The sequence below is a fragment of the Delphinus delphis genome, chromosome 6 (assembly GCF_949987515.2).
Source record: "Delphinus delphis chromosome 6, mDelDel1.2, whole genome shotgun sequence".
In the NCBI taxonomy this organism is placed as follows: Eukaryota; Metazoa; Chordata; class Mammalia; order Artiodactyla; family Delphinidae; genus Delphinus; species Delphinus delphis.
In genome coordinates, this window is record NC_082688.1 from 7,742,765 (window position 1) to 7,795,895 (window position 53,131).

Here is a 53,131-nt window from a genome sequence, read left to right on the forward strand (position 1 = left end):
CTCTGCCTCTGTCCTCACGTGGCCGCCTCCCTGCGTGGCGCTCTCTTGCCTGTCCAGATTTCCCTCTTTTATAAAGACACCAGTCATTGGACTTAGGGCCCACCCTCACCCAGGATGACCCCATCTTGACTTGATTACATCTGCAAAAACCCTACTTCCAAATCAAGCAACGTCTGAGCTTCCCAGTGGACAAGAATTTTGGGGAGACACTTGAACCCAGCACAAGTGGTATATGCGTTTCACGCAAGGGCACACTTCTGTGTCTCCCTACAGCCTCTGAATGCCAGAGCCCCCTGGCACGTTCCCCAGGCTGCTTCATACAGTGCCCCACCAGCCAGTGGCACCAAGGGCTGTCAGTGGGGGGATGGGGACGGGGGTGTCGAGTTATTTAATGAACATTTCATTGAGCGCTCTGTGCACTGGGCACTGCTAGAGGTACAACTGCAGACACATTCCCTGTTCCCAGAAAGCGGATAAAGAATGTCCAGGGGGGCCCTCCAGCATCTCTACGTCAGAAGGATGGGCAGGAACCAAATCTGAGGCTGGGGAGGGGCACCCAGTGAAGTGAAGAGAGGCACAGTGGTGTCTGGAGGTGCTTCAAGCAGGAGACAAGGGATCAGCTCGGCTCGACATGGGCTGAATCAGCTGAGGGCTGAGGAAGGACCAGACTCACTATCTCCTGGGGCACTGGAGACCTGTCAGAGCACCCCAAATACAATGACCATCCATTCTAAAGAGGGGGTGCGTCCAGAAGCCCAGAGCGGGTAGCTACTCTGAGGGGTAGCTTTCTCATGTTCTCTCATGAGAAAAAGGGATTTGTATTCTAACATGTAAACAGCCCCATGCCGCCCAAGCCCAGGTCAGGAAAACCACGGCTCCATCATCAGCTCTGAAACAACTTTATTAGAAGGCTGTTTTAAATGACAACTTCCAATTCTTTCTTAATTTGCTTTGTCACCAATTCCAGTTATAACTCTATTTATATATAACAATAAATCTTGCATTGATCTTTGCATCCTATTTAAATTGTCCTCATCAGGCCGTTCTGGTGAATGGAAGTGTGGCTGTGCAGTTGCGCGCTGACCAGCATTACTGAGCAGGGGTAGCGGGGGCCCAGGACAGAGGGGGCCCGCTTCACAGGTACGGGGGGGGAGCCGGCCGCCCTCTCCTCTGGCCCCCACCCCAAACTCACAGTGATAGGCACCTCACTGCCTTGTCTTTCAAAAAGGGTGAATAAAGAAATCCCTCCCAGTCTAAGAAATGATTTGGACTTCCATCCTGAACAGGGTTGAGATTCCCCCCCTCTTCCTGGCCCCTGATCAAACCCTCAGATCCTAAGGCTTCCTAGGTGCTGGCCCTGCCCTGACCCGCCGAAGGACCGTCTCTCCGTGATCAGGGCCCTTCTGCCTTCTTGCCTTTCTTCTGTCGCCAGTTCCGAAAGAAATTTCTTTGGACAGACATGGTGCAGCAGCGAGAAGGGTCACTGCCACGGCCCCCTCCTTCCTCTTCCCACCCCACCTCACAGGTGTTGGGAAGGTGCAGTCAACCAGGAACATAAATATGAATAAAAAATGAACTTGAAAATGACAGGCTATTAATTAAACACATCTATAAAAATAGTTAGGACATAACTCTGTTCAAATAAATACAAAATAAATAGGCTCCCAGCAGTGTGATACGTTGCGTCAGTGGAATGTGAGGCTGGTCCCACTTTGCCCCAGTTGGGATTGGACACGAATCCCCGGGGCGTCAGAAACAGACTTTAACGCGGTCGGCCGAGCCACTGCTGGCTCTCTTTGTCTTCTCCCTGGAAGAGCAGAACTTGTACATTTGTCCGGCTTGTCTTTCTGAACAAAACCCTTTTTCCAACAATACATAATTAAGGCCTTGATCACCTTTTCCTTCTCTCACCAGGGCGTGCAGACTCAGGGCAGAAACTGCCCTTCCTGCTTCAACACAATGCCCACTGCCCTCATGCCGGCGGGAAGGGAGAGGGAGTTAGTTCTGAGCTGGTGCCAGTCCTGCCAGGGGCCGGGGCCCGCTCGGAGCCCCACGAGCCCCCCAGCAGCAGGGAGCAGAGGCCCTCTGGGTCCCAGGACCCATGAAGCCATGCGCCAGGACGCCAGGCAGCCTTGCCCTCGTCACGCACACGGGCATCCAGGTGCCCGTCTGCGGGGCAGCTCAGAAGCCAGACTCCTCCCTCTTCCCTGCCAGTGGCTGCGCTGCCGGTTGGGAAGTCGGCCTTAGGTCAGGTAGAACCACCCTTCCCCACGGACTGGGCGGAGAGGAGCAGCGTGGCGGGGGGGAGTGGGCTGCGGGCCCTCCTCCTACCATTTAAAACAGCAGCAAGGAAGGAAGCAAGGTGGGCCCGGGGAGGACGCTCAGCAGGCCCGAAGGCGCCCCGCGCCAATGGTCTGGCTGCGAGGACGCGATGCAAGAACGAAGCCAGCCTCCCAGCCCAGCTATTCGGCAGGCAGCACAGGAAATGTCCTGTCCCCACGCACGCGAGCCTGTGTCCTGCTGAGCCCTGGACCCTGAGGAACACCCACAGGTCTTCCCTGGAATGGACCCGAGGGTCAGCCAGGGTCAGCAGGACAGACCCAGCGGGCCTGCCGGCTCTGCCCCCACCCCTGCAGGTGCGTCCCAGGGTCTTCACAGCTTGGCTTAAGTCAGCTTAGTGTTGGCACATTCACAGAATGAGATGGCTACACATCCCGGGGCTGCAGGCCCAGGATCAGCGAGTCCGCGGGCAGGCTGGCCTCCCTCCCGTCACCGCGACTGCACGCCCAGGGTGATCTTCAGGTTCTCGTACACCACGTAGCTGATGCTCACGGCCGGAATCACCTTCATGAAGTTGGGGGCCAGCCCCCGGTACAGGCCGAAGGCCCCCTCGGTCCGCAGGATCTGTCTGAAGAGGCTGCTCATGGTCACCTCCGGGGCGCCCTCAATGGAGGCTGCAGGGAGCGAGGTCGCCCGTCAGGGGCCTTTCGCCGGCCCCTCCCTACGTCCCAACCTGCCCGGGGAGACGGGCCCCTGGGGACTGACTGGCCTAAGACCAGCCTTACCTTGGGCCTGCATCCGGGTCCTGACCAGGGCCAGGGGGTAGCTGGCCAGCTGGCCACAGGTGCTGGACATGGTGCCACAGGCCAGGAGCACAAACACGCCGGGGTCTGCACTGTTCACCGCATAGCGCTGCAGCCAGGCATTCTTAAGTGTCTGAAAGGGCAGAGGGGGGCGGGGATGAGCCAAAGGGCCTGCAGGCCCCAGGAAGAAAGGGCTTGTGAGGCAGTGAGAGACTGGGGCGCTGAGGGGACAGTTACCGGATCCACACAGGAGGCGTTGCCCCATCACATGGGATCCGCGAGGCCACTGTAACCTGATTCACTTGGCCTGGGCCAGCCTGGGGCTGGCTGGGCTCCCGGCCTGCCTGACCTTTGTTTCTGCTGTCACTGGGGATTTCTGGATAGGATGGGGATGCCGCAGGGGCAGCCCCTCCCTTCCCTCCCCCAAGAGCCAGACTCCTGTGCTCCGGAGTCTGCTGGGGGCCCAGGAAGCCCCCAGGGCATCGTGCTCTGTAGATCTGCCTGCCAAGCCCCTGGGGGTACAGAACCTGGGGGCTGCCAGGGGCAGGCAGTGTGACAGGACACCCCTGCAATGGACAGGTGAGTCTGGAAGGAGACAAAGGGGGGTGGAGGGGTGACACATGGCCAGGAGGGGGTTTCTGAATCTCTCCTGCTGCTCAAGGGGCCTGAGTCCTCTAGGGCCTCACCTCGTAGACGGCCAGGTCTATCCCAGCGTAGGGGATGATCCCCAGCATGTTGGGGACATAGCCTTTGTAGAAGGCGGCCATGCCCTCTCTGGCCAGGATCTTCCTGGCGCAGTCCAGCATGCCCGAGTACTGGCCTGTTTTGCGCAGGGCCATCCGGGTCTTCAGGACCTGCAGAGCCCAACGGAAGTGACGGAAGTGTGAGCCCGGCCCACTCTGCACCCTCACCTCCACGTACACTGCCCGCCCCAGGACCGACGTGGCCCTCACCTCCATCGGGTAGATGCTGCTCTGGGCGATGGCCCCCGCCAAGGACCCTGCCACAAGCCTCTCGTGAATCCTCAGAGTCTCCTGGTCACTCCCAACGAGACGCTTGATCTGGAACAGGGAGCAAACAGACTGATACCCCCCAGAGACCAGCATACCTGCTCCTGCCCCGCCCTTCCTCCCGGGGCCTGTCAGCTTTAGCCAAGACCTGGTGTCCCTGGCACTTTTGATGCTGCCCAGAAATGGAAGGAACTGGCCCCCAGTGTAACTGGTTGCTGGCACAGCTGGGGTCAGGCTCAGGCCTTCCCACCCCCCACCTAGCCCTGCTGTCCCTCAGGTACAAGGACTGGTTCCAGGTTCCAGGGAACCAGGGCAGGTCCAGGGCAGGGACCTCATTCCAGGGGAAGCTCAGGAAGCAGCTGCTGATGGGCGACTCTCCCTGGGGAGCTGGGTCCTCACCTGTTCATAGGCCATGAACTTGATGGCCGACTCGGGGGCAATTTTGAGGACGTTGATGCCATTGCCGCGCCAGAGTGATTTGGCCCCTCCTTCTCGAATCATCTGGGTGAAGCCACCCACGATGCACATGTTGTTGCTGCGGGAGGCGTGGACCTGGGGGGGGAGGACAAGCGGTCAGAAGGAGCTCAGCGGCCGCAGGGCCACCGCTGCCTGACAAAGAGCCAAGATCGATGGCAGCCAGGCTCCGCCCTCGTGGCACTCTGAGGCCAGCTCCGTACCCTGAGAGCCTAACGTGGCTGCTCCAGGTCCCACTAGATTCTGCTGTGCACCTGCTGGCGCCAACCCCATGCTAAACACCTCCACAAGGACTGCTTTAAAAAAAGTTGAGCTTTTTGGACTTCCCTGGTGGCCAAGGCAGGGGCCATGGGTTCCAGCCCTGGTCCGGGAAGATCCCACATGCCACGGAGCAACTAAGCCCGTGAGCCACAACTACTGAGCCTGTGTGCTACAGCTACTGAAGCCCGCACGCCTAGAGCACGGGCTCCGCAACAAGAGAAGCCACCGCAGTGAGAAGCCCGCACACCGCAACGAAGGGTAGCCCCCGCTCACTGCAACTAGAGAAAGCCCGCGCCCAGCAACGAAGACCCAACGCAGCCAAAAAATAAATTAAAAAAAAAAAAAAGTGAGCTTTTTATTATGGAAAATTTTCAAACATATATAAAAGTATAGAGGATTACATAATGAGCTTCCATGAACCCATAATGAGCTTCAACCATCATCAAACCAGCCAACTGATGCCCCCCACCCCTCCCCCTGCTCCCCCTCCCCCACCCCCATTAATTTAAAGCACCTCCCTGGCATTTTGTCATTTCACCCAAGGACAGCTTTTAATCTCTACAGCATTCCTGGGGATTTGGCTAAGAAAAACACACTGATGAGGCAATTTGTTCGAACCCCTTAGTTTCCAGAGCAGTAGAAGTCCTGGGGCTGAAGTGACTCGCCTGAGGTCACCCAGCTGGGACAGTGGGACCCCGGGTCGGGTCCCAGGCCCAGGGCTCCTCTCCCTGAACCACTCGCCTCCCTGATTCAGCACCAGAAGGGAGTTCTCATTCTTCCATCCATAGACCTCAAACCGAGGCAGGCCCAGGAGGCGCTGAGGGGGTAAGGAAAGGATGACACCTTTTCTGAGCAGGGTTCCTGCCACGAAAAGTGCCAGAACGCAAGTCAGGGGACAAGGGGGTGACTGGCCACTGTCCAAAAGACACTGGAGTCCACTGGTGTGTCCTCAGGCAGCTCGATTTCACAACCTTGCTCCCGACCTGGGTTCAGCATGAGCTGAACCTGCCCTGTGGACGTGGAGCTGGGTGCCCAGCCAAGGGAACGGTGTCCAGGCCAGGTGAGGATCTGTTCGCACTACCCCCCACGTGGTGGCCTATGTAAGATGCGCCTAAGGAAACAGGTTCCTGCCACACCCCAGTTCTCACTGGGGTCATCTGCCTCTGGTATGGCCCTGTAATGTGACTCCTGGCTTAAGGGCCTCAGATAAAATTAGATCAGGCCACCTAGGCCAGGATCTAATGTGCAAAAGGCCACCTAGGCCAAGATCTAATGTCATCCTTGTCTGAGCAATAATTCCAATCTGATTTACTGGGTTAGGAAAGTATGGGCCCAAAGCAGGGCCCCAGATAAGGGAGGGGAAACCAACCCACCAAAGAAACCCAAGGTGGAAACCAGGTGGCTTGGGGCCTGTTTTCCTGCGTACCTGCATGAGCACCTTGAGTCTGTCCAGGGGGGCCGTGCAGGTTCTCGATACAGCCCCCGCCCCACCGCCAGCCACCAGGTGTCTCCACCACATCCCCGTCTGCCTCTCCTCCACCGTGAACTCATCGGGGACCGTCAGATTCTCACCCACATCAAAGATCTGTGAGGAAGACCAACAACGATAAATCTAGCAGGCTCCCGACGCTTGTGGCAGAACTGCCGGCAGACAGCTAGGTCCACAGCCTTCTGCCGCCTAGAATGGACCCCCTACCCCTTCGCTATGTGGAGGCAGCAAAGCTCTGAGCTGTCTGTGGCCTTGGAGAGGCCCAGGTTAGAACTGAGAGCACAGCTGGAAGAACGCAGGTAGAAAACCATGCGGACAGCCCTTCGGGACACTGCCAGGGGCTCCTGCAAGAACAGCTGACAAAGGCACTGCAGCTGAGGATCACCAGGTTGGCTGTACTGGAAGGATCAAGTCAGGGATAAAAATTCTTCTGAAACCTGATGTGTAACCGGATCACGTTGGCAGAACATTATGCAAGACTTCTGCAAACACGAGAGGTTGTGCTGCCTGTGCAATGCCCTCTCTCCCAGGCGGCCTCCCGGCTCGGCAGGCAGAGCCAGCTCTGCTCCAACCTTGGGGCTGCAGGCCAGACCCACGGGGCCGCGGCTCCTACCCGCAGAGCGTTCACCTAATTTCAGCCAACGAAGATGCCAGGCGTCCCCTGAGGGCACCTCGGGAGACAGAGGAGGACCTGTGGCCTCCTCTTCTGGAGTCGACGGTCCAGGATGGATAAGACTGCCACCAGGGGATACTCAGCAAGGACCAGCAGAAAGGGACGCTCATGCGTGAAGGGGGCTCGTGGGCAAGGGGTCAATGGGGCCACTACCAGTGAGGGTGCAGAGCTCTGTGTGTTTCTGACCGGGGGTGAAAGCAGTGGGGAGGTATTCTTTTGCCATAGAGAGAAATGACACAAAACATGGGGTGGCCGGGGGGAGAAACTGAACAGCTCTGCTACTGGATCTCTGCAGAGCAGCCCTCAGGAGGCTTTGGAAGAACAAGGAGGCTCAGGGAGAGGGTGCTTACAGTGGACCCTGAAGAACAGGCAGCACGTGGGGACAGGAGGGCATTGTTTCTAGCAGAGGGAGCCCCGTGTTTGGGGCATGGGCAGGCCGTTCAGGTTGGCCGGCATGAGGGAGATGGAGGGAGCATGTGGAAGGCTGGCAGAGAAGCAGACAGCCCCACCACTGAAGGGGAGGTGGGCTGGGAACCCCCACCAGGATGGGGGCTGATGCTGGGCGAAGGGGACCCTATGAACGGACGAGGGAGAAACCCCCTTCCGGCCCCGGGAGCGCGGGGCTCACCGTAGAGTGCTTCCAGTACAGGATGATCTCAGGGATGTTCTCCACGGGATGCAGGAGGTGATAGTCTCGCCACTCGTTCCAGTCGATGGTCATTGTGCCATTCTTGTCCATGCTGCAAGACAGATATGTGGGTCGCCCAACTGTCAACAGGCCCCATCTGTCAGCCGCGCTTCCCACCTCCAGGGGAGCCGAGGGCAGGCGCGTGGCCACCAGGAAACCACAGAAGGCGCCTCTGCCCCGGAGGAGAAAAGGCCAGGTGGCTCCACATCCCACCTGGTACAAAAACGGGATCTGACGGCCCACGAGAACCCCGTTCCGATCGGGCACAGAGGTCAAGGAGGGAGGCGGTCCCGAGAGTGACACGGATACTTACTAGGTGACAGGGCCCCAGAAGTGGCCCGTTCGTATTCTGACAGACAGACAAAGGAAGATGCAGAGGAGAGAGGAGAAACAACACAAATAAGTGCTCTGAGCGGAGGTTAGTGACGCAAGCACATGCCACGGCACAGCACGAGGACGCGCCCTCCACGCGGAGGGGAGCAAGGGCCAGAGGCTGCCGTCCCTGGCCAGCCGGCTTCGGGCCCCTGGGACTTGGGGAGGCTCCGGAGGACAGGAAGTGGCTCTGGGGCTGTTCTGTGCGAGTTCCCAGCACAGCAATGATGCCAGTCCCCAGGACCACCCCTGGCCTGCGGGATGCCTTTCGGGGCAGCACACCTGAGCGTTGTGTTAAGAGGAAGTTCCCCACAGTGGAGGGCGGCCACGTGAGCCCTGCCCCTGAACGACCGGGCAGAGAAGGGTGTTCCTCGCTGGCCTTTCACCTACTAAAATCCCCCACTAGTCTTCTCTCTCAGCGGGTGGCTGGCGCTCAGGCACTCTGCCAGGTGATCTGTGATTCCACCACCGGAGCTGACCAGGAACCCGGGGAGCAGCTGGTCTCTGGGAGGGGTTACTTATTCATCCCTTCCAACCACCAGAAGCCAAAGTTCACAGAAACAGGGTCAATACAGCGAACGGCACGAGGGAGTGAGTCCAAGAAACCTTCTTTCGTCACACTTTTGTTCAACCAAACGCAGGGGCGGCTACGCACTCACCTCTTGAGGATTTTTTCTGCCTGCTGTTCAGATATCTTGACTCCCAGGTCCCGCAGGGACTGCATGATCTCCTGCGCGTCGATCCGTCCTGGAACAACAAAGGCCGTGAGCCGGAAGCCAGCCCTGCGGAGAGGCCCAGGACCGCTGGGCCCGCCGCTGGCCCCCGGGGGCAATGCTCACCATCATTCTTCTTGTCCAAACTCTTGAATACCAGCCTCAGTTTCTTCTCATGATCTTGGAGATAATGGACAAACTCTTCAAAGTCTAGCTGCCCATCGAGGTCTTTGTCGCCAGCTTGTACAATTTTCTATAAAACAAAAGTAAGGTTTTGTCCTTCAGCTTTTCGGGTCCCTCGTGGTGTCCCGTTCCCAGGAAACAACTGCTCAACCGTGAACAGAGGTGGCCCCACGACCCGAGACACTTCCCCTCCTCCACTCCCAGGGCCACCACCTGGATCCCCTAGGGCCGGCCAGAACCCAGCCAAGGACCCACTGTGTTTCCCTCATGAGAAAGAGGAAAAAGAGGCCGCAAGAGGAGCCCTTCTGACAGAGGCCGGCAGCGGTGGGCTTGGTACTTCCACCAGGCCAGCTGCCCGGCTCCCCTGCAGCTCTGTCCCTGGTGCCAGGCCTCAGCCCCACATGCTCTCTGCCCAAATGTGGGGTGGCCCTGGAGCTCCAGAAACTCTGCAGCTTGCTCTTTTTATCCCTAAAAGTGGCACTGGCCCAAGAACAATTGGGGGCGACCAGGGTAGAGGTACAGGGCAGAGCCGGCCCCTGCCAATGGCTGCTTGGCAGAAATACTGCCAGAGAGAACTCTGGAGGATGGAGAAGTGGTAAGAGCAATGGGAACTGTTCTTGGGCCTGTGCGTGATGGCGCTACCTGTCTCTGATCTCAGGGGAGCCAGGTGCTATAACCAACCTCAGCTCCCTTAACCAGGCACTGAAAAGCAGGGCAGCTCCACTTAGGAATAGTTCAGTGACCCAAGGAAGCTTTAAAAGACCCTTTCCTGGGCAGTGAGGTTCCAAAAACCTGCGCCTGCCCTTAGACATGAGCTCTGTTCAGCAGCTGCAGTCCGTTTTCGATGCTCAGCAACTGGAACTTTTCCACAAAAGCACAAGCACTTGGTCTGTGCCCGGGGTCCTGCTAAATGCTTTACCTCTAGTAACCCGCTGAATCCTCGCAAACAGGCCTGGGAGGTGGGTACTACCATTTCCCCCATTTTCCAGAGAAGGAAACAGAAGGTCACAGAGGTTTAGTAATTTATCCAAAGTCGCACAGTTAGGGAAGTTGGTGGGCAGGATTCAAGCCAGGCCTGATGGGACTCCAGAGCCACCTCTGTATAGTGTCTGCTGGCATTCTAAAGGTTAATCTCAAGAAGGTGGGGAACATACATGAGTCACTCCAACCCAGCAACACCCCAAAACTAGGACCAAAAATCCCCTAAGGAAAATGGTTAGAGTCTCCCTGTGTTGCCCAATTCTCTCAGCAAGAAATACAGTCACCCTCCACAAACCAGTGTGGGTTTCAAAGTCTTCTGAGCCAGTGGGTTTGGAAATTGATGGGCCATTGGCTAGCTGGTCCTCTCCAGATACTGTGTCACCTAACATGATCCAAAGAACAGCTCAGGGAGGGTGTGGCTGGAAGGGGAGACACAGGCTGGCACGTGTTCTGTCAGCTGTCTGGAGTTCCGTTAACTTCCTGCAGACGTTTGTGCTCCCCACCAAAATGCAGATTACATATAGGTTAAGCACCCTAGATTTATGAGAGGAGCAGAAATAGAACCTGCACGTCACTTAGAGAGGAGGCGAACGCTAGGCACGAAGCTCGTTGGTATCTGGGTTGCTCTGGCACCAATGCGATCCATGTGCCTTGTTGGGTGGGTGCCCGTGACACAGACAACTCAAGGACATGCTCATGCGGCTGATTTCAAAATATTCTAAGTCGTTGCTTCCACCTCAGTCCGGTCTCCTTCCTAGGATATGCAAATCACCACCCCCTGCACACCATCTGACCGTCACTGCCATCGTGAGCACGGGGGGATAGCACAGGATCTGATGAACGGAGAAGTTGGGGTGTCCCTTTAGGAGGCAGGCGACCCCCTCAGACTCTGTAGCTGTTTCCCCATATTTAAATTAGTAATGATTTCTGCTGCCTCCTGCTCCAAAGAGACGCCTAGGAAGGTCCCCTCACCCCTGCCCGTTGGCTTGTTTCACCCAGGGCACAGCCCTGTCACCTCCAGCCTCCGCAGCCACGGTTCCAACTCCTGGGTCTCCAATGAGGGGCCTCTCCCCTCCCCTCCTGCCCCCCAGCTCAGATAAAGCAGCTAGACTGTGCCCCTGCACTTCCTGGCCCTGCACTGCTTAGAACCCCGCCCTCCGCAAGAAAATTCCTTTCCTTCTCCCACAAGTGCCTTCCCTATAATTCCAGCCTTCCTTGGAAGTCACATGAGAGCCGGTCACTCCCATGACGTAATAGCCCTTTAGCTGCCTATAGTTACGCGACAGCTGGGGAAAAAACTGGCACGCTTAGAAATGGTGGGGACCTTTGAGGTATGCGGACCCTCTACCAGCTCATCCATTCACTCAGCCAACACTGATAAAACGCCCGCTGCCTTCCACGGTACAGACCTGCTTCCACTGGCGGTAGGTGGAGAACTCCTGGGACGGGATAAAGACACTGAGTTTGAAGATGGACTTCAGCTCGGCGGGAAGCCCCTTGGACTCGAAGTACTGGAACTCGGTCTGGGCCTCCCCGATGAGGGGCACGTACAGGCACAGGCAGAGCATGCTGGTGGGAGCTGTTTCAGGCGGCGTGGAGGCAGGAGAATGCTGCCCGGCCCAGCACACTTGCACAAGGTATGCTGGGGCGCAGCTGTCATTGGCTGCCTCCACCCTGTCCTTTCACTTAATTGAAAAAAGTCTGCTCACTGTACCTCCCGCCCACAGCCAATGAGCACAGAGCCCGGCAAGGAGGCGTGCGTGGCCGAGTGCAGAGGGATAAAGATCAGGACTGACGTCACCTGCTCCCCAGTTAACCCTTCGGAGACGGGCAGAGCATTCTGCCCTGCCCTGGGATCTGCCCCAGAAACCTTCACCCTCTGGCTGCCAATCCCTCCAAACAAACAGCCTTTGGCCTGTTTTTCCACAAGGTCCCCAAACGCGTCACACAATACAGTGGTTTCTCTCCTTGGTAAATCATTCCCAGCAGAAAAATAAGTGGGTGGAGGTAGAGAATGAATCAATGCTCACCTGAAACGGCCCCGTTTCGCTGTGAGGGTAGAAGTCAGTGGCGGGGGGGAGGGGGGGGGAGAAGTCCTGGAAGTAGCCCCCGGTGGGGGTGGGGAGGGGTCTTTCACTTGCAGGGGAGCTGCCCCTCAGCCAGCTGCCTGGGCCACAGGGCTTTCCAGGCACAGCTCTGGCTGGCTCTAGTGACCCTCCCCAGGCCACCCTGCACATGAGCAGCCCCTCCCCTGTAGGCTTTGCCTGGGGACCCCACAAGCACCGAGAGGCTGAAATGATGGGGGCAGGAAGAGGACACTCTAGGCCACAGGTCATGGTGCCGGGGCACTCCTCAGCAGCACCAATCTGGGGTCAGCCTGGGCCTCACTTAAGATCCACGGATGTGGTCTTCAGAGCCCACATTCATTCAGGACGCTCTAAAGTTCAGTGCATCAGAGCTTTCTGGTCTACAACTGTGCTGCTCAATACTTTTATTTTATTATGCCACGCCACACAGCATGTGGGATCTTAGTTCCCTGACCAGGGATCGAACCCGCGCCTCCTGAACGGTGGAGTCTTAACCACTAGACTGCCAGGGAAGTCCTCAATTTTAAATAAACTAAAATTCAATGAAACTAAGAGTTCATTTCCTTGGTTGCATGGCCACACATTATTTCCATCATCACAGAAAGTTCTACTGAGCAACACTGCCCTAGAATGTCCCTTTTAGGTGAGGATGAGAGGAAACTTCAGGTCTTGGAGAGTCAGGATCTGATCTTTATTTAAGGGCCACCCTGCCACCTCCACCTCATTCCTTCCCAAGGAAGATGTCAGATTCATGCTGCAGAGGAAGAGCCCACGTCACAGAGATGAAAAAGGAATCCATCTCGCTATGTTCCATCTACAGTGCACCACTTCCTAATATAGACGAAACCTCGCGACCAGGATGGATTAAAAACAGATGGATGTCATTTGGGGATCCACCAAAGTAAAAGGAACTTCTTAAATTCACTAAAAAGCTTTTTGTTGAGAACTTTAAAAAGGTTCAGAAAATAAGATGTTGATGCTTATATACATCATTATGAAACAGATTTTAATAACTTATATGATATTTCAGCCCTTCTAAAAGAGATCTGATGGTGAGTCTGTAAAAACAGGTCTTGGGCTGTTTCATCCATCCACTAGGGAGGATCTGATGAGGTATCCAGAGGCAGCTCAGGATTATTCAGGCAAATTCCTGCTCAGCCTCCACCTAAATCCATGATACTCAGCTGTCTCTTAAGCTACCCAATCCAGAATGTTCTGCTTTACGGCTATTTTTACGTACATCTTATCTCTACTGCTGGGGTCCTAAAGGCAGGGCCTTTGTACCTCCTTGCCTGGAATGAGCCCTTGCCTTGATCACGGAGGTGCTTGACATAAGCAGTTTCTGAATGAATGAATGAATCGTGCTTGGCAGGCCTCTGAGACCCCAAAAAACAAACACGACCACTCTTGATGAAGACCTTAGGTTTGGTTTCCCGAGTGCCAGCAAATAGAGTCCTCAGGGTATTTTGTCCACCTCAACTCAAAAAGATACTGTATTATTATTTTTATTTTAAAGGAAGTTCACATTTATAAATAAAAGAGCTGAATTTTAAATGCTGATCTTCCTTTTTAAAATTATTCACGATTGCTTCTGAAACGAAAATAAATTACACAGATCTGTTGAAGTGTCTCATTTCAGTGACAACTGCAGTCCTTCCAATACAAAATGGCAAATATTTTGACTGAATAAATAAGTTGTTCAACTGGAGATGTTCCTTTCCTACTAAACTATGTTTTTCAAATAATGTTGGTAAACATAATTGTACCATTGAGGGGTTTTTTTTGGTACCACTGAGTTGTATGATATATTTACAAGACAAATCTGAGAAGAGATTTGAAAACAATACCAAATGAAAGTGAAATCAGCATTCAATATATAAGGAACAATTATTAAAGCATTATCAAACAAGGGCAACTATCTTCTAGAATCAACAGAATGGAATGTCCTTGATTATAACAGAGCTCATTACTCTACAGACCAGTGGTATCACAGGGCCAGGAAATGTTCTCTGAAAAGTTCTGCATGTGCTTGTCAAGATGTTATTTTACAACGCTTACATTAATTCTATTCCAGTGTTAATCTTAAAGGGCTCCAACGTATTTCTATTTTGCAACTGTGTTTGAGTCCAACAGAATGTCTTCATTGGACAAACGTAAACTGGCGTTTGCTTATTTATTTAAACCACCCATCTTCCTGAGTTGCATAGGTCATGCAGAACTCTGTTGTCACACAGAAACCTTTACTTCTCAGTTGAGCCAATCTCCAGGCACCTGGTGTCCAAGGCAAATGCTCTCTCCCTGGAATTACAGACACTGGGCCCCACAGGGGCCCTGGGGTCATCTCTGAATCTCCGAGATGAAGAAACAGACCAGGAGAGGCCACCTGGTTTGCCCGGGCCCCAGAGCCAGCTGGCGGAGGCTCACCAGAGCCTGGCTCCTGTTACAATGGCCACTTAAAACAGCATCCAAGCCTGACACTGCCATAAAGAGATTTTAGAATTCAGCTTCCAAAGAACACTTGTCAGCCTGACCCTGAGAATTACAGTGAGCAGTACCTCACATGGGAAGGCAGCAGATGCGGGGGAGTAATTTTAGCCTTAGCTAAAAAAAAAACCACACAAAAAATGTATCTGTTACAGCTCTGAACACATACGTGAGAAATACAAATAAGGAAGACGAATATGGCAGGGCTCAGGACTTCCCTGGCGGCCCAGCGGATAGGACTCCGCGCTTCCGCTGCAGCGGGCACAGGTTCTATCCCTGGCTGGGGAACTGAGATCCCGCATGTCACGTGGCGTAGTCAAAAAAAAAAAAAAAAGTTCATAAAGCAGGGCTTGTGCGCCGTTCCTGATGTTTCACACCAGCTCCCGGTGCTTCTGGAGGCCCGAGTAAAGTGCTCTCTCCCACTCCTGCCATCGACACGTCTTCTCTGCTATCTTTACCTGTTCTAATTTTGTGACCCAGATCTACTTTTGTTTCCTTTCTTCCAATGTCCATTCCTGTAACAACCAGTACTCAGAAACAATGGCAGCCACTCCAGATGCCTTAGAATTCAGTGGCATTCGATTTCCCTTAATCTGCTAAGTAGCAGTTCCTCTCACAAGCATCTTCTCACCCTCAGATCTGCACATGCCCCCACCCCACCAGCTTTCCTTGTTCTACCACTGTTTCATGCCAAAGATCCCCGTAAGTGCCGGAATACCATGAGTAACAACAGGGCAGGTAGAGTACCTCTGGGAGTGTAGCATTAGCTCATACAGTATTTCCACCGCCCCGCCAATGACTCAGACCAAGCCAAAAATATTAATATATTGCCAGCATCCAGCTATTCTAGCCCCACCCACCCGTAAGGCCCTCGAGCCTCATTTGCTGCTGTAGCCGTAGTGTCATTTGATGATCGGGTTGCCATGACAGCCCAGTGGAGCCGGTTTCCAATGAAACCTGCCTGCACTTGGCAATTAGACACACAATGAGCAAAATTCTCTGAGCTTCTGAGAAGACGGCCCCTCAGGATTTGAAAGCTTGAATGCCGCTCAGGGCACCTCCCACTCCAGACTAATGGCTTTCTTCTCCAACTGCAGATCGACTGTAAGACAAAGATAAGGGGGGAAACTGGAACAGTTCTGAGAATAAAAGCTGGCCGGAACCTGACTCACCAGCAGACATATTTAAGAGAGAAATGAGAGTCGAACAAAGTAGCGCCACTGGGACACTTAGAAGGCTGAGAACCAAAGTGACGTCTCTACGAGGTCCCCACGAGGCTGCGGCAGCGTCTGCCGGAGAGAAATGGCGAGCCAGGCCCCACCGGCCCACGATCCCAACCTCCAACCCCTACCTTCAAGAGCAGCTGTGCTGGAAAAGGACGCACGCTGCTGAAACACTCTTCCAGTTCTTAATTTGTCTGCCTTTAAAGGGTCCACACCGCCCAGGAGCGCTTTCTTGCTTGTTTCAAACCAAAACCAGCTGACGCACCTCCCTCTTGGGGCTCCCCACACCCCCAGGCAGCTGATCCATCTCCCTTCTGGGGAGAAGTGTCAGTGAGAGGTGTGGGTCTCAGGTTCAGCCCGCCTTGCTCCCGATTCTGTAGGCCAGGAAAGAAGCCGTTCAGAACAGTCCTGATGCCAGGCCAGCCCAGGGGGAGGGCTGACAAGAGCTGCCAGTCGGTGTGAGTCTGGGAAGTGGAGCAGTTAATTATTAAAGTCAAAAGTGGGTGAATTTAAAAGGAGCCAGCCAGTCCCTTAAGCCCTTGGCCATAAGGCAAGCAGGTCTGGAGATAAAAGTTCCTCATAATAGATAACGCCACGGCCATTTCCGAGCTCCTGTAAAATGATCAAAAGGTAGAAAGCGACACCTGTCACATCTCAGGCACAGTACAGATGCCGAGACCCCTGTCGCCCTGGATGAGCCCATCACAGACTAAGGATTCTCCTCAGTGCTTAACCTGAAACCACTGCAAAAGTTGTTGCATCAAAAGTTCCTCCCACTTAGCAAAGGAAAAATGAACGTCCATTTCTTAAATGCAGTAGCTCAATTCAGCAGAACCTTTTTTGGACTCTACAGCGCGCCACACACAGGGCAGAATCTCCTTCCTTTTTCCAGTTCATTTTTATCCTGAGAAAGGAGAAAAGATTCAAAATAACCAAGCCTCAGGAGGTGAACAAGGTTCTCCTACCCCAGGCAGGAGAAATCACAGCCAAGTAGCCTTTCTGTTCTAATCCTGAGAACTCGACTGGTCCCATTAAAAACGGCTTTCTTAAGGGAAGATGAGGGCAGTACATGGCAAAGTTCCAGGTAGGCTGAAATGAAATCTCACCTCTACCCCTTCTTAACTGTTTAATCCCGGGCAAATTACTTAACCTTTCTGCACCTCAGTTTCCTCATCTGTGAAATGGGGGTGCTACCACTTACCCTGGTTCTTGTGAGGATCAGATGACATAAGCCACGCTCAGGGCACGAAATGGACGGAAGGCCCCAGCGCTCAGCAGACCCGCAGACCCGTGAGGAGTGCCGGCCTCCGTGCACTGAGACTCCAGCCTCCACTCTGCCTCATCGCTCCCTTTCTCCCAGAAAGAAAGGCAAGACGGGTCCCCTGCCCACCAAGGCAGAGGGTCTGACCTTTGGGATGTAGGGCAGGCTGGTCCTCCCCAGCTCCCGGCAGCTGGCTTCACCTTGGAAGGTTTGCTCTGTTGCCCGCTGAGCTCCGTCCTCCCTGTGCTGTTTAAACAGGCTAAGACCAAGACACGGTGTAATTGTTTGTCCCTGCCTTTCAAATGGCTTTCTGGGGCCAAAGAGACAAATCCTAAGGTAAATCTTCCATTGCATTCAACCTTCCTTCTTCAAATGGCCGCACTGAAGTGGTCACAATTGGGTAATAAAGCTTTTGCAGTGGCCATAGAAAGATTCTGGACTGGAGCTGGGCTTCTTCATTGTCTAACACTTCTCCCCAGGCCCCCGGTACCAAACGGATTCATTCATAAGTCCTCTCTTCCTCCCCCACACTCCAGCTTTTTCCAGGAAAATGATCCTAGGCTAGCCCCTAACCTAGGAGGTCCTCTCGACATTGCCATTACCTTTGGAAACTGCTCTGCGGGTCCGACCACCAGCAAGATGGTGGGTCTCTTTTCCGTGGCCTCAGCCCTTCCGTCCTGTTTCCCCAAAAAGCTTGGCATCTGGGCTCCCCGCGCTGGAGCCGGGGTGCCTCTGACTTCATTCCCGCTCCCCTCTCTGGAGCCTTGGCACCTGGCCCTGGGGAAGAAGCTAGACAGAAAATGCCACAGCATCTGCAACATCACGGCTTCCTCCCCACGTCGCCGACGGTGACCGTTCACTTTTGAGGAGGGATGTGACCACAATACCAAGGGTCTCTGGCTACACAGCTGCTTGGACGACTAGCCTGGGGAGTTGTAAGGCTGGCAGCTCTGCATGCAGTGGCTGTTTCCTGCCTTCTCAAATTTGCTAAGCACTGCTGTCGTGCCTGGCCTGAGAAGCAGCTCACTCTGAAAGCCCCGCCGGGTCGCTGACAACGAGAGAGCAGCTGGAGCTTCTTCAATAAAAACTCACTTTTGCAGGTGGACGGTGATCAAACGCTTGGCTTTTTGAAAAAAAGGAAAAAAGCGATAGCCCAACAGACCTCTCCTGGAGGCAGAAGCAACTTCGAGCTCCCGATTATTCAGCTGTCCTCGCTCAATTAATGATCATCACGCAAGTGAGGACCCGAGCATCCAGCCTGCATTCTCACTGCAGCAGGGCGCGGCCAATCACCTCTGCCGACACTACCGAGTTCATTATCGCCACCAGCAACATCCCTCCAATCACAGCCGACCGATTCCCTGCATGCAGCCGGCAGTTCTGCAGGGAGGTGCCCGCGGTAACCTCCAGAGGAGCTTCCAGCCTCACAGAAGCCACCTTGAGCTGGCTGGTCCTCAAGAGTCCAACTTCCTTCTCTCCACCTGGCTGTTTCCGGGATGACATTCCCCATCAAGTTTAGCACAATCAAGAGATCCTGGCAACACTTCCTAAGACATCTAGCAACACTTTCCCTTGTTCCATTATCCCATTCTCTGCAACTGTGTGTAACACGATGCACACCGTATCATAGCCACTTCTCTGTGTCTCGCTCTACAAGATGAACTTCCTGGGGACAGGGACCAAGTCGCAGATCTTTCTACCCCTAGTGCCCAGAACCAGGCACAGATGAAGTCTGTGGGCTGAAATGAGTAAATGATCACGAACAAAAGGGAATTAATCTTTGGTCATTTGTTTCTTAGTTTCCTGGCAGACAAATGCAGTGCCGGGTCATCCCTCACAAAGGTAACCCTTTGATACGGTGTTCACAGCCATTATTTTGAAAACAAACACAGCATGAAAAAAGTTTAATAGACTGTGTTGGGGAGAGTATAGAGAAACATATACCCTCATACGCTGCTATGAGACTGTAAATCAGTATAATCTCTCTGGAGAGCAATTTAGTCACAGCTACCAACATATCAAAAGCACAAACGCTCTGACACAGCAATTCCACTTTTAGTGATTTATCCTGCAGATATATTTGCACATGTGGGAAATCACATATACAAATGTGATATATATGGGATACATACGTGTGATAAAATATAAGGATATTTTTTGCAGCCTGATTTACAATAGCACAGGTTTGGAAACAATGTAAAATGCTTTAGAAGGGGAGTACGTCGTAAATTAATGCACAACCACAATGGAGCCCTAGGCAGCTGTCAAAAAGAGGAAGGCAGCTCTACACCTGCTATTATGGAATGACTTGAAAATATCTTGTTAGATGAAAAGAGCAAGGTGCAGAAGAAAGGGGATCGTTTGCTGCCATCTGTTTCTAAGCTTGTGTACGTGAAGAATCTCTCTGGAAAGACGAACTAAAATTGAAGAGACGGTTTGGGGTGGGGTGGGGGGGAACTTGGGGGTTTGAAGGAAGAAAGATAGATGGGAGGTTTATTTTCTTTGAATATCCTCTTATATCTGGTGAAACCAAATCATGTGCATGTATGACCAGGCACACACGCGTGCATACGTACAACCGTAATTTAAAAAGAAAACACGACAAGGGAAAGCAAGGCAGCATGCTTGTTTGAAAGCTGAGGAGCCCGCATCAGTTGCCCTCTCACTGGATATACAGAACAACTTTACCTGGAAGCAGTTTTGTGTGTTGATTAAATGTCTAGTCTTTGGAGCCAGACCCCAGGTTCACTCCTGGCCATCACTTACTGGCTGTGTGATCTTGATCAAGTTACTTTACCTCTCTGTGCTTTAATAGCCTCATGTGCAAAATGAGGATAGTAACAGAACCGTATCATTACTTCACAGAGTCGGTTAAAGACTAAATGAAATAATGTACAAAGCTCTTAGAACAGTACATATTAGCTATTTTATCTAGAAAATGATTGTGAGGGACTTCCCTGGTGATCCAGTGGTTAAAACTCCACGCTTCCACTGCAAGGGGCATGGGTTTGATGCCTGGTGGGGAAACCAAGATCCCACTGTGCGGTGGGATCCCACTTTGCTGTGCGGTGCAGCAAAAAAAAAAAGAAAGAAAAAGAAAAGAAAATGATTGAGTTCAGGGTCTTCCCTGGTGGCATGTTAGTTAAGAATCCACCTGCCAATGCAGGGGACATGGGTTCAAGCCCTGGTCCAGGAAGATCCCACATGCCACGGAGCAACTAAGCCAATGTGCCACAACTACTGAGCCTGCGTGCCACAACTACTGAAGCCCGGGCGCCTAAAGCCCATGATCCACAACAAGAGAAGCCACTGCAATGAGAAGCCTGCACACTGCAACGAAGAGTAGCCCCTGCTTGTAGCAACTAGAGAAAGCCCACGCGCAGCAACAAAGACCCAACACAGCCATGAATAAATAAATAAATAAAAAGAAAATGATTGTGAGTTCATAGAAATAAATAGCTTGAATACTAAAGAAGAGCCAGTCCAGAGCAAAAATCCCTATATAAATAAGTAATCCTTTAGTGAAAATTAATCTTTTTTTAGGCACTGAAAATCTGGTGAGTTGGGGGAGATAGTGATGTTTTAGGCCCCCATCTACAAACATGAGATAAATCCCTTATTGAGGAGGTTACTGGTTTTTCATTTAATGGACTACTCTGTACCACGGAACTGAGTAATGAACTCAGGGGGTGGGGGGGTTCTAGCCAAGATGGAGTTCTAGCCAAGATGGAACCAATTCACCTTCCTGCCTGTAACAACTTAAATTTCTGAAAAAACAAATTAAATTTCTGAAACCCAGTGATAAAAAGGAAAATCTTAAAAGCACCTTAAGAAAAAGACCCATTACAGAAGAACAAAAACAAGAATGACAGGGGGCTTTCCATCAGAAACTGTTAATCCAGAATTTTATACTTAGAAAAATATCTTCCAAAAGGAAGGCAAAATATACGAGAATGATTTTCAAGACACTGGACATTAGGCAACGAAGGGCAGTGATTCCTGAGATTTCTAAACACATGAGCCCCTCAACTGCCCAGGCTTCCTGCCTGGAGTTTCCAGGATATGGCACAGAGAGTGGGTACCCAGCAGAGCCCAGTAGTCTCCCTATGTTGAAGAGAAGGAGCTGGGAGGCCAGGACAGCTAGAGTTTGCAGGACAGAGTACCAGAGAAGACAGAGCTACACAGAGAGCAAGCTCTGGAGCTCTGCTGAGGGCCTCCCAAAATCAGAGCAAGTGAGTATGAGGAAACTGCCTGTGGGTGGGGAAGGAACCAGACAAAGGCATCACAGGGCTAAGAATAGTTCCTGTTCCCACCAGCTGGAGTGGAAAAACCTCATAATATAGGAAGGTTCCGGAAGGGTACTCAGAGGGTTTTGCCTCAATAGTGGGGCAAAACTGGCCCCAGACTAAATGCTGTTCTTGCCTGACTAACAAAGCTTTAAAAAGCAGGCTCAGGGCTTCCCTGGTGGCGCAGTGGTTGAGAGTCCGCCTGCCGATGCAGGGGACGCGGGTTCGTGCCCCGGTCTGGGAAGATCCCATGTGCCGCGGAGCGGCTGGGCCCATGAGCCATGGCCGCTGAGCCTGCGCGCCCGGAGCCTGTTGCTCTGCAACAGGAGAGGCCACAACAGTGAGAGGCCCGCGTACCGTAAAAAAAAAAAAAAAAAAAAAAGCAGGCTCGGAAAGGGTCAAACTGTTTCTGAATAACTGCATCCCAGGATAAAGCTCAAGAATATTTATAGGAATACAAAGATATCCAAGATAAAAATCCCATAAAAAATTAACAGCCTAATGCAAAGAAGCAGGAAAAGATGACCCATGATGAGAAGAGAAATCAGTCCATTGAAACTGATCCAGAAATCACGTGTATGACAGAATTAGTACACAAGGATACTGCAAGTCATAACTGTATCCTACGTGCTCAAGAAAGATCAAGAACGTTAAACAGAGACATTGCAGATACTCTAGAAGAAAACTACAATGTCTGAGACGAAAAACACACTGGATGGTTTTAATAGCAGATTAGACAATGCAGAAGAAAAGATTAATGAACTTGAAGACACAGCAATAGAAACTTTACAAAATGAAACACAGAGAGAAAAAATAAAACAATACAAAAAAATGAAAAATGCATTAGTGAGCTGTGGGAGAACTGCTAATAGACTAATATACACCCAACTGAAGTTCATGGAGGTGGGGACAGAACAAATATTTAAAGAAATAATGGCCAGATTTTTTCCAAATTTATTAAAACCTACAGATCCAAGAAGCTCAGCAAACCCCAAGCATAAAAAACATCAAAACAAAACAAAACAAAACAAAAAACTACACTCAGGCACATCACAGTTAAATTTCTGAAAACCAGTGATATAAAGGAAAATCTTAAAAACACCTTGAGAAAAAGACCCATTACTTACAGAAGAACAAAAACAAGAATGACAGGGGGCTTTCCATCAGAAACTGTTAATCCAGAATTTTATACCTAGAAAAATACCTTCCAAAAGGAAGACAAAATAAACACTTTTCAGACATACAAAAGCTGAAAGAATTTACCACCAGCAGATCTGCATTACAAGAAATGTTAAAGGAATCCTTCAGATAGAGAAAAATGATAACCAGATGAAGAATGGAATGAAAGGAATGAAGAGCACTAGAAATGGTAATTGTGTGGGTAGATAGAAAGAACTTTTTCCTTATTATTTAAATCTCTTTCAAAGATAAGTGACAGTTCGGACTTCCCGGGTGGCGGGTGGCGCAGTGGTTAAGGATCCACCTGCCAATGCAGGGGACATGAGTTCGATCCCTGATCTGGGAAGGTCCCACATGCCATGGAGCAACTAAGCCCATGAGCCACAACTACTGAGCCTGCGCTCTACAGCCCGTGAGCCACAACTACTGAGCCCATGTGCCACAACTACTGAAGTCCGCGTGCCTAGAGCCCATGCTCAAGAAGAAATCAAAAGAGAAATTGGAAAGTATTTTGAATGGTGTGAAACCACAACACAGCAAAACTTGTGGGATGCAGCCAGAGCAGGACTTAGAAGGGAATACCTACATCAGAAAAGAGAGGTATCAAATCAATGACCTCAGTTTCCACCACAAGAAACCAGAAAAGAACAAATTAAACCCAAAGTCAGCAGAAGAAAAGAAATAATAACTAGGCGAGGAAGAGACCAGGCCTTATTTATCCTAAAATCTCCCTTGACCAGCACCTAAGACAGGGATCAATGAAAATCTGTTCAATTTGCATACTTTGCCAATATTTTTATTTTAAAGCACCTTTGATCTCCTTGTGGGTTAATGCAGTACATCTCTTTCCTTACACCACAGCATCGCCTAAACCACCAATATCTGGTAGAGATCATTAGTTTCTTTTGCTATTACTATAATACAATTCCACCTCACTTAACTTTCTTGGGTATGAGGGACCACCCATATCCAGAGACAGGGCTGGCAAGTATAACGCTCCAGTAACTGTAGACTTATAAACGTCCACAGAACCTGGTTAAGCTGAGGGTAATCACCTGCAGAAGCAACCCACTCTTCCAAGAATCTAGAAAATAGAGACTTGGGGATAAAACTGTGTCACAAGATCTCCCGTACTTTTCAGAGAAAACAAATTCTAATGGAATGAACCCCCGGCGGGAACCCATTCCAAATTATCCTGATGAATTGCCCAGGGTATAAAAGCCCCTGGGACATCACACAAAAGGACAACTGCAGATTCCTGAGGGCATCTTATAACAGGGCAGAGAGCTCTCCCCATGTCCCTTGTTTACAAGTTTCACTACCTACTACCCATCTATCTATCTTAGAATTACAATTAGCATTCAGAAGAGATGTTGTCAAAGGGAAGACCACTAAGACTTTCTTTTTTAACTGAAAAATGAAGTCAGATTTTATTTGACAGAGAGTCAAATGAATTTGACTTGAAAATGAAGACTGGCTTGGCCAATAGGTTACATGGAAGGCATTTTCCATAAATTGGATGAGTCAAATCTGCAAAACTCTAAGGTTTTGATCAAAACCAAAACCGACAGACTAAAACATTTAAGGCAGATACACAGTATGCCAGAAATTATATCCTCTGCAGCTATTAAACCTATGACAAAAATGTTTAGATGTCAACTTAACGTGCAACAGGGTACACTGTTTTTTAAAATCCTTTTCGGGGACTTCCCTGATGGTCCAGTGGTTGAGAAACTGCCTTGCTACGCAGGGGACGCGTGTCCGATCCCTGGTCAGGGAACTAAGATCCCACATGCTGTGGGGCAACTAAGCCTGCGAGCCGCAACAAAGATCCTGTGTGCCGCAACGAACACTGACGCAGCCAAATAAATAAATAAATAAATATTTTTTAAAAAAAAGAATGAAATAAAAAATAAAATCCTTTTCGGATGGTACAGGAGCAAAAGAGCTTGAAGGATCTCTTTATACGTTGGTAGTAACAATTTGTTATTTCAAAGGCACCACTGTGGCAGGTGACTATCCTTCTCTGAAATGAATCAACCGGAGAATTTAAACACTTAGATCCTGGGTGCTGTCCTGTGCCGTCCCATGGCAGCAGTGGTTTCAGGGTGTCAGGCAGGACTATTAAACAGCCTCATGCCCTCGACTCAGCCCACAATTAGACAATGAAGAGGAGCCAGGCACCAGCCTCATTTGGCACTGAAGGCGACAAAACTGCAGTAATGAACAAGGTGAAATCCCCTAATCTATTTCCATTTTAGGAAGTAAAACCAGAAAATCTAGCTTTGGCCAAAACTCCCTGAAGGGGACTCCTGTGACTGTGGAAAAGAGAAGTGCCCCACCGAGAAAACAGTCTCTTGGACGCTTATTTATTCCTGGTGAAAAGCCAGTCTCCATTGAGGTCCCAAGTTCAAGGTCAATGCCTGCTAACAAAGATGTCTTTTTCTTTTCTCTAAAAGAAAGTTAGGGGCTTCCCTGGTGGCGCAGTGGTTAAGAATCCGCCTGCCAATGCAGGGAACAGAAGTTAGAGCCCTGGTCTGGGAAGATCCCACATGCCGTGGAGCAACTAAGCCCCCGGAGCAACTAAGCCCGTGCGCCACAACTACTGAGCCTGTGCTCTAGAGCCCGCAAGCCACAACTACTGAAGCCTGCGTGCCACAACTACTGAAGCCCGTGCGCCTAGAGCCCATGCTCTGCAACAAGAGAAGCCACTGCAATGAGAAGCCCACACACCGCAATGAAGAGTAGCCCCCTGCTCGCCACAACTAGAGAAAGACTGCATGCAGCAACGAAGACCAAAGGCAGCCAAAAATAATAAATAAATTAAATAAATAAACTTTTAAAAAATAAAAGAAAGTTAGGGGTGTACAAAATTAACCTGATTTTAAGTATAGGATTTTGAGATGTAGCACATAAATTAAAGATCTGTAGAAACAAGAGACCACATAGAAACACAGCATACTTTCTCTTCTTTTTTTGCTCTTATAGGAGCCTGATTCTCCTTTCAGATTAGATAGATGCCAAGGGGGGCAGGGGGAGACTATAGTATCGAAGCCGGCATATAAACACCCAATCACCTTAAATAATCAGAATTTCCCAACCAACCCAAAACTGACCAGTGGGAGCCAAACCACTGGTACATGTTCAGCCCACTTGTGGCAGCCACGCTTTCCTTATTCGCTCTTTCTCTGCTCCTACGTGAAAAGGCAAACTAGCAGATTTATTATTAAAGCAACACGAAATGTTTGTGGTTTCTTAAAGCTGACTTCAGGATCACACTCTACAACTGAGATCATCTGAATGAGTGAGAATGGAACTGTCACCAGCTGCTTGCTCTGTCCTGGGGGAGGACCTCAGAGAGAAGAGCCCAGACACAGGCATGAAGCCCACCGGATGGACAGCTGCCTTCAGCAAATGTACATCAGAGCTGCTCAGGGTGTGAAGGGCAGCTGGGAGAATTCTGTGTAAGAATGACTGGTTTATATCGTCAGCACTTAGAAACAATTCATAAAAGGCATTTTTTTAGCTGTAGAACTATTTACCAGATCCTATTTTTACTGCTTATATAGGTTAAAGAAGAGACTCTAGCAAAAAAAATACATCCAAGACATAAAGTAAAAAAGTTAACCACGTCCATAAATGCATCACTAAAGGCTTTTATAAGAATGTAATCTCTCCCTGTAGTGCTTCTGTAAGACCCTGGACAAGTCATTTAACCAGAATCGACAGTGGGGAAAGGCCAACAGGATGGTGAAGGTGGGCACAGTAGTGAGTTGGTTTTAACCAACAGGAATCTTCACTGTTACAGGCCAAAGACAAGGATTCAACACTTTGTGCTTATTCTGGGTGATCTAAACCATTCTAAAACCTGCCCTTTTTTTCCCCTTTTTTTTCATCACTGGCATTTCTTTTTTTGCGAGTTTTCTCACACAATGGAGGTGGTTTTCCCTGTGTTTGGTAAGAAGAGTCACATCAGACTCCAGCCCAGGAGGAGGGAGGGCTGGAGGAAAGGAGGCAGGAGGCCAGGGGTAGATGGAATGTGGAAAGCTTCACAAAGCAGCAGCAGGAACAGGGACAGCCACCGGCTCCAGTTTCCCCAGGACCCTGGGAAAATAAGCCATGACTCACCTCCTTTTCAAGCTTCCCAGCCAAGAGTTTAAAGCAGATAAGAAGCTCCTTCTGTCCTACCTTTGTTATTCATTTATTTTAAAGGAAGGCGCACTTTAAGACAACAAATTCTTTTTTTAGGTATTGTGTTGAGTCTTTTATAGACCAGAGCATACCTATCATTTCAGGCCCTGCTTCCTGAGCACTATGGGGGTCTTAAAACTCTCAGCTGGTGTCATGGCACAGATACTTCCTTGTCACAAACTGTGAAAATAAAGTCCTCAAAGTTTTATTATTATTATTTATTTTTTTTGGCTGTGTTGGGGCTTCGTTGCTGTGCACGGGCTTTTCTAGTTGCGGTGAGCAGGGACTACTCTTCGTCGAAGTGCGCAGACTTCTCATTGTCGTGGCTTCTCTTGTGGAGCACGGGCTCGAGGCACGCGGGCTTCAGTAGTTGTGGCATGCAGGCTCAGTAGTTGTGGCTTGCGGGCTCTAGAGCACAGGCTCAGTAGTTGTGGTTGTTCCACGGCATGTGGGATCTTCCCAGGCCAGGGATCGAACCCACGTCCCCTGCATTGGCAGGCTGACTCCTAACCACTGCGCCACCAGGGAAGCCCAGGCCTCAAAGTTTTAAGGATTAGTTAAGTACCTCCAGCCACGGAAGGAAGGAGGCAGTGTATGTTGAGCTAAACTGGGCAAAGTCCAAATCCTGGGTTCTGCCACTGCCTTTGCTTTCAACCAGCCTCAGTGCCACTTCTACACACTAATGAGGTGAGTGACATAATCTCCAAAGGTTTTAATTAAGCTCTACTTGAAGCTTCCATTTTCACAACCTCAAAGTGAACTCTATATTTGAGAAAAGACCATCTATGGCTCATGAAACGGGCAACAGGCTGACAAGAGCGGTGCTCAAGGGGGCCCATTTCCATCCAGGGCAACATTTGGGCCAAAGACATCACTGGGTGTAGAGTGACAAGACCACTTCTTAGAAATCTCCTGCCACTGGGGTTTCTTTTTCTTTTCTTTTTTTTTTCTGTTTTAATCTTCCTTAAAGCTATAGGGCCCGGGCTTTCCGCAGCCCTGTCAGCTGACAGGAGACTGTGCTCTTCCTGGGTGCTACACACCCTTTATTACTGACACACCCTTTATTACCCACATCCCCCAGACCTTCTCCTTCTTTCTAGCCCACTTTTTTTTTTTTTTTTTTTTTTTTTGCGGTACGCGGGCCTCTCACCGTTGTGGCCTCTCCCGCTGCGGCGGAGCACAGGCTCCGGACGCGCAGGCCCAGCGGCCATGGCTCACGGGCCCAGCCGCTCCGTGGCATGTGGGATCCTCCTGGACCGGGGCACAAACCCGTGTCCCCTGCATCGGCAGGCAGACTCTCAACCACTGCGCCACCAGGGAAGCCCTCTAGCCCACTTTTCACCTTAGCAACCTAAGAAAAAAATGTAGAGGATACGACCAACTGTGGGCATCTTATTTTCAGACTCGATGGGGGGACAAGTCACTTTGTATTGAACCCTGTCCCAGGTTCTTTGTACTTCTTCTAATTCAATCCCACAAAAACCCACTGAAGTAGGTATTCCTACCACCAAGATAAGGAGGCTGATAAGACTTGGAGAGGTTGGGTAACTTGCTCAAGGTCACACAGCTCGCAAGCAGCACAGACAATACTTGAACCCAGGTTTACATTATACCACAAAGACTGTACTGGGTTATTTAAAGAAGTCTTATTGAGATATAACTTGCATACCATACAAATCACCCATTTGAGTGTACAATTTGATGGCTTTTAGTACATTCATAGATATGTGCAACCACCACCATGGTCAATTTTAGACCATTTTCATCACCTCAAAAAGAACCCTTGGGCTTCCCTGGTGGCACAGTGGTTAAGAATCCGCCTGCTAATGCAGGGGACACGGGTTTGAGCCCTGGTCCGGGAAGTTCCCACATGCTGCGGAGCAACTAAGCCTGTGAGCCACAACTACTGAAGCCCGCGTGCTGCAACTACTGAAGCCCGTGGGCCTAGAGCCAGTGCTCCGCAACAAGAGAAGCCACCACGATGAGAAGCCCACGCACAGCAATGAAGGGCAGCCCCCTGCTCGCCACAGCTAGAGAAAGCCCACACGCAGCAACAAAGACCCAACACAGCTGAAAATAAATAAATAAATTAAACACCCCCCAAAAAATAAACCCCAGACCTATTATTAGTCATCCCCTTCCTAGCTCTCCGTTCCCCTCTGCTCCCAGGCCTAGGCAACCATTAATCTACTTTCTGTCTCTACAGCTTTCCCTATTCTGGACTTTCATAGAAAATGGACCATGTAATACATATGGTCTTTTGTGACTGGCTTCCTTCACTTCGTGTTATGTTTCCAGGGAAAATCTGTAGTCTAAACTCCAGGGCACACTGCCTCAGGGAAGGGACCATGGAGTGTGGACAGCATACCATGGAAGAAGTGCATGCTGAAATCTGCTGCTTTGAGCAGCAGCAGAGATTACAGGAGGAGAGCTGTTTTCAGATAAGACAGCTGTTTTCAAGGACCCTTGGATCACGTTTCTGGGCTGCTCCTGAAGGTACCCTTGGGGCAAATGGGTAGCAGATGCAAGCAGACGGACTTCAGTCTGACCTAAGAAAGAACTCACAAGGGCCCCGACTAGGTCCACAAAGGAATGGGCTGGGTGACCCTCTGGGAAGGATGCCACAGGAGGAATGCCTCCCACACTGGGTGGGAGGCTGGCCTATGATGGCCAGTGACCTGTCCGAGACTAAATTCTTCGGTTCTGCGAAATTCACACTGGTAGGAGAAATGGTTAACAAATGAAAAGTCTGCTCAGCTTTAGTTTAATGAGACTAGTCCTCGCTGAGTACAGTTTTGTTCACTGAATTCATCCCGCGGCTGTGTACTCAGCTGGGCTAGAAATGAATACCAGCAAAATATTTGTTCTTCTCATTCCCCCGTGGTTTCTGTGAGGCTTCAACAATTGATGGCTCTTTGAACATCAAAGGAATTCATCCACTGAAGGTCCAGATCAGGCCCACTCTGGTAGGTTCTTATTTATCACTCAGTCTTAGGATCAGGGTACTTGGCTCCACCTTTGCAGATATCAATTAATTTTTTAAAAAATATTTATTTATTAGTTATTTTGGTTGCGCCGGAACTTAGTTGCGCCACGTGGGATCCTCGTTGCGGCATGCGGGATTCTTAGTTGTGGCATGCAGACTTCTTAGTTGCAGTATGAGGGATCTTTTAGTTGCAGCATGCATGCGGGATCTAGTTCCCTGACCAGGGATGGAACCCGGGCCCCCTGCATTGGAGTGTGGAGTCTTACCCACTGGACCACCAGGGAAGTCCAGATATCAACTAATTTTTTAAAACATCCTCTAGTTGACTTGATAATTCCTCCAAGCCAGGAATTTTACAATACAACACAATCAGTTTAATATGTGAACTCAGTCCAGTCTGCAAACAGCATTCTTCTTTTTCTAATGTGTCATTCTATCATACCAAATTATGTCTGCCCCTTTTCTACGGAAAAGGCTCTTTTTCTGTAGACTGTCTTACCTAAGTCCAGCTACTTATGCAAATACCTGCCCCACAAATGGCCAAACACTGAAAAGGTATAGAGTTCAACAGTACTGTTTGATTAAGCAACACCAACTTGATATTAATGACCTTCCATTCGATTATTTCAGGTCAACAGAGACTGCCTCCTATATACTGCTCTGGTCAAGGAGAGAATTAGGGCAGGGCAGATTCTCATTTTTGACAGGATCATCTCTGGATAATCCTGAAACCTATTTTGGGAATAACAGATGTGGTTCTAAAAGGATTGCTCCTCAAGTTCTCCCCAAAGCCCAGTTTGTGAGGCTCAAACTAGATGGCACATGTGCAACCTCAACCCCTCCATCTTCTAGAATCCTCACCTGCATCAAACACCAGCCCCTTACGAGAGCCCCACAAGCCTCAGCTGAAGGAACAACTGACAACATGTAACACAGCTTGTGTTCTTTCCCTAATTGGTTGCCTGAGTTCTAACCTATGTTTTAAATTTGTTTTCAGACAGAGATTTTGTTTGGTCACATGAAAATGCCTTAAATAGGCAATGCTATAATTAGCTCTAGCTGAAGTCTCCTAAAGTTGCTACTGTTGTCATCATCTTTTTTCTGTCTTTAATAAACTCTTCCCTTCTTTAGTCCCAGGACAGGCTTCTTGCTCACATGCTCTTTACAAAGAAAATTTCTCTGGCTGGCTGCCATCGGTTTCTCTGCCCACTGCCATTTTTTAAAAAAATATATTTATTTATTTTTGGCTGCGTTGGGTCTTTGTTTCTGTGCGAGGGCTTTCTCTAGTTGCGGCGAGCGGGGGCCACTCTTCATCGCGGTGCGCGGGCCTCTCACTGTCGTGGCCTCTCTTGTTGCGGAGCACGGGCTCCAGACGCGCAGGCTCAGTAGCTGTGGCTCACGGGCCCAGTTGCTCCGCGGCATGTGGGATCTTCCCAGACCAGGGCTTGAACCCGTGTCCCCTGCACTGGCAGGTGGATTCTCAACCACTGCGCCACCAGGGAAGCCTGCCCACTGCCATTTTAAGTAAATTTTTCTCGACTGTCCCAATTTCTTCTGAAACAAAGGCAGATGCCAAAAATCGCTGGTCTTTTCTAAAGAAAACTTGACCCAGTGGTGGTTAGCTAGTGGGAGGCTTTGTGTAGTCACAAGGCCTTGGTTCACCCATCACCCACTGATAAGCCCTCACAGCTGATTCCTGTGCAAACCCTAGCACCTCAGACTGGTCCTGTGGGTTATCTGAAGCAGCTACCGAAGTTTGATGTTGTGTTTTTCAATGCCTATTCCCATGGCAGATGACCCATTTTGAACTGAAGGGCCCCCAAATTCTCTTTGGCCTTTGCTACTTCTGCAAAACTGCAGCACTACTTTTTCTGCATGTAGCTAATTCTGATACTACTGCAACAGGAAGTGGTATGGGGTTCGTGAGGCAGGGTGTCTTCCTGTTGCCCAGCTATTCACAAAAAGGCAGGTTCTCTCTCTAATACTTAAACCATTCGCCACAGACTAGCCTGTGCTCCGCCACAGGTAATAAACAAATAAAATGGGTCATTCCCAATCTCTCCAGGCTGTATAATTTCACATTCATAAGCTGAGAGTAGAAGTAGTCCATACTAAAGCCATACAACGAAAGGATGAAAAAGAATTGTCTCAGATGGTAGAACTTCGTCACAGAGTTAAAGATTTTAGAGCCAATGTGACCCTGACGGGCTAGGCTCCCTTTGGCTAATCTAAAAGGTTTCCTTTCAATACTGGAGAGAAAAATGATCACCTTCTCCTTATTTGCCCTTAGAAATTTACTGCCAAAAAAAATGGACTAGGATCAATATCAGATGTGCCATGAACTGAAAACACACTGTGACTCCAGATGAGGCACAAAGCATGGTATAAACACTGAATACACTCCCCTAGCCAAGAGCCCTCGATGCTCCTGGTGGCATATGCCAGGTGGGTAGGTTCATAAAAGCAGAAAGGCTCTCCTAGGTCCACACCTCCCCAAGCCCATAAGACACAGACCCTCTGAGTTCAGCCATCCTATCTTTCCAAGTGATTTATTCATCAGTTATGGGTTGGAAAATATCCAGCTCACAACACCATTTTGTGTAAAACTCACTTGAAAAGACTTAAAAAAAAAACTTGTCTCTAAGCCTGTTGGACTTAACCCAATGATTCTACCTTGCACAGTGTTAACCTTGGTCTTCCTAGGCTTATCCTAACTAGGTTAAATAGCTTGGGTGTTGATCCAAGATATTCTGGACATGAGTTAAAAATTTTATGTATACCTACCCAACAAACTAATTGGTTTAACTCACTGGCGTTTTAACAAAAAATTTTTTCACACTTAGCTATGAGATTCTGTAATTGCGGTATGTACAAATGGACCAAAGGAACTAACTTAGAAAAGAAACAATTTACTTAAAATACTCAGTAGTCTTCCTCCAGGCTATACATCAGGCTAAGCCACAATAAATAAAATACTGGAAAACGGCAGCTACAGCTACAAAGTCAGATAGGAAAACATACCATGAGAGACAGAAGCGGAAGAACCAGCCTCTGCTCGAGGTTTTTATACAGAAAGGACAACACATCTCTGTTCCCTCTTCCCCCTTAGCCAGGTGCCCACTCTAGGACAAGGGGAAAAAAACCCCCTCCTAGGTGGGCCACACTTTCACTTTTATGAAGAATTTCCCCCTAGATTCTTTCATGCTAATCTGCAACCCTGTAAGAGATCACGATCCCATTTTCTGGACAGGCATGTCAAATTGGGGATGAATCTAACCCATGAGAACTGTCAGTTGTCACCACCCACATGTCACGATCTGCCTGAAACCTCAGTTCCCATTTTTTCCAACTCCCACATGCTTCTGAGAGGAACGAGATCAGGGCCCACCACTGGCAAGGAAACGAGAGGGGAGGGAGGGGTGCTCCTGGAGGAGGATGGATGAAACCATTAATGATGGGTAGAGGGGAGCATCAAAGCTTAGTCCTGAGGTCAGAAGGTGACATAAGCCGGACTCTTGAGACTTGGCCTTCTACTCTGGGGAAAGCCCCAGCAAAAAGGGGCTTTGCTACCATCAGAATGCCCAGAAGGTGCCCACCTGTACCCAGGGAGAGCCTTTCCCCCTGGCCCAAGCGCCCACAGAGGCCAAGAAGGAGCTCTACTCCCCACAGGGCATAAATGGGGTGTCCGTCTGTCACTCAGGAGGTCCCAGCCAGTCCGAGAGGTCGTCCACCAAGCCTGCCAAGCTCCAAGGTACTGCCAAAGAAGCCGGTCGTGCAGACCAGACCTGTCACCTGGACCTCCCGGAGGTGCGGGGGCACGAAGGGGTCCCCTCCCCGCCCATGCGGACGGTGCGTGTTGCCTACCTGGAGCTCGCCCTCTGTGCGGTGCAGTCCCAGGCGCCCAAGTCCCACGGCCAGGTCGTTGACACACAGGCCGCCGTCGCGGTTGACGTCGAGAGTCTGGAAAAGGCTCCAAAGGCGCAGCCGGTGGTCCGGGCCCCCGCAGACGGCGCCGCCGCAAGGGTCAACGGACGCCGGCGATGAGGCGGACGACGAGGTGGCGGCGGCGGCGTCCGGCGGCGGGGAAGCCACGCAGCGGCACAACACGCTGCTCACCATCGGGCGCGAGGCGGGGGTGACGGGCCGGCGGGGAGAGCGCGTTAGACACGCCGGTGACCTCAGTCCACTAGCGCGGGCTCCGAGGTGCCGGCAAGCGGGCGGGATGGGCAGCTTCCGGGAACCCCGCCCCGCCGCGCGCCGCCTGGATGGCCATACCCCCAGGCACGACGCCGACCAGTCACAGACCCGGAGGGCCACCCGGAGGGGCGGAACCTCCCACCGAGGACTGCCCACGCAGGCCTTGACTACCCGAATCAATGGAGAGGGCGGGGCGATCCCCGCTCAGCGTGGGGCAATTCAAACTGAGGGAGGCGGGGATTGGCTGAGCCGGGCAGGAGAGAGGAAATCACGGTGCGATAGGCATAAGTCATGTGATTGGCAGGCGGAAGGCCCCGCGTCCTATTTCCATTGAGAAACGCTGTTTAGACGGCGAAATCGTAAGGATGGGAGGGGCCGTCGTGTAAGGAGAGATCGCAGTCTCCGGTGGGAAGTAGGATTTGCGTGAAGAACAATTGTGAGCTGCGGTTGCAAGGCAGAGTTTGCGCCATTGGGTGGAACTGAAAATTAACTGGCTAACGGCTCAAGACCGAAAGCACTAGGAATCCTCAGGAAGCCGGGTTTTGGTAATCTAACTCCCTAAAACCACCAATAAAGTAGCTGAATTTAACGGCGTAAAAGTCGTAATACTGATGATTGAACGACAGGACAACTTTCCAATGGAAGTGAGCAAAGGCTAGGTTGGGTGGAGCGCTCTGTAGCGACAGACACACCTTTAGACCAATGATCAGGCCAATTCCAGTAAGTAGGCATGCTCTTTAGCTGAGCGACAGATCGAAAGAACTAGTGATCGACGTGATATCTGAGCCGCGACCAACCGGGAGGGCGGGTCCCCCTGGAGAAGGGCTGCGAGGCGGGAAGAGGGGAAGTGGGCGGATCTCCGCACATCCCGGCGGAAGAGGCAGATTCAGGAAGCCATTACGCAGCTGGCTGGCAGCGGCTGGGCCGGTCGGGGCTGGGCCCTACGCACTTTGCGTAGCAAGGGGGGTTACCAAAGGCCTGGTACTTGGCCTTGGACAAGGCCGGCCTATCCCCTGTAGGGGGGGGTGGGTGAGGAGAAAGGCTGAGGAAGGCGAGAAGGGGAATTGGGGCAGTTAGGGGATTATAGTTTCTTTAAAAAGCAAGGTGGGGAGAGGCCATGGCCGTCCCAGCCAAGAAAAGGAAAATGAACTTTTCTGAGCGAGAGGTGGAGATCATCGTGGAGGAGTTGGAACTGAAGAAGCACCTGCTGGTGAACCACTTCAACGCTGGGGTCCCTCTGGCTGCCAAGAGCGCGGCATGGCATGGCATCCTGAGAAGGGTCAACGCCGTGGCCACCTGCCGCAGGGAGCTGCCTGAGGTCAAGAAGAAGTGGTCTGACCTCAAGACCGAGGTCCGTCGCAAGGTTGCCCAGGTCCGGGCGGCTGTGGAGGGTGGCGAGGCCCCAGGGCCCACTGAGGAAGACGGAGCTGGTGGGCCTGGGACAGGTGGTGGCAGTGGCGCTGGTGGCCCAGCTGTAGCCCCCGTACTGCTCACCCCCATGCAACAGCGCATCTGCAACCTGCTGGGTGAGGCCACCATCATCAGCCTGCCCAGTACCACAGAGATCCACCCCGTGGCCCTTGGACCCACGGCTACTGCAGCCGCAGCCACGGTCACCCTGACACAGAGTGAGTGACCTCTCCCACCCAGTCTGGCGTGCCTAAATGGGAAGGGCCAGCAAGAGCTGGGGCAGCCCAGGGAAGGTTGGCTGCCAAGGGTCAAAGGTCAGATGGGAGTCTTGGAAGACCATGAGGCCTTCCAAGAGATCCCCAAACAGAAGTGATCCTGTTCTCTCTGGGACTTCCTCAGCACGCAGTCTGGACTTCTGACGGGCTGGCTTGCTCTCCACTGTTTTGCCACCATTCATGTCCATGACTGAACTGTGTGGTCCTTGAAGACAGAGACCATGTTTATATCTCCACAGGACTTAACACAGGGCCTAGCACCTAGTAGGCAGTCAGGACATATTTGTTGAATAAATAGGTAGGTGGACATCGATTCTGGACAAAGACATTCCGGTTTTCAGTGTGGTGAACGTTCATCAGGCACAGCTGAGGAACCTCATGGTTCCAGGTGTTAATCTACCTTTCTGTTCACTCATCAACCATTAGGGCAATTCTGTGCCAAACCCTGGGCTCGGCACTGGGATTACCAAGGTGTCTAAGAGATAGGCCGGTTATATTCTAGTAGGACAGATAAGACGAATATATGAATAACTGTACTGTCAGTTGGGAGAACCTAAGGACTCAGAAGAGAAAGGGGGCTTCCTGGTGGGGTTGGGGGCACACAGTGGATGTTGGCATTAAAGGGTGGAGAAGACTGACCTTTCCCACATGCTTGGAGGCCCAAACAGCCCAGCTAGAATGGCTTCAAAGGTTCTCGCCTATGAATGACAATGAAACTGGTTGGTTGGACTTTTTAGTTAGATAAAGGTTTGCACCAATGACTGTTAAGTGCTCTTTGTGATAGGCTGGGAACTGTTTCGATCCGTGATTCTCAGTGGGGCTTGGGGGAATTGGGTGTGTGTGTGTGACTGCCATAACCCCACAGTGTCATATTTCTCAAGGATATGGAGGTGGGAAAGGGGATCAAACACTGGTCTAAATCAGTTGCTATTCTGGAAGAGGGAGGACCTTTAGGTATTCCATTGACCAAGGTGGTCAAGGAGACAGGGAGGCATTTATTGGGCACTTTAGCTAGTGCCTTCCCACTCCCACCTCCTTTTCTGCTTGGCCGTAAAAGACATGGAAGTCAAGAAAACACTGAAGAAGGCCGGACCAGGGGGGCACTTCGGGGAGCATGTGGCTCTGCCTTTATTAGCCAGAAGCAGCTCAGTGGGGTGATGATGAACACATTGGACTCTGGTATTGGGGGAGACCTGCATTTCTTCCTGGACCTGATGAATCAGCTGACCTTAGGCAAGTCATTCCATGTTTCTGAGTCTACCTCCTCTCTGAAAATGAACGTGACAGTATCTACCTCTTGGTGTCATTATGGGGATTCATGGAGCTCATGAGTGCAAAGGGTTAGCACGTAGTAGGCGCTCTGCATTTTTTGCTAGTCTTACTATTAGCATCTTTGCTTTTGCCAGATCTGGGGCTGGCCCTTTGGTTATTAAGTAGATTAAGATTCTAAACCCCTTCGATTCTAGATTTATACATGAAAGGCTATAAAGCCAGGGGAGGGCTTAATGGCCTTCTCCCCACCCCGCATGGCTAGCCTCACTCTTTCTAGAAGGTGACCTGCCACTGCCTTTGCTCTTTCTTCCCCACAGTCCCCGCAGAGACCGCCTATCACACGCTGGAGGAGGGAGTGGTGGAGTACTGCACGGCCGAGGCCCCCCCACCCCTGCCAGCGGAGGCCCCCGTGGAGATGATGGCCCAGCATGCCGACACCGCAGTCAAGCCACAGGCGCTCAAGAGCCGCATAGCCCTCAACTCAGCCAAGCTGATCCAGGAGCAGCGGGTCACCAACCTGCACGTGAAGGAGATTGCCCAGCACCTGGAGCAGCAGAATGACTTGCTACAGATGATCCGTCGCTCCCAGGAGGTGCAGGCCTGTGCCCAAGAGCGCCAGGCTCAGGCCATGGAGGGCACCCAGGCGGCCCTGAGTGTCCTCATCCAGGTCCTCCGGCCCATGATCAAAGATTTCCGCCGCTACCTGCAGAGCAACATGCCCAACCCCACCACTGCCTCTGACCCTGGACAGGTGGCCCAGAATGGGCAGCCGGACAGCATCATCCAGTGAGGGCAGGGGTCGAGCCAGCCTTCCGCTGTGAATGGATGACACCACATGGTCTTGTAAGTGGGTTGTGTGGTTGGCCTCAGTCTAGGCCTGGCTATGTGGACGGCTCCCAGTTTGACAGACATTTAGGGGTCCACGGCTTCCGAGAAATGAAGCAGACTGGGAAGAAGAATTTGTTGGGTTCCTGTGACCCAAACTCTCTTCCCCCTACCCCTTGAGCTGTCCTGCTAAGAACCTGAAGATTGGATAGGTGGGGGTCAGGTGCTGGTGATGGGACCCATATTGTCATGAGCCAGGGCTTGTGACGTGACCCAGACTTGGACTAGGACAACTGTCGGCCCTCACTGGGGACCATCTCACAGCTTGGGGGTCTGTGCGGAAATACCCGCCCCCCACCCAGGTGCCATCCTTTGGAGTAAGATAACATCAGTGGTGCTGGCAGTGCACAAAAACATCTTCTTCCTCCCCTTGGGAGGCAGAGTGACAGCTGGGCCTGAGGAGGAAACCCCACCCTTTTCTCCTTCTCACTGTGCCTCAGTTCTCAGGGGACTCTAGTTAGTGCCGTGCTGTCCCCCCACCCCACTGCACCCGGGCACAGCAGGGGCCCTGTTAGTGCCCTGGGCTGCCCCTGCTGTACACCCAGGCTGCAGCCCGTCGGGCTCAGGAATTCCGTGTGTGGTGGGGACAGCTTGGTCGCCATCTGGTCTTCCACTGCGTCCCCGCGCAGCCCTCTGGTGGTTTGTCCCAACAGCTTTTGACTCAGGTCGAGTATCAGGCTTTGGGTGCTGTAAATTTTACTTATTGCCCCACTGCAGTGGGTCTGAGGTGACCTGTTGGCTCCTTCCGGAAGGCTTGCTGCAAGCCGGTTGTATTTATTCTGTTCACGAACCCCTCTGGGAAGGCTTCCGAGGGCAGCTCTGGCCACGCCCTTCCTCCTTTCCTCTCTACTGACTGTGCGTTTCCAAAACTCAGTGCAGAAAACAGCTTGCTCAGCATCACACCCTGGACTCCCTTCTCACAGTATTCAGCACCTTGTGTTCTTGTGGGACTCCCACTGACTGGTGAGGTGACTCTGAAGGCCTGATTGGCCCTGAATGTATGCAGTGGGAGAATTGAAACTGACCTAAGAAGTGGGACCTTGGACTTCTGTGCTCGGGGAAGAGCAGACCGACCTCGGAGTGTCGAAGGAGGTGGTGTTCACTGTTCTGTCTTGATGCGCTTCCTCCCCATGTGTAAGGACTTTACCCAGATGGCATTTGTCTGTTTCATTTTCAGAATCGCCATCAATTACCGAGACCCTTGCATCTTTCCCGATCATTTCCCAAGTTTGCCATTTTGCTGTTGAGGCCTTGGCCACACGTGACCGATGGTTAAAACTCAAGGCTCCAGGGCTTCCCTGGTGGCACAGTGGTTGAGAGTCTGCCTGCGATGCAGGGGACACGGGTTCGTGCCCCGGTCCGGGAAGATCCCACATGCCGTGGAGCGGCTGGGCCCGTGAGCCATGGCCGCTGAGCCTGCGCGTCCGGAGCCTGTTGCTCTGCAATGGGAGAGGCCACAACAGTGAGAGGCCCGCGTACCGCAAAAAAAAATAAATAAATAAACTCAAGGCTCCAGATCTCAGCTAAACAACAAAGGTGCTGCCCTTCTGGGCACGTTAAGAATCGCTCAGCTCCACTGTTGCAATTACGGGAAGATGCCCCCAAAGATGGTTGGGAGGTGACTGCTTTACCACCATCCTCTCTGCGGGGTACATGTGCAGTGCCAGCTACAGAGCAGTGGAGAGGAATCAGGCCGGTGAGGGAGTTGGGTTGCAGAAGGAAAGGTCTTCTCAGTGTGGCTGGAAAGCAGCAGCCCCTGGCAGCCTGGGTGCCCTCCCTCCATGGAGCCTGATGGCCCCATCAGGGTAGCTTCAGGGACTTCCTGAGGGTTTGCAGCTTGGTTTCGTTTTTCTCTGGGGTTGGCAATCTGAGCCAGTATTGTGTCTGTTCCAACTGGATATAAAGAGGAAGCTTGGATCACTTCAACTGACTGGTTCTTTCCAGATCATAATTTTAAATTAAAGAAATATCACCTTTTTTGATATACATGTCTGTGTCTTCATTGGTTATATATAGGAGAGATAGGGGCTGGCAGAGCAGAGGCTCACAGGTCAAATCCGGCCCTCCCACCTGTTTTTGTAAATAAAGTTTTATTGGAACACAGCCATACCCCTTCTTCTGCTTAATGTCTGGCTGTTTTTCTGCTACAATAGCAGAGTTAAGTAGTTGTGACAGAGCATCTGGCCCACAAGCCAAAAGTATTTACTCTCTGGTCCTTTCCACAAAAGGCTGCCTATCCCTGGTTTAGGGCAGTGTCTCAAACTCTGGATGAGAATTACATGGAGTGTTTTTAATATAACCAATCCCTGGCCTCATCTAAAACCTAGAAGAGACTCCTGGAGGGAGAGCTCTAAGAATATGCATGGTAAACAAGTTCTCTGGGTGATTCTGATATTTTCTGAAGGTTAAGAACTTTGGCTCAGAGACTGGAAGACAAACTCAGATGGAATCAGGATAATGCCCCAGGGAGGGCTGGTTCTCAGGAGTTTCTGTTCAACAGTTGAGCGGTCCTGCTAAGCAGAGATTCTCACTTGAGATTGGCCTTCATTCCAGAGGGAGCCCAGCCTTTCTGGACACAGTTATCACTCTCTCCAATATTTAGTGATGATAAAAACTGACAGTTACCGAGCCCAGGTATTACAGGCATTACCTTATTGACTTCCTGCAACAGCCCCATGAATCAGGTACTAATGCTGTTCTCAGTTGACAGATAAGGTCACTGAGGATCAGAGAGGTTGAACAATTTGCCTAAAGTCGTACAGCTGTCTTATACCCTGGGGTGGCCCATCTCTTTAACCGCTGCTCTTTTTTTTTAATTTATTTTTTAATTTTTATTTTTGGCTGTGTTGGGTCTTCATTGCTGCGCGTGGGCTTTCTCTAGTTGCGGTGAGCGGGGGCTACTCTTCGTTGCGGTGCGTGGGCTTCTCACTGCAGTGGCCTCTCTTGTTGCAGAGCACGGGCTCTAGGCACGCAGACTCAGTAGTTGTGGCACACGGGCTCAGTAGTTGTGGCTCACGGGCTCTAGAGCTCAGGCTCAGTAGTTGTGGTGCACAGGCTTAGTTGCTCCGCGGCATGTGGGATCTTCCCGGACCAGGGCTCGAACCCATGTCCCCTGCATTGGCAGGCAGATTCTCAAACATTACGCCACCAGGGAAGCCCAACAGTCAAGTTTTTAATCACTTACTGTGATGATATAAGCAAGAGGGGAAGTGCCAGCTCTCCCAGTGTTGCATTTTTCCCCATGGGACAGTGCTGGGCAGGGTCAGATGTGTTGCAGATGAGGAATCATTTCACTGTTGAGGGAAGCCCCTGCTTTACAGACTTGTGTGTGTGTTGGGGGAATGAGAGCAGGAAGGGACAGGAATGAAAAAGTACGGAGTCAGAGCAAAGTGTCTCCCCACTCCTCCTGATATGAAGGTCTTGGCCGAGGCAACTGAGACCTCAGAATGGAAGCTCCTGGGCTAGGAATGCAGCTTTGCAAAAGAGCACATGAGGCCTTCCACATAAAGCCTTTGAAATGGCCTGTGATTGGGCCTGAAAGATCACACATTGGTTTGTGGCCAGGAGCTAAACTCCTCACAAGTGTGTCCCAGGTCTTTGGAGTCAGCCTGCTTCTTACTGGCTGTGTGTCCTGGCATGAGGTCATTTACTTTCTCTAAGCCTTGGCTTCCTTATCTAAAAATCCTTCTCTCACGAGCTTGATGTGAGAAGTTAACAAGTTAATGCTCACAGAATACTTAGCACAGTGCCTGGCACATAGTAGGTGCTAAATAATGGTAACTGCTTCAGTGAGCTATTGCTGTGTAACAAATCACCCTAAAACTTAGAGGCTTAAAACAATAATCATTTATTTGCCCATGATTTTTCAGGATGAGCAGGGCCCAGAGAGAACAGCTTGTCACTGTCTTGTCAGTGTCGGCTGGGGCAGTTCTACTGGGCCTGGGGGCCCATCCACTTTCCAGATGGCTCCCTCACACGTCTTGTAAGCTGATGCTACATGAGGTCTGGGCACTCTGCTGAATCTGTCATCTGGGGCCAGGGGTGGGGTAGGCACCTCAGTTCTCCTCTACCTGGGCCTCTCCATGCAGCTGCTTGGGCTCCCTCACAGCATGGTGCTTGGGGGTTCCGAGAATGAAGAAGTGGAAACTGTTGGTCCTCTTAAAGGTTAGGCTTAGATCTGGCCAGCATCGCTTTGTCATATTCTCTTGGTCATGCAATCCTAGGCTGGCCCAGATTTGGGGGAACGAAGGAATAGACTCCATCTCTCTCTTTTTTAAAAAAAAAATTTATTTGGCTGGGCCAGGTCTTAGTTGTGGCACGTGGGATCTTCGTTTGCCGCATGTGGGATCTTCGTTGCGTCATGCGGGATCTTTTTAGTTGCGGCATGCAGGGTCTAGTTCCCTGACCAGGGATCGAACCTGGGCCCTCTGCATTGGGAGCATGGAGTCTTAGCCACTGGACCACTAAGGAAGTACCTAGACTCCACCTCTTGATGGAGGTGTGGCTACTGATACAGGGAGAGGAGGACCTGATGGTGGCCATCGTTGGAAATAAGCTAACATGCTGCTTTTATTATAAATTGGTGTCAGGACTCCAGACCCACGAAAGATAACCTCTCCTCCTCATTGAGGACTGCTTGCAGTGCACCAATCAGGAGGCAAGGGAGCTCCCCAAGTTTGGCAAGGGAATCTGTTGAAGTTAGTCCATCTCCTGTAGCTTTGAGTCAAGACATTAGAAGGAGAAAGTAGGAGAAAAACGTTGGCAAGACCTGGGTCACTTTGACTCTTTTTACCCGGGAAATCTTTATACATTAGAAAGGAGTCCGGGGCTAAGGTGGGGACCATCTGTGCAGACCCACTTGGAAATCTCACTGAAAAGACTTCCTGACTCCGGGAGACATTCTAGACAATCGGTTAGGGCCTTGGAGGGTGGCAAGGTGGCTGTTGAGAGGAACAGGCAGGGCCAAACTCACTCTCTTGGTTAGAGAAGATGAGCTAAACTTGGTGTGGTATTTACAAAAGGGTACGTGGTTCTCAGAATGACCTGTCCAGAGACAGAGGCCTAGAGGCTGAGCTGCAATGTACTGGTTCTCTGCTGACTCAGGATGGTCACCCTCTCTGCCCGCCTCTTCCTCAGGGCTCAGCCTGGATGTCACTAGCTCAAGAGACCCTTCCCCACCCCACCCCCAGCCCAGGTAGGCTCCCTGCTGCTGTGTACTCCCATAGCCCCTGCCGTCGGCTCCCTAACTCTCATCCCACGTGGACTTGCTTGTTTTCCAACTGACCCCTCACTGGGAGCCTCTTGGCTTCAGCGACCTTGTCCACTTTGTTACCAGCTATAGCCTAGCTCTGCGAATGGCACCGTCCTTCCCCTGGTTGCCCAGGTGACATCCTTGGTTCCTCCTACTGCCTCACCCCTCACATCCACTATCTGTTAAGAGTCCTCCGGACGTTCCTTAAATCTGTCCAATCTGTCTCTCTCTTCCCAAATCCAACCCTGCCTATTCTCTCACCTGGGTTGCCCACAGCAGCCTCTTCACTGGCCTCCCTGCCTCCAGGCCTTTCTGAGGATGGTCTTTTGAAGCAAATCTAACCAGGCTTCTCCCTGTTCTATCCCTTCAGTGACTTTCCTTAACTCTCGAATTGAAGTATAAGCTCTTGAACGTAACCTACAGACATGGTCTGATGCTGCTTCCTACTTTGTACTCCTTTCCAGCCACACTGAAAGTTTACTTCCTTGTCATTTATATCTCAATAAAACTGGGGGGTATGGTCGGGGGCAGAAACAAAAGAAAATTTACTTCCTTAAAGATGCTGGGCTCCTTCTACCCTCCAAACCTTTGTCTCTGCTGTTCCTCTTGCCCAGAACAACTTTCTTGCTCATCCCTTTCCTAATTCCTATTCATCCTTCACATCCAGCTTGGGCGTCAGGGAGCATTATTCGGTCACACCCTGTGTTTCCTCCCTCACACTGTGCTGTAATCGCACTTTTATTTTTTAATTTAATTTTATGTTTTTTTAAATTAATTTTTATTGGAGTATAGTTGATTTACAGTGTTGTGTTAGTTTCTGCTGTACAGCAAAGTGAATCAGTTATACATATACATATATCCACTCTTTTTTAGATTCTTTTCCCATATAGGTCATTACAGAGTATTGAGTAGAGTTCCCTGTGCTGTAGGTTCTTATTAGTTACCTATTTTATGTATAGTAGTGTGTATATGTCAATCCCAATCTCCCAATTTATCCCTCCCCCCTTTTTAAATTTTAATTTTATCGCACTTTTAAATGTTTGGGTCCTGCTATAGGAGGGTTTCTCAAGCTCAACACAATTGTCATGTTGGGCTGGATCATTCCGTGTTGTGGGAGGCTGTCTTATGTGCTGTAAGGTACTTAGCGGCATCCTGACCTCTGTACACTGGATACCAGTAGCATGTCCCCCCGCTCCAGTCATGACGATCAGAAATGTATCCAGACATTGCCAAGTGTCCCATGGTGGGGAGAGCAAAATCACCCCCAGTTAAAAACAGCTGTCCTGGGAATTTCCTGGCAGTCCATTGGTTAGGACTCGGCACTTTCACTGCCATGGCCTGTGTTCAATCCCTGGTTGGGGAACTAAGATCCTGCAAGCTGCCCAGAACAACCAAAAAATAAAAAAGAACAACTGTCCTACGGCAATAACATCTGTCTTATAGTTTCCTGTCAAGTACATGGCACAGTCCCTGGATATCTATTTAATCCACATTTTTGTAAAGTAATTTTATTTATTTATTTATCTATCTATTTATTTATTTATGTTTTGGCTGCGTTGGGTCTTCATTGCTGCTTGCAGGCTTTCTCTCTAGTTGTGGAGAGCGGGGACTACTCTTCATTGCGATGCATGGGCTTCTCACTGCAGTGGCTTCTCCTGTTGTGGAGCACAGGCTCTAGAGCGCAGGTTCAGTAGTTGTGGCACACGGGCTTAGTTGCTCCACACCAAGAGGGATCTTCCTGGACCAGGGCTCAAACCCGTGTCCCCTGCATTAGCAGGCAGGTTCTTAACTACTGAGGCACGAGGGAAGTCCCTAATCCACTTTTTATTGCGGTGTGGGTTGAATTAAATGTCAACAGCATTCCCATAAGATGTTTTGCATTTCCCCATTTGATAGATGAAGAGACTAAAGCCAGGACTCACCTGGTGGCACATCGTTTGTAAAAGGCAGAGCTGGGAGTCTATCCCAGGTGTGTCTGGCTACACAGCCTCCTCCTTATGAGTCAGCCTCTCATGAGAGGCTGAGCGTGAATCAGCCTTCTGGAGCTGTGGCCTGGACCCTGGACCTGTGACAGATGTGTCAGGAACCCCACCCTGAGTGGCCCTGCCCCACCTGAGTGTTGTGACCTTGGGCGGGTCACACCTCCCCGCTGGGCTGTGGGGTTTCCCCTCCTGTGCAGCCCCCTTCTGCTGAGAGCTGATGAGAGGATTAAATGAGATAAATGGAGTAGGTGGGTGATGCAGGGGCTGTCTGCACCCAGGAGCTCCACACAGAGCCTGGCCTGTGAAAGATAATGGATATGAAGAGAGGAAGAGGCAGGAAGGGGCCTTCCTGAGGACCCCTGACAGCACATTCTCCAAGGATTCTGTGGATCCTGAGGCCTACAGCCTACAGCCACTCAGGTAAGAATCCCTTGGCTCAGATAACAGGTTCCTGCCTGCATCTGCAGGAGGTTAGCTAGATAGAGGCTGTACTCTAGGCTTTAGGCAATCCTGACAGGCAGGAATGTGGGCCCGCCCTTCCAGGTAGTCCCTTTTTACAAAAGCAGCCAGAAATCTGGGCTTTTATGAGAAATCTCCCAGTTTAAATATTTCAACTACTAAATATTTGTAAAGCCTGTGCAAGGCAAGTGAAACACACCTGTGGGCTAAAGTCAAGCCATGGATGTCAGGTTGCAAGCTGTACGTCACCCTTTGGGGACCAGTCTGTACCCCTCAGGAGGAGCCAGAGGAAGGCAGAGGTTGGTAGGCAGGAGGTCTGGGCACCAGATCCCTCTTTCTCTTGCGCCTCAGTCTCCCCATCCATGTGATGGGTGTGGGCCATCCTAGCTGGAATGGTTTCTAGGAAGGTGGTCCCTCCTGGATATCCCTCCTTTGCCCAGGCTGGGCCTGACTCAGTGGGAGGATCTGACCTGGGCTCTTTACTTGGCTCCGAGCTGAGTCAGTCGTGACACATGTGGCAGTGATAGTCACGTGCCACCTGCCTGTCAGGAACCAAGCACAGACGGGGACTGGCCACTGCAGGGAATGCCCACCAGGGCTGAGGCTGGCAGAACCACTGTTTCCAGCCAGGCCTCCAACAGGGTCCTGTCCAGGTGCGAGTTTGGGCCAAAAGACCTCCATGATCTCCTACGGCTGTTTTTAGTGCCTGCTCAACACCCAGGGCTCCTCCTGGCTGTGGTTTTTCTTTGAGGAACCATCCCTCCTCCAGTCTCAGTCCATTCAGTTTGAGGGAGAGATCCCAATTCTGGCTGCAGTGGTAAGGCTGTGGTGCAGGACTGGTCCATGAGAGGAACAGCATTCTTCTGTCCACAGTGATTGGTTAAGGGTGAGCATGTGACCCAATTGGACCTATGGGAGTCTGCCCTGGGACTTTTGCTCTTTCCATTGCTGTTTCCAAGCTGGTGGGATGAAAACCCGAGGCTCTGGGAAGGTCACCTAACCTAAGCCCATCTAATAATGAAGCCAACCAAGGAAAGGCTAAGAAGCTGAAATCTAAGAAAGATTTCAGCCAGGGTTTGAGTACTTGAATCCAGCAATTTCTTTTTTCTTTTTTAATAGATCCTTATTGGAGTATAATTGCTTTGCAATACTGTGTTAGTCTCTGTTGCACAACAAAGTGAATCAGCCGTATGCATACACATGTCCCCACATCCCCTCCCTCTTGAGCCTCCCTCCCATCCTCCCTATCCCACCCCTTTAGGTCATCACAAAGCACTGAGCTGATCTCCCTGTGCTATGCTGCTGCTTCCCACCAGCCAACTATTATACATTGGGGTGATGCTACTCTCACTTCGCCCCAGCTTCACCCTCCCACCCCATGTCATCAAGTCCATTCTCTATGTCTACCTCTTTATTCCTGCTCTGCAACTAGGTTCGTCAGTACCTTTTTTTTCCTTTCTTTTTTTTTTTTTTTTAGATTCCATATATATGCGTTAGCATATGGTATTTGTTTTTCTCTTTCTGACTTACTTCACTCTGTATGACAGACTCTAGGTCCATCCACCTCACTACAAATAACTCAATTTCATTTCTTTTTATGGCTGAGTAATATTCCATTGTACATATGTGCCACATCTTCTTTATCCATTCATCTGTTGATAGGCACTTAGGTTGCTTCCATGTCCTGGCTACTGTAAAGAGTGCTGCAATGAACATTGTGGTACCTGTCTCTTTTTGAATTATGGTTTTCTCAGGGTATATGCCCAGTAGTGGGATTGCTGGGTCGTATGGTAGTTCTATTTTTAGTTTTTTAAGGAACTTCCATACTGTTTTCCATAGTGGTTGTATCAAGAATCCAGTAATTTCTGAAGCTAGATCTACCCTCCTGGACGTACCAGCTACAGCACCTGCAAATCGCCAGTCATTTTAAGCAGGTGTTTGTCATTAGCAGCTGAAAGAGCCCTAATGCTTTTGCCAACCCTAAGGGTCTATGATTCAGATACCAGGTCAAAGTGTCTTCAGAGTACTGGCCTAGACTAGTTGTTTCTCATGCTATGACCTGAGATCTACCTTTAGGATCATCTGGGCTGTTAATGTACATTTCTGAGCCCCACCTGAGACCAACTGAAACAGATACTGGCGGTGTTGGAGTGGGAGTAGGCATGTGCATTTTCAGCAAGTTCCCACTTGACTCTGACTAAACCTCAAGGTGGAGAACACTGGCGGCCTCTGTCCCTCCTTTTTCCACCCTCCTCCCTCCACGTTTGAATCACGTGATTCCACCAATCTGGCCACAGCTGATTGGATGAGGAGGGGATACCTGGTCCAAACTGGGCCAATTGGCTTTCTTTCCCCCAAATTTGGAATTGGGATCTAGAAACCCGCTCAGTTTTTGTGGCTGTTTGAACTTTCTTCCACCTCACACTCCAAGAAGTAGAAAAGGTTGCTCAGGGAATTCCCTGGCGGTCCAGTGGTTAGGGCTGTGTGCTTCCATTGTAGGGGGCATGGTTCCGTCCCTGGTGGGGGAACTGAGATCCTGCATGCCTCGTAGCACGGCCAAAAAAAAAAAAAAAAATTGTTGCTCAGAGGAGGGAGAGGAAGGAGAGAACACAGGAGGGGAGGCGGGGCTGAGAGAGTTCAATGTAAGTGACCACGGTACCATAAGTTTCCCCACCCTGACACCCCTGTGCAAGTCTTCCTTCCCACTGCCTGCGGGACCCCGTATTTTTATAGCCCCTTCCACTTTCTGCAGTAACTAACTCGGGTGATTTCTGCTACTTGTAACCAAGAGACCTTTACCTAAGCTGTAGTTTATTTCTCAAGATCTCAGTTTCCTTATCTGTAAAATGACTAGCGCCATGATACATTATACCCTTCCCAGGTATGCAGCGGGTCCTCACAGAGGAGCCTCTGCTTAAACCACTCCTTCCATCAGGAGAGGTCTTGGTGACATGGGGTATAGGTGGCAGAAGGATTTCACTGCAACAGTGCTTCTCAAAGTTTGATGTGCATTGAAATTGCCTGGAATCTGTTTAAAATGCAGATTCCTGGATCCTGCAGATTCTTGGTGCTCCTGTAAAATCATCCTTCCCTCCCTGCTCCCTCTCCCCAAACAATCATGGGTCTCCTTTCTGTCACTATAGATGAGTTTGCATTTTCCAGAATTTTACCTAAATGAAATCACGCAGCGTGTACTGTTCTTTTGACTGGCTTTTTTCACTAAGCCTAATTATTTTGAGAAGCACCCATGTTGATGTGTTTATCAATGCAGTAGTTCACTTTTTATTGCTAAGTAGGATATACTGTAATTTGTCGGTTTTTTGTAATTTATTTATTGTATTTTGCCTGCATTGGGTCTTTGTTGCTGCGTGAGGGCTTTCTCTAGTTGCGGTGAGCGGGGGCTGCTCTTCGCTGCGGTGCACGGGCTTCTTGCGGTGGCTTCTCTTGTTGTGGAGCACAGGCTCTAGGTGCACAGGCTTCAGTCGTTGCAGTGCAGCACAGACTTAGTTGCTCTGTTGCATGTGGGATCTTCTCGGACCAGGTCTCGAACCCGTGACCCCTGCATTGGCAGGCGGATTCTTAACCACTGCGCCACCAGGGAAACCCTGTAATTTGCTTATCTATTCAATCACATATTGATGGATATTTCAGTTGTTCCAATATTTAGCTATGAGGGATCTCAAGCTGCCGTGAACCTTGTGTTGTCCTTGTGTACAAGTCTTTGTGGGTACCAATGCTTACGTTCCCTTCAATAAATACTAGGAGTGGGATGGCTGGGTTATATGGCTGGCGTATGGTTAACATTGGAAGAAACTGTCTAACTGTTTTTCAAAGCGGTCGCTCCACTTTACATTCCCACCGACAGTGTATGAGAGCTCTGGTGGCTCCACGTTCTTGCCAACATTTAGTGGGGTTTTCATTTTAACCATTCTAGTAGGTGGGAAGTAGTACCTCATGGTGGCTTTAATTTGCATTTCCTTAAGACTCACGGTGGTGTTATTTTCCATCTGTAGATCTTCTTTGATGAGGTGACTATTCTATTTAAATCCTCCTCTTATTAATAAGTGTTGAGAGTTCTTTATCTAGATACAAGTCCTTTGTCAGCTATATTTTTGCAAATATTTTCTCCCAGTCTGTGCGTGCCTTTTCATTTTTGTAACAAATGCCTTAGATTACTTTCATACACATTGAGTCTGAGAACCTCTCTTCGATGACAAGCAGTGCAAATTCAAACAGCAGTAAGAGGTGCTGGCCCATCCGACTGGCAAAAATAAAAAAGAGGGTCCTCAGGCATTGGTGATGGGGAGTCGCGGGAACACTCCTGATACTCTGTTAGCAGGAGTGGAAATTGGTGCAAAATCCTGAAAAGACTATTTGCTGATAGTTCATCAAAATCTTTAAATATGGGTTCCTATGACTCAGCGAGTTCTGTTCTAGGAATTCTTCCTGAAAGAGTAAATAAACAGTAGCAGTAAGTTGTCTGTTCCAGGATCTTTGGTCCTGGGTTTGTGCTGACAGGAGGGGGCTGCAGACATGCCTGGCTGGCCTCCCCGGGAGCTTGATACTCTGCCCTGTGTGCTCAGAGTCCTGGGTGGAAGGCTCAGAGGGACTGGGAGGTCAGTGAGGCTAAAATTTGACGGGTCCCCCCAGCAGGGTGGCCGGAGGAAAGTGCAGTATAGGTCTCGCCCGACTGCATCAGGAGTCTGGGTCCACCCTGAGCCTGGCCTGGCCTCGGAGGTTCGAACCAGCCACCACTAGTACAGACTAGGAACAGGGGACACTTGGCTGACACAGCTACCTGGGACCTAAGAAAGGACAGCGCTTTGCTCCACATACCAGTGGTTTCTCTGGGACACAGGGAGGTGGGGTCTTGGTCAAGGCAGGCCAGGACTTGCTGGAGCCGGGCGGGAGAAGGGAGCTGGGAGCCTGGAGACCAGGTCTCTAGATTAGCACCTGTCTCCTCCTCTGCCACTTGGCCCAGTCTTTTCCCCCTCTGGCCCCTCCAGTGAGGACTGAAAGCATGGGTGTCGAAATCTTCCAGACTTGAGTTCCATTTCTGTCTCCATCATGTTCTGTGACTTGGCATGTTATTTAGCCTCTTCATACCTCAGTTTCTTTTTCTCTTTTTTAAAATTTTTTGTTGAAATATAGTTGATTTACAATGTTGTGTTAGTTTCAGGTGTGCAGCACAGTGATTCAGTTATACATCTATCTACCTATTCTTTTTTGGATTATTTTCCACTCTAGGTCATTACAAGATATTGGGTAGAGTTCCCTGTGCTGTACAGTAGGTTCCTGTGGATTATATATTTTATATATAGCAGTGTATATATTTTAATCCCAAAGTCCTAATTTATCCCACCCCCCACTTTTCCCCTTTGGTAACCATAAGTTTCTTTTCTATGTCTGTGAGTCTATTTCTGTTTTGTAAATAAGTTCATTTGTATCTTTTTTTTTTTTTTTTTTTTTGCGGTACGCGTGCCTCTCACTGTTGTGGCCTCTCCCATTGCGGAGCACAGGCTCCGGACACGCAGGCTCAGCGGCCATGGCTCACGGGCCTAGCCGCTCCGCGGCATGTGGGATCCTCCCGGACTGGGGCACGAACCCGCGTCCCCTGCATCGGCAGGCGGACTCTCAACCACCGCGCCACCAGGGAAGCCCTGTATCATTTTTTTAGAGTCACATATAAGTGCTATCATATGATGTTTGTCTTTCTCCGTCCGACTTACTTCACTGAGTGTGATCATCTCTAGGTCCATCCATGCTGCTGCAAAGAGCATTATTTCATTCACGTACCTCAGTTTCTGTATCAAATTAAAACCCTGCAATGGCTCCTCAATTTGCTTTGGAAAAAGGCCCTCATGATCTGCCCCTTCCCTCCTCTCCAGCTCCACCTGCCACTCTCCCGGTGCCCCCCACCTCATTCATCACACTCCGGTCACAGTGGAGCCCCTAAACTCCTCCCCCCCGACCCCAGGGCCTTTACATAAGCTCTTACCTCTGCCTTGCCTGTCTTCAGCCTCTCTCCCCTGCTTGGTCCTACTCATTCATCAGAGCTCAGATGCCGCTTCCTCGGGGTCAGCCCTCCCTGACCCCAGACACAGTCACTCCTGCTGCTGATCTCTGTCATCGCACAGCTGTGGTCATTAAACAACGATGTCTGTGATTATTTGTTTGATGCCTGTCTCCCTGTGGCCCTGGGAGCTCCCTGAGAGCAGGGACGATACAGTCTTGTTTGGGACCGTGTCTCCTGCCCTTTACACAGGCTAGGTAGAGAGTAGGCACCCCAGTAACTCTGTTGAACAAGTAGTGCTAATGCCCTTTATCATCCATTCTAAGATGTGTTTTCACCCCACATTTTAACATCTCTGAAATCAGGAAATATTTTATAACTGCAGTGACCAGGTAGCAACTGAGACATATTCTCCAATACCTGCACGTGTGCATCAAAACTTGCAGCTTGGAAGGACATCCCCGAGACAAGAGTGGCACACTCTGAAGAAAGGCTGCATCACCCGTGCTCTTGATGATACAGGACAATATTGCCTGGGACAACACAGACCTCTGACTCCCAACAAAAAAGTGACATAGAAAAGTCAGATTCTAAATCAACTATACTTCAACAAAAATAAATAAATAAATAAAATCTGAAAAAAAATGCAGATTCTGCGTGTGCAAAAGTTTCAGGAATATCTTCACTAAATTATTTTGATCATAGCTTCCTTTTTATGTATACACAATAGTGATATATGATTAAAATGTCTGTTTAAAAGAATGCATTCGGGGCTTCCCTGGTGGCGCAGCGGTTGAGAATCTGCCTGCCAATGAAGAGGACACGGGTTCGAGTCTTGGTCTGGGAGGATCCCACATGCCGCGGAGCAACTGGGTCCGTGAGCCACAACTACTGAGCCTGAGCGTCTGGAGCTTGTGCTCTGCAACAGGAGAGGCCGCGACAGTGAGAGGCCCGTGCACCACGATGAAGAGTGGCTCCGGCTCGCTGCAACTAGAGAAAGTCCTCGCACAGAAACGAAGACCCAACACAGCCAAAAATAAGTAAGTAAATTTATTTTAAAAAATGCATTCAATAAGTATAAAAATAAAATTCCTAAGTGATAAGGAAGTGTGTCATATTTTACTCAGTGCTAGAGACCCCTGTAGGGCGCAGAGCTCTGGGAGGCCATAGGGGAGCGCTCTATCCACGGGCACCTTCCCAGGCCAGAGTTTCGGGAATCGGGGCTGGAAGCCTTGTGGCATGTCGTTCTCCGTGTTTCCTGTAGGTGGCACTAGACAGCCACAGTCAGACGCAGCCCTGAGCACAGCCTAGAGGAAGTCCCACGCTGGAGGGTGGGGAGGGGTGAGGCTGGAGGGAGGCCTCAGGAGTGTCCTATCCCGGAGGGGAACAGGCTCTTCCGCCACCCCAGGGAGAAGCCATGGCCAGTTCTACCAGCCCATCTAGCCCAGAGGCAGATCTGGGTGTGGAGAGAACTTAGGAACAGAAGTCCGCAGCCCTGCGTCGCCTGGCCAAGCTGTGTGATTCTGGCTTCCCTTTATGGCCCCAGTCTCGCTCCTACGCAGTGGAGGTGTGAGAGCCTGCCACATCTGACCCCTAACAGTAAAGGTCTGAGGTGGCTGAAAGTCCTCCACCAGCTGCCCAGAAGGCCACTGGCTTACCTGCAGAGCCCCAAGCCCTGTGACATCCCTCTCCTTGTCTGACCTTGCCACCTGCCCCTGAGGTCAAGATGTTTCCCTTACTCCCTGGATTGGGAAACAGAGGCC

At 50.5% G+C, this 53,131-nt stretch overlaps 2 protein-coding genes across 5 annotated transcripts; one reads left to right on the plus strand and one right to left on the minus strand.

The window, feature by feature from the left end:
* Positions 1-863: 863 nt before the first annotated feature.
* On the minus strand, positions 864-33,786 carry SLC25A25 (solute carrier family 25 member 25). Of its 4 annotated transcripts, none has more exons than XM_060014083.1 (10): positions 33,489-33,786; positions 8,890-9,016; positions 8,710-8,797; positions 7,619-7,730; positions 6,255-6,413; positions 4,493-4,645; positions 4,037-4,144; positions 3,770-3,937; positions 3,066-3,216; positions 864-2,954 (listed from the first exon to the last, which is right to left on the minus strand). In XM_060014083.1, exons 1-10 carry the CDS (start codon positions 33,741-33,743, stop codon positions 2,770-2,772), a joined length of 1,506 nt encoding a protein of 501 aa, XP_059870066.1. In that variant the 5' UTR covers positions 33,744-33,786; the 3' UTR covers positions 864-2,769. The 4 variants fall into 4 exon arrangements, with proteins under 4 accessions (XP_059870066.1, XP_059870067.1, XP_059870069.1 ...); XM_060014084.1 differs by lacking the exon at positions 33,489-33,786 and adding an exon at positions 17,585-17,818; XM_060014086.1 differs by lacking the exon at positions 33,489-33,786 and adding an exon at positions 15,850-16,086.
* Positions 33,787-34,863: 1,077 nt separating this feature from the next.
* NAIF1 (nuclear apoptosis inducing factor 1) lies at positions 34,864-39,785 on the plus strand. The gene is made up of 2 exons (XM_060013295.1): positions 34,864-35,449; positions 37,096-39,785. The coding sequence occupies exons 1-2, from the start codon at positions 34,939-34,941 to the stop codon at positions 37,566-37,568; spliced, it is 984 nt and encodes a 327-aa protein (XP_059869278.1). The 5' UTR covers positions 34,864-34,938; the 3' UTR covers positions 37,569-39,785.
* The last annotated feature ends 13,346 nt before the right edge of the window (positions 39,786-53,131 follow it).

What these genes read in the sequence shown, in the direction of transcription:
- SLC25A25 (XM_060014083.1), bottom strand. Translation starts at nt 33,743, where the DNA reads ATGGTGAGCAGCGTGTTGTGCCGCTGCGTGGCTTCCCCGCCGCCGGAC. An exon ending in TGTACTGGAAGCACTCTACG is followed by an intron (nt 6,414 to 7,618) that starts GTGAGCCCCGCG and finishes TCTTCCTCACAG; the next exon opens with ATCTTTGATGTGGGTGAGAA. An exon ending in GACCCGGATGCAGGCCCAAG is followed by an intron (nt 2,955 to 3,065) that starts GTAAGGCTGGTC and finishes CGCTCCCTGCAG; the next exon opens with CCTCCATTGAGGGCGCCCCG.
- NAIF1 (XM_060013295.1), top strand. Translation starts at nt 34,939, where the DNA reads ATGGCCGTCCCAGCCAAGAAAAGGAAAATGAACTTTTCTGAGCGAGAG. An exon ending in CACGGTCACCCTGACACAGA is followed by an intron (nt 35,450 to 37,095) that starts GTGAGTGACCTC and finishes TCTTCCCCACAG; the next exon opens with TCCCCGCAGAGACCGCCTAT.